The 60,948-nt window shown below is 35.8% G+C and overlaps 3 protein-coding genes and 1 pseudogene across 3 annotated transcripts; all 4 read left to right on the top strand.

Moving 5' to 3' along the window:
- Positions 1 to 2,204: 2,204 nt before the first annotated feature.
- LOC115979017 (glycosyl hydrolase 5 family protein-like) lies at positions 2,205 to 4,641 on the top strand. The gene is made up of 4 exons (XM_031100954.1): positions 2,205 to 2,724; positions 2,837 to 3,084; positions 3,185 to 3,705; positions 4,002 to 4,641. The coding sequence occupies exons 1-4, from the start codon at positions 2,302 to 2,304 to the stop codon at positions 4,439 to 4,441; spliced, it is 1,632 nt and encodes a 543-aa protein (XP_030956814.1). The 5' UTR covers positions 2,205 to 2,301; the 3' UTR covers positions 4,442 to 4,641.
- A 12,320-nt stretch (positions 4,642 to 16,961) lies between these two features.
- On the top strand, positions 16,962 to 23,151 carry LOC115981117 (annotated as a pseudogene).
- Positions 23,152 to 27,960: 4,809 nt separating this feature from the next.
- Positions 27,961 to 31,762, top strand: LOC115982390 (glycosyl hydrolase 5 family protein-like). Its single transcript, XM_031104974.1, has 4 exons — positions 27,961 to 28,549; positions 29,911 to 30,158; positions 30,364 to 30,884; positions 31,076 to 31,762. Exons 1-4 carry the CDS (start codon positions 28,130 to 28,132, stop codon positions 31,588 to 31,590), a joined length of 1,704 nt encoding a protein of 567 aa, XP_030960834.1. The 5' UTR covers positions 27,961 to 28,129; the 3' UTR covers positions 31,591 to 31,762.
- Positions 31,763 to 42,618: 10,856 nt separating this feature from the next.
- Positions 42,619 to 46,293, top strand: LOC115981114 (glycosyl hydrolase 5 family protein-like). The gene is made up of 5 exons (XM_031103298.1): positions 42,619 to 43,056; positions 43,374 to 43,609; positions 43,729 to 44,249; positions 44,391 to 44,864; positions 46,247 to 46,293. The coding sequence occupies exons 1-5, from the start codon at positions 42,619 to 42,621 to the stop codon at positions 46,291 to 46,293; spliced, it is 1,716 nt and encodes a 571-aa protein (XP_030959158.1).
- Positions 46,294 to 60,948: the final 14,655 nt, after the last annotated feature.

The following is a 60,948-nucleotide window of genomic DNA, read 5'->3' as shown; positions in this document are numbered from 1 at the left end:
GAGTAACACGTACGGAAGATTGGTGGAGAGATGCAATACATAATGCAAAGAGATATGTCTAGAATTTTCTCATGACTAAGAATGAAAAGATTGACGGTTAGTTTTGTTTTTTCGTTTCTTATTCTTCTTCCCGTGATTATGATGAGAGATCAATTATTTAATATATTTGGTGACTTGTCATTTTAGTCTACTAAATTTAAATATTATCATTTTAGTTTGTTATCTATATTTGATTATGATATGATTTAAGTGTCCATTTGGAATATAGTTAAAAACTAGCTTATTGATTATTTATGCTATTATTTGTGGGTCACACAAAGAAGCATTTTTTGGGCTTAAGTTAACTTAATTTGCTTTTGCTCAAAAAAAACAAAAAAAAAGTTAGCTTAATTTGCTCAACCTGACATAAAGTTAACTTTTGTGGGTCCCATACTAAAGTTTTTGTGCAAAAATATTAGGTCTTTGGATTATTGTAAAGTTAACTTTTGGGGTCCCATACTAAAGTTTTTGCGCAAAAATATTAGGTCTTTTGATTATTGTGGCCTGCGAGTTCCATTTTATTTTATTTTTTTGTTATAGTGTTTTTAGTAAAAAAACAAATAATTTTTTTATTCAACTTTTAATTTTTATCTATAGTATTTTCAACAAAAAATTAAATAAGTTGTTTCAAAATAGATTAGTCTTTCCATTGCTGTTTGAAAAATATTATTAAACTCTTTTCCTTTAATTTCCTTTTTATGTTATTTTATTTTTAGTGTGAAATAACGTTATTTTAAAAGAATAAATTGCATTTTTCAAACAACAATATAATGGATGGAACGACTAATAAATGGCTGCTCTGTTGAAATGAACTAATTAAAATAAAAAATTTCAATTTAGTGGGAAAAAAAATTGATAATTCACTAATAAGTATCCAGCTTTTCATCAGTCCTCCATAAGTTATCTCTTAAATACTCTATTTATATACTCCAGGAAAGAAGATGTAGAGGAGAGTAGCTATTCCTACCAAGATTCTTAGACTCGAACCGTAAATGGAAGAGGTTCAAGGTTTTTGAAGTCGGACCGAAATCGAACCGTGATGACATCATAATTAATTAATTAATTATTTAAAATATAAATAAATACTTTTAATTAGTACAAATAGAAAAATTAACTAAAATAGTCCAATTAGATAAAAGATGTATCTTTATATTTTTCATATCATAATTTTGACAAGGCAAACAAAAAATATCAAAGCTTAAGCAAACATATATATAATATTTATTTTCTTATTTTTATGTTGATGAGTTAAACTTGTGATAATAATAATAATAACAATAATAATAACTTTAGAATGACGCTTACCTTAAATGACATTAAAAAAAGAAAAAAGAAAAAGAAAAAGAAGGGACACCTATTGTTTAAAAGGACCTCAATATTGGCGGATGACAAAAGTTAAAAACAATTGAATGGTCAAATCTCACTATTAGTCTATTGAGCTTCACGAGGTCATGTGGTAGTGGTTTTATCAGGCAAAACAGTGGGCACACTCAACAAGAATACAGCTATACTCAACAAGAATACAGCTATACAAGTTATTAGTGCACTACTCAAAAACAAGAAACAAGAGCCAATATGAGGAGATGAGTTTCTAGCTGCTGCCTGCCAGAAAATTAACAGTGATGTTAGCAACCTCACCAACTTGGCTCTTTGTTTTCTTTTTCTCTCTTGCAATTTGTTTTTTTATTTTTTATATTCAAATTCTTTATGGACTGAGATCTGTTTTCCAGCCAAATATAGTAAAAAAAATGGAATCATGTGAACCTCTAAAACCGGCCATGGTTCTCAGAACCATACGGTTTGACTGCGGTTCGAGTGGTTTCATGCATTTTTCACATAGAGAGATTATTAGAGCTAAAAGAACCGAAATAACGAGGGTTTCACGGTTAATCGGATCGGACCATACGGTCCGGTCTGGATCTGAGAACCTTGATTCCTACAGGTCGTAGATGAAGAGTAGTGGATGTTTTGGAATCAATTTTAAAATAAAAATCATTTAGAAATGAACTACTTTTGGTTTATAAAATAAGTGTTCGAACCACAAAAAGTCATGTTATAGCTTACTATGTACACACTAATATTACATGTCCTTTGGAGGCATCCGATAAAATTAGCACATTTAATGTCTGTAAAACACAAACCAAGTTGATTCATTGCTGTCCTAATTCACAACCCAAAAGCTATGAAACTAACCATTCTATTTGCAATTGTGGCAAACCCATTTCCCATATAAACTTCTATACTCAAACCCCAAAATTTATCATGGCACAACACTACATTTTTTCCTCCTTGCTGCCTCTTCTATCTCTTCTAGCAATCTTCTCTAATGTCATATCCCAAAGCAAGCCTGTAATGGCTGTAACACTACACACCGATTCACGGTGGATTGTTAACGAAGCCGGGCAACGAGTGAAGCTAGCATGTGTGAATTGGGTGTCACATATGGACCCTATGGTAGCTGAGGGCCTCAACAAGCAGCCTTTGGATGCTATCTCCAAGAGGATTGTATCCATGGGATTTAATTGTGTTAGGTTCACATGGCCACTGTATTTAGTCACTAATGACTCATTGGCTTCACTCACTGTAAGACGGTCCTTTCAGATACTAGGTCTATCTCAATGCATTGCTGGTATCCAAGCCAAAAACCCCTCTATCATTGATGTTACTCTTATAAGAGCTTTTCGGGTAAGATAACCGGACTTTCCTTTTGTCTGAACTTTTATTTAAATTTTTTGTGTAAAGTCTAAGTAATTTTGATAAATTATTAGTTTATAACTAAGAAGTTTAACATTTTCAGGCAGTGGTATCCAACCTTGGGGCCAACAATTTAATGGTAATATTGGACAATCATGTAAGCCAGCCCGGTTGGTGTTGTAGTGAAAATGATGGCAACGGTTTCTTTGGTGACAAGTATTTCAATCCAGAACTCTGGATTAAAGGACTAACTATGATGGCCACCATGTTTAAAGGTGTAGCCAATGTGGTTGGAATGAGTCTAAGGAATGAGCCTCGAGGCCCTAGACAGAATGCCCCTGATTGGTACAGGTATATATACCATTTTACTTTTGTATGTTATGCTTTTTTTTAGGTGACCCAAACTAAATCCTGAGAGGCTAATCTCACTTTTGTAAATGAAAATGTGAAGGTACATGCCAAAAGCAGCAGAAGCAGTGCACTTAGCAAACCCAAACGTTCTTGTTATTCTCTCAGGCATGAGTTCCGACACAGACTTGTCATTCCTCCAAAACCGACCAGTGAAACTCACATTCACTAGAAAACTAGTATTTGAGGTGCATAGGTATGGATTTACAGATGCCAACATATGGAAATATTACAACCCAAACCAAGCGTGTGCGGTAGTGGTAGGTATAATCATGAGATCGGCAGGATTTTTGTTGGAGCAAGGGTATCCATTGTTTTTCAGTGAGTTTGGGATGGACCTAAGAGGTAACGATGGACTTCTCAACCAGTTCATGAATTGCTTCTTTGCATTGGCAGCTGATCTTGACTTTGATTGGAACCTATGGACACTGGGTGGGAGTTACTATATTAAACAAGGAATCACTGAATTCGAAGAATACTATGGTCTGCTTCTTTGGAATTCGAATGAGCCCAGAAATTCAAGCTTTGTTAAGAGACTCTCAGCTATCCAGACTCCATTTCAAGGTAATTAGGATGGTAATTTGGGGGTATTAAGATCTTTTTTTTTTTCTTTTTTTTTTTTAACACATAAATTTCATGGTACATATTAAATATTACAAATTAAAAAGTGTATTTAACGACACATCATTTAACGTTTTAAATGACATGACATAGTATACTATTATATCCCGGAAATAAAATCTTTACCGTGAATTCTCTTCATTTCAAACTCTTATTTGTTCATTTTCCTCCATATTTCACTATTTAAAGATTCTACTTAATTAGAGTAGATGACAAGATTGAACATATGTAACTTGCAGGGCCAGGTCTACCAGAAACTAATCCACACCAAGTAATTTTCCACCCATCAACAGGTCTCTGTGTCCAAAGAAAATCACCACTTGAACCATTGAGACTGGGGCCTTGCAAAGACTCTGAAGCCTGGAGCTACACCCCACAAAAAACTTTATCTTTGAAAGGAAAAAATTTGTGCTTACAAGTAGATGGATTGGGGAAGCCAGCGAAACTCGGTAACATTTGCAGCGACTCTGGTTCACAATGGGAAACCATCTCTGATTCTAAGTTGCATCTCTCGTCAACAATTGGCAATGCCACTACCCTTTGCCTAGATGTTGATTCTAGCCACACCGTCATCACAAACACTTGCCATTGTGTAAGTATAGGTAGAACATGTGACCCAGAGAGCCAGTGGTTCAAGCTGATTAGAAGCTCAAGAAGTCCAAGTTCTAAAAACTCTTAGGAAAAAAACTTCTCTTGAACATGCTTGCTGGGGATTATATGAAAGTTTTGAGCTTAGCTGATGCAAGGAACCAAGATCTTATGTTTTAATTTGAAATTAATTTTGTTTTTGAATTTGATTAATGTAGATAGTTTTTAGGGATTTGATTAGATGCTTTCGATATTAGTATAATCCCTAAAAATATTTAACTAGCACTTGTGTAATGCTGAAAGATAGTTAAATTTGAATAAGATTAATTATTATGAGTTGGGATATGTCTCCTTTTTTGTTTCCTTTTGTTTGGTGGTGATGCCAAATGCCCTTAGGTGGTGATGCCTAGGGTTTGCTGGTAGATTTTATGTGGTGAAGCTTAGAATTTGTTCTGTTGTTTCTTTTGTTCCTCTTTTATCTCTATTTTCCGTTCTGCATCATCAGCCTGGAGCAACAACAAGGGAAAGCGTTGAACAGTACAACAAAGCTATTACAGAGCTCCTTATATGGCCAATTGGCCATGAACATTTTGAACAAGAAAATTCCGCATTTCCTCTCAGTTTTTATATTGTCCAATTGAATTTATTTTAATAAAAAATATGTTTCAAAACCGAGGTGGAAAATTTATGTCATCCTCAAAAAAAATTAATGTCTCAAACCTTTAATAAATTTTAATAATTAAGGTAATACATGTTGGTAAGATTAGGATTTAGATATTGTCAAATTAATTTAAAGAAAAAAAAACTATTTTTACATTACACTATTTCATGAAAACTGGAAAGTGGACATTGTAGTAAAAAGAATAGCACAGTTTTGCCCGAAGTGGTAAATATCAACCACATTTTTGTCTATAATGTACACTTTATATAGTAGTACTATTTATGTAAACTAATCAATGCACTTAATTTTATTTATTATTATTTTTTAATGAATCAGGTCCAGCCACTTACTTTTGCTAGTGAATTAATTTTATTCTGTTATAATAATAAAGTTAATCAGAGATTGAATATAAATGTCATTATTTCATCTTAAAATAAGTTTTTAATTTTTTTTTTAGAAAACATTTTTAAATTAGTTGATGAGTGCTAACTCAAACAATAAAAGTATAAAACACAAGGATTGAGCCATGTTAAGACCAATGGCCCCCACCATTAACTTTAAGAAATTAAGACCAATGGCCCTGACAAGGATAGTCATTAGTTGATCTTCGTATAAGAGCATTCTCATCTGATGTGTCAAATACTAAATATTTGGCATTTGATATACCAAACAGCAAAAAAACCCTCCCATGAGATATTCTAAATGCTATAATATTTGGCACACATGAATAGTACTACTCCATTTTTGGAACGGCATAAACGAAAATGCAAAAAAAAAAAAAAAAAAATATATATATATATATATATTCATTTTCTCTTTCTCCCTTTATTCCTTTATGACTTTCTTTCTTTTCTCTCTTTCTTTTTTGTTCTTTCTTTCTCCGCCTCTCCCTTCATCTTCTATCACTCTCTTCCTTTTTTCTTCTTCTTTCTTCTCTCGAATCTTCATCTCCCCCCCCCTCCCCACCTTTTTTTTTTTTCTTTTTTTCCTTTTTCCTTTTTTTTTTTGTCACTTTCTCTACGCCTTTCTGTCTCTGTCTCTGTCTCTCTCTCTTCTTTTTTCTCCGCCTAGACCATTGCCATTGAGATCGACCATCATTGTGGAGTTTGGCCTCATCGATGAGGTCGACTGGTGGAGATCGCATGTAAGTTTGTGCGTTTTTTTATTTTTATTTTTATTTTTTTTGGTTGTGGATTCCATGTGATTGTGGGTGGTGGTGGAGTTTATTTCTTCATTTTTTTTGGGAGAGTTTTGTGTTGATTTTGGGGATTTTTTTAAGTAATATTGGGTGGTGGTGGCGGCCGGTGGATTGTTGTTGGTGGTGGCAGATTGTACCTGTGGCTGTGGGTGGTGGTGGCGGGCTGTGCTTGTGTATGGTGGTGGGTTTGGGCTTTTTTTTTTTTTTTTTTTTTTTGGGTTGTGGATTCCGTGTGATTATGGGTGGTGGTGGAGTTGGGTTGATTCCATGTGATTTGGGTTGTATAAATGGAGTTAATTCATCTCTTTATTTTTATTATTTTTTTAGAGTTTTGTGTTGATTTTGGAGATTTTTTTTTTGAAGTAGTATTGGGTGGTGGTGGCGGGTTGTACTTGTGGGCGGTGGTGGTGGGTTTGTTACAGTTCTGTGCTTGTGTTTGTGTATGGTGGTAGGTTTTTTTTTTGTATTTTTTTATATTGAAGTTTAAAAAAAAAAAAAATATTTTTATATATTATTTTAATGTATAGAATTGAAAAATAGAAGATATGATGAACAGTGAATTGTAAAATGGTGTGTTAAAATAATAAAGTAGGTTTTTTGATGTGTCAAAATGACATGTTTATAGAACATCTGATGAGAATGCTCTAAGGTAATGACTCAAATTACCATTAGAATTATTGTTTAAGTAAAAATCAAAAGGAATTCAAATGGTAAGGATAAGGGCACAAAATCATATATTGGGCCTTGGGTTTTGGTCGAGAACGTTGATTGGTCCGAGTACGAATAAACAGTAGTAAGGGTGTTAAGCTTAGAGTCCCATAAATAACATGCAAACAGAAAGGTTGGGAAAGATGGTCTGAGGAGAAGTGTCTCCTTAGATAAACGAAGCATAGATCAAATGCATATCCTATCACTCGAAGTGACCTCCGAGGAAACTCCACTGATAGGGGTGTGCATTACGAACGTACTGGAAGAATGAGAACCAGGAAACATCTAAGAGAAAACTGCTACTACTGCATTGAATGCTCTGTAGCTAACTTTCTGGCTGCATTTATATGGAGAAGACTCCTGAATAGTGCTGCATTGACTATCCCAACTCATAAAGGGGCAGAGAGGGTGTTCAATGCGACAAACACTCAAGTAGTGGACTGGATGATCAACAAATGGAGGGCCAAGATCATTGGAAGGGAGATATATAATGTATGGGACCCCTGGCAAATAGGGTTCGAAAAAGAGAGAGAGCAATCTAGAGAGAAACACTGTAGCAGTCAAGAAATAATCTTGTAATCATACTTAATATAAATATACAAGAACTAATCTCCTCGGATCTGTCTGAGGACGACTTTCTTTAGTTGAAATCCATCTACCTTTCTGCTCTTGTCATTTGAATCCATTTTGTTTGCCATCCAACTCATTCTAGCCCAGTTTTCCAATCCACTATCTACAAATTTATTTTTTTGGGCCTTTTGGGCCCGAGCCTATTCATTCTTTGGGTTTGGGATTTAAACTCGGTCCTTACACAAACTGTAAGGACCGAATTTCGATTGGACCCAGTATAGGATTGGGTTTTAGTCCAACAAGCCCAAACAATAAATTTGTAGAGTGTGGGTGAAAGAACCAGTTCTATTCCAGAAGAAAGACAATAATAGTTGCTGATTTAAGAGCATTAAACACAAATAAGATAAAAAAATCTGTCCTTGGCACGGCCTGGGGAGCTATGTTATAATGTCTTGTTGATGAACAAAGTTACAAGAGTTCAAAGTATTATTACAAGGATTTCTTGGTTTTTCCGATCCCTTTTCTTTAGGTCACCTTCCCATGCTATATACTATAATTTTGGTATCATCTCTACCATACACGTGTAGGGTTAGATTCTAGGAACTCCTTCTTGTCCAATCCAACATCTCTCAGAATCATCAACTAGTAGCTGTAAGACTGCTTGACCACTGTTCAGGTGTCACCTCCACATTAATGCGGCCAAAGAGTTAGTTGGGAGGGATATAATGTGGATGTAGCAGCTTTTGAAGATATTTGTAACCTCCCTTTGCTCATCCCTTATCCAATGCCTGACTCTTAATTGTGATGCAACCTTGAAGAATGCCCAAGATGATAAGACATTCTTACTAACCTCAGATCTCCGTTTCCGAGATGACTTTTCTCCTCGGACGTATGTTGGACTATCACATACAATCTTTATTTCTTCTTCTTATACCATTCCCATTATAACCTTATTTGACTATTCTCGGATAGGGCCATTGGGCCATAGGCCCAATTCATTCGGTTTTAATAGTACATTCTAGATAATTGGCCCCCACAATAGCCCCTCAAAATCTTGCTTTTTGACTCCTTGGAAGGAAAGGAGGATTTTGATATCCTCAACCCATTGCATTTATGGTTATACCCTGTTTACCCGAATTCCCAAATGCCTTTCTACCTGCTCAAGGCACACTCCTGACGCTTCGGCGTCCAGAGCGTGCCATCATTAAATTTTGGTGGCTCTCTTGTCCCCCACGTTCATCGGCAGGATGTAAATCCAACAGTGGAGGATTTTCCTAGGTTCACAAGCGGGAATTTTCCCGCTTGTAATTTCTGTGCCACTATAAATAGCTTTTCAAATCAATTCCTTTTTCTACTTTCAACAATCACACAGTCCTAGAGCTCATACACTGAACCTGTCACTCTCTCTCACCTCCTTGTGTGTCTACAAATACTAAAAATTTTTCCAAGGACCTTCTTTTCAAACCTGTAAGTTTCCTTGAACCCTCTTAGTTTTCGTTTCGAACTTGTTAATTTTTCTTCAAAACTTCTTAGAAAATGGGTAAGTTCAAGCGTTTAGTTGAGTCCGAGGAGGGTATGGAAAGGTTTAGGGTTAAGTACAGGATCCCACCAACAGTGGGCATGAGATACCCTACCTAGGGAGAATGGGTAGATGCTAGGAAAACTGGAGAGGTGGTCATCCCCATGATCGCCTTCATAGAGGGAGGGATGACCATTCCCGTGGGTACCATCACTAGGAACTACCTTAGGTTCTTTAGGCTATCTCTCACACAGTGCGCCCCAAATATGTTTATGGTATTGAAGAGTATAGAAGTTCTAAATGAGAGAATGAACTTAAATTTGACTCATTATGATGTGAACTGGGTATACAACCTACATCATTTGACGGGACAGGGATATTATCTTAAGTCAAGGTATCCCGAAGTAAGGTTAATCCAGTGCCTCCTTACATCAAACAAAGGCTTAAAGGAAGACTTTTTAATCTTTTCTGGAGAATAGCATGATGACCTACCCTGTCCGACTAAGGAGGGGAAACCAGGTGGGGGTATAGCCGTAAATTTATGTGTCTTGGCTTGTGTTTCTCTTTTATTTCCCACTATCTCTACTTCTAACAAAATTTTTCTTCCATTTTAATGATTTTGCAGATAAATGTTCTACCAAACCCCAGCTCAGCTTAGTCAACAGAGAGAGCCTAGATAGAATTTTAAGATCTAAGGTGTACGTAAACGAGGCCAATGGTCAATTGTGAGCGGTGCACCTAATTCTTGGGTACACACCCATTTCTCTCGCATTTCAAGCCCCCAAGTGCGTGATAAAAGCCAACAATCCTTGGCTTCACCATATTAGTGTTGCCTATGAAGGATTCGTCGTTCTAGAGGGTATTCAAATTCCTGAAGGTACACCTCTCACTCGACCACTCTTCGTAGCCACCCTTTCAGTAGGAGCATCCTTATCCCATCTCATTCTTGAAGAAGAGGAAGAAGAAGAAAAAGAAAAAGAAGAAAAAGAAAAAAGTCCAGAGGGGATCGTAGATTTGTCAGACTCCTCTGAGGAATTTGAAGTGTTCAACTAAACTCCATCTCCCAAGGGTATATTGGCTGACGTTGACTTCCAGCATCAAGCAGAAGTCATCACTTCAGATGAAATGGGTATCTAGAGGAAATCCCAAAGGAGTTTGAGGGACTTAATAGAATCTCAGCTTGGAAAAGATGCACCAGGGAAATCCATACAACCAAAACTTTCTCCTCCTCCTCCTCCTAAATCTCCTTTTCCTCCTTCTCAGCCGTCTCTGCCATCTAGACCTGATCCCGCTGATCCGAAAAGGAAGTGAGAGCAGAAGGGAAAATATGTGGTGGATTCTGGGAGGTCTCGTCCCACTCATGACGACGAGACCTAGAGAGTTGCAAAGCAGCAAAAGACTAGCCAGACATCGCAGAGAAGTGTGGAGAGGGAAGATAATCAGCCTTGAGAGCCTCAGGCTTGGCCTCCAACACCCATGCTCAATGGTGAACCCTTGAGGGATGATGCATCACTCAGGGATTTCAATGGGGGTATTGGATGTCACGTTGCCTCAGCTTTAGAGGGGGCTCTATTACTCCCGAATGATATGGTCGAGCTGCGGAATATCAAGAAGAATGAGGTTTTCCTCAACCTCAAAAGATATTTGGGCATGGTATGATGCTATCCTCCTTTTTTTTTATTTTTTATTATTTGTTATGTTACTAACCCTTTTCTTTTAGGTTGTCCAAGCCACTTTTAGGGTTAAAGAGATAACCAACTCTTGCTATCAGCAGTTGGACGATGAGAGGAAAAGGCGTGTAGCAGCTGTGCAGTCGTTCAACATTGCTGATCAAAGCAATAAAAATTTATGAAAAAAGCTGACTGAGGAGGAAAGGGCCAGGAAGAGTGCTGACTCGGCTTTGGAGAGCGTTCAGAGACAGGCCGAGGATCAGAGGCAGTGCCTACGTGAGGCCAATGATCAGCTGGCTTCTTCCAAGGAGCAAATAGCAGCCCTTAGGAAGAAATTGGAAGAAACCCAGAAGCTCAAAGATCAGGATAAGAAGTTGAAAGCTGAGGTCGAGAAGGCAAAAGTAGAGGCCGAGAGGGCTAGGGACGAGGCTGTACAACATGGTTACGACGTTGGCGTAGCCGAGACCGAGGATACCCTCCGGGCAGAGGTCCTAGCCGTATGTCGAATCTACTATGCTCAGACTTGAGAGGAAGCTCTCAACCTAGTTGGGGTTGAGGCTTCTTCTGAGCTGAGAAGGCCAGAAAACATCTACTTCCCACCAATGAGCCTTAGACCTTCCTTTCACTCAAGGTGAGGTGGCCTCTACAGTTCCTGACTCGGTTGAGGAAGCACAGCCTCAGGACCCTCTTCCTCCCAATCAGTAGGAGCAGTTAAAGGAACCTGAAGTTTCAAAGGAAACATCCTCGGACAAGGCCGTAGAGGTTCCACAAGATGGGGCAGCTTCCCAAGGTTTTGAACAGGCCTTAGCTTCAATTACTATGCCTGCTGAGGGAGCCCCCAAAGAGAAGGAGAAAACGATTCCTATTGAAGCGGATAAACCAGCTGACAAGACTTCCAAGGACAAGCTTTAGATAAAATTGAAACATTGAATCTTCATTTTGTAATGTAATTATGATTTCTGTAATGGAATTTGTTTTTTCCAAGACATGTTTTAATGAAATATGCATTTTTACTTTCTCAAATTTGTATGAGTTGTTATTTATTTTATTTTATTTTATTTGTTTTATTATTTATATATATATATATATATATTTTAAGTAATTTTCATTTTGATTGTCCTTTGTTTGAACATAATCATATGCCAGGAAAGTACAAAGTTGCTTACACAAGAGAAAAACAAAGTTTAGACATATTTTTAATCAGTAATCAAAGTGGATTGTAACCATTGAATCTGTAGTACTATTAAGACATATTTTGAATCTATCAATTCTAACAAGTTTAACTTCAAGAAAATGTTCTAATGTTTGATCAAATAAAGTTAAGTCCAGGGCACCCCAGAATACTTTAAGCGATGCTCATGGGCTTATTGCGGTCTATATCTTTATTAGGTGATAACAAATCTTGTGATCCGAGAATTAGGGGTTCATTTCCTTTAAATGTTTAAGTTCATGTTGGACTAGCATTTTAATAGGTACCATAGTGCATTAATTTCCATTAAGTCTGTGGTCCGAGGATCCTAACATGACTTAATTTCTGTTTAATATCTCAATAGATGTCAAAGGATATTAATTTTCACCAAGTATGTGGCCCAAGGAACCTGACATGACTTAATTTCTGTTTAATATTTCAACAGATGTCAAAGGGTATGAATTTCCACCAAGTTTGTGGTCCGAGGAACCTGACATGACTTAGTTTTTAAACATGTCAAAGGGTATGAATTTCCACCAAGTCAGTGGTCCGAGGAACCTGACATGACTTAGTTTCTGTTTAATATTTTAACAGATGTCAAAGGGTATTAATTTCCACCAAGTCTATGGTCCGAGGAACCTGACATGACTTAGTTTTTGTTTAAAGCTTCAATAGATGTCAAAGGGTATTAATTTCCACCAAGTCTGTGGTCCGAGAAACCTGACATAACTTAGTTTCTGTTTAATACTTCAATAGATGTCAAAGGGTATTAATTTCCACAAAGTCTGTGGTCTGAGGAACCTGACATGACTTAATTTTTGTTTAAAACTTCAATAGATGTCAAAGGGTATTAATTTCCACCAAGTCTGTGGTCCGAGGAACCTGACATGACTTAATTTCTGTTTAATACTTCCATAGATAGGGGAACACATGATACATGATTGAGACAAATTAAAGAAGAATTAAATAGGGCTATTTTTATTATTAATAATACCTCTTTAGGTTGTTTACATTCCAACGATGGAGTACAATTTTTTCGTCTAGATCCTTCAAATAGTACGCACCTATTCCTGCCATCGAAGTGATTCAATACGGCCCTTCCCAGTTAGGCCCTAATTTTCCTCAGGCTGGATTCTTGGTAGTCCCCAAAAATTTTCTCAACACCAAATCTCCTAGGGCCAACGTTCTTAGCTTTACATTGGTATCATAACCTTGCTTGAGCTTGTGCTGGTAGTAGGCCAGTTGGACCATTGCATTCTCTCTTCGCTCTTCGATCAAGTCTAGACTTTTTTCCAGCAACCCATCATTGCCATCCGAGGTAAATGCATTTGTTCTCAATGTCGAGAAACCTGTTTCTAGAGGGATGACAACCTCGGCCCCATATGTCATTGAGAAAGTGGTTTCTCTTGTTGACCGTCGAGGCGTTGTTCAATACATTCAAAGGACATGTGGTAATTCCTCCACCCATTTTCCCTTTGCATCATCCAACCTCTTTTTAAGTCCATTCACAATAAGCTTGTTGACAGCTTCAGCTTGCCCATTTCCTTGTGGATAGGCTAGAGTGGAATATCTATTCTTTATCCCCAGATTAGAACAGTACTGCCTGAAGGCTTTACTATCAAATTGAAGGCCATTATCCGAGATGAGGGTATGGGGGACCCCGAATCGAGTAACGATATTCTTCCAGATAAACCTTTTGACATCCATATCTTTGATATTAGCCAAAGGTTCAGCTTCGACCCATTTGGTGAAATAATCTGTGCCGACCAGCAGATACTTTTTATTTTCTAGTGCTTTAGGGAAAGGACCTACAATATCTAAACCACATTGAGCAAAAGGCGAAGGGCTGGAAAGAGGATTAAGAACTCCTCCAGGTTGGTGAATGTTTGGCGCGAATCTCTGACACTGATCACATTTTCTAACATATTCTTGTGCTTCCTTTTGCATGCTCGGCCACTAGTATCCTTGAGTAATGGCCTGATGAGATAAAGATCTTCCTCCTATGTGACTTCCGCAAATTCATTCATGTAGTTCTTCTAGGAGTGATTCTGATGCATTGGGATGTACACAAAGCAGACATGGTCCAGAAAAAGAATGTTTGTACAACTTTTTGTCCTTGGATATCCAAAACCGAGGAGCTTTCCTTCGTACTTTCTCAGTTTCTGACTTCTCCTCAAGCAATATATCCCTTTCAAGGAATTGTAGTATAGGATCCATCCAACTTAGCCCCAACTTGATTTGATGGACCTGGAGCAAGTCTCTCTTTATTGGGATAGGGGTGCATAAGTCTTCGACAAGTCTCACTCGGGGCAAATCCTGTGCCGAGGAAGTGGCAAGGGTAGCCAAGGAGTCTGCATGGGTATTTCCACTTTTGGGGATATGCAATAAGTCGAAGAATTCAAACTTTGTTTGTATACGCCTAACTTGGCCCAAATATTCTTGCATTCTTGTATCTTGAGCTTCCAATTCCCCTTTTACCTGGCCTACGACTAGTCTTGAATCTGAGAACACTTTCACTGTCTTTCCACCCATTTTCTGAACCATCGCCATTCCCATCAACAAAGCTTCATATTCTGCTTCGTTGTTTGTAGCTGAGAACCCCAACCTTAAAGATTTTTCAATGGTGATCTTCTCAGGAGATACCAGAACTAGCCCCACTCCTGATCCCCGCTGGTTTACTGCTCTATTCACATATACTTTCTAGGGTGAGGGATATTGTGTGGAGATTAGGCTAACTGATTTTTCATCCATGCCATGCTGCTTCACATCTATTTCTTCAGGAAATTCAGCAAACTCGGCTACTAGATTGGCGAGGACCTAGCCTTTTACAGAGGTACGAGGCATATACTTGATATTAAAAGCCCCTAGAATCGTATCCCATTTAGCAATCCTCCCGGTATAATCCGCGCTCCGAAGTATTGACTTGAGTGGTAATTGAGTTAGAACAACCATGGTGTGCGCCTGGAAATAGTGGGGGAGTTTTCGTGTAGCATGCACTACTACCAAGATGGCCTTCTCTAGTGGTAAATACCGCACCTCGGCTTCATGAAGTGACTTACTTATGTAATAGACCGGTCGTTGGATGCCACTATCTACTCGTATCAAAACAAAACTCACCACATGGGAGGCTACCGCCAAGTAGGTAAATAGGACCTCATCCACTTCAGGACTGGACATGATGGGCGGCCGAGAAAGGTACTCTTTGAGCTATTGAAATGCTACAACACACTTCTCTATCCATTCAAATCCATTCCATTTATGCAGCAGAAGGAAGAAAGGTCTGCACCTATCTGCTAATCTAGAAATAAATCGGTCCATTCAAATCCCTTCCATTTATGCAGCAGTCATCCCGGTCAATTTCTGGACCTCCTTGGGGTTCCGAGGTGGTTGCAAGCTATTAATGGTCTTAATCTAATCAGGGTTCACCTCAATTCCCTTGTGAGTGACCATGTAGCCCAAAAACTTTCCCGAGCCTACACTAAACGAACACTTAGAAGTATTTAGGCGTAACTTGTATTTTCTCAGAATTCCAAAATGTTAGTAAGGTCTCCCACATGCTCAGACACCACCTTGCTCTTTACAACCATATCATCAATATAGACTTCAATGCTCTTGCCCAACTGTGGTTTGAACATTTTAGTCATCATTCGTTGATAAGTAGACCCTGCATTTTTCAAACCAAAGGGCATCACTCTGTAGTGATAGTTTCCAGTGGAAGTGACAAAAGCTGTCTTTTCTTGATCGTCCAGCGCTAATGGTATTTGGTGATATCCTTGAAAGGCATCCAAAAACCTCATTCGAGGATGGCCTACTGTCAGATTCACCAACTGATCTATCCGAGGCATAGGGAAATGATCTTTGGGACAAGCCTTATTGAGGTCCGTGAAGTCCACACACATGACATTTCCCAGTTTTCTTTTTCACCACCACCGTGTTAGCTAACCACTGAGGATAGAAAACTTTCTTGATAGCCCCTGCTTGTTTGAGCTTTGTTACTTCATTTCTGACAGCCTTGGTATGCTCTTTTGATGGATGTTGAGGTGACTGTCTCTTCGGAATGATGGAAGGGTCAACATTCAAATGATGACAAATGAAACTTGGGTCTACATCCGGGGTTTCATACGCGCTCCATGTGAACACATCAACATTTTTTCTAAGGAACTCAACCAATTGTTCCCTCTCCTGCAGAGGCAGTTGAGCTCCAACTTGAAAGAACTTCTCCGGATCATCGCCAACAATTACCCTCTCTAGATCTTCACATTTCGCTTCGTCGGTTGGTTCATTGAAGGGCAACGCCGGAGTTTCTGATTGCTATAAGCCATTATCAGCGGTGGCCGAGATTTCAACTTCAGGCCGATATTGGATGGCCGCTACTAGGCATTGTCTGGCTATAGACTAATTTCCTAATATCTCTAAGACTTGGCCTCTAGATGGGTACTTCATTTTCTGGTGAATAGTAGAGGAGACGACCCCCAGGATATGAAGCTAGGGTCTGCCCATAATAGCCGTGTATGGAGAGAAAGCATCTACAACAATGAAGTCCACCTCCACCACATCTGGGCCGGTCTACACAGGTAATTTGATCTGACTTTTCGGAACGACCATTTTACCTTCAAAACCTACCAGAGGAGAACTGTAGGCTATTAAGTTTTCAGGTTTCAAATTTAGCCCCTTTATATAGGTCAGGATACATTATCTCAGCTCCGCTGCCTTGGTTAATCATCACCCTTTTCACATCGTACCCACCAATTGTAAGTGTAACCACTAAAGCATCATCATGGGGCTGTATGGTTCCAAGTTTGTCCTCATCTGAAAAACCTAACACCAGTGGGATGCCCATCTTGACTCTTTTAGGCATTGAGCTGGATTCCTCAGTTGGGTAACGAGATACTGACATTACTCTGGAAGGACAAGATCCAGTCCTCCCTGGGGCAACAAAAATTTATTGTGCCAAGAGGGAGTCTTGAAGAAGCATCTCCCCGAAGTTCCGAACCCGTTTGGCTTCCCCGACCATTGGAATGATGTAAGAGTTGCTTTAACTTCCCTTCCCGGACTAGTTGGTCCCACAAGTTTTTGCAATCCTCAGTAGTGTGCCTATGATCCTGATGATATTGGCAGTAAAGGTTTTGATTGTGCCTCATAGGATCTTCTACCATCTTGTTTGGCCATTTAAAAAATGGTTCGTTTTTAATCTTCTCTAGAACCTGTTGTATTGGTTCTTGGAATACAGCATTAATCACCTGGGTGTTGGTAGATCTTGGCTTCCCAACAAAATCTTTCCGAGATCAGTTATTATTGTACCGGTTCGACCTGAAATCCCTCATCTCTTGAGGGATCACCTTAGCCTTTCGTTTCCCCTGTATTTGGTCTTCCTCTATCCTTCTATACTTGTTAATCTGATCCATAAGTTGGCGCACATTGGTAACAGGCTTACCAGTCAGAGATTTCCTCAGGTCATGCTCGGTTGGGAGGCCAGCCTTGAAAGTATTGATGGCCACATCGTTATAATCGCCGTCTATTTCGTTAAACATCTCCCAGTATTTATTTGAGTAGGCCTTCAGAGTTTCCCCCTCCCGCATGGACATAGATAACAAGGATCCCAAAGGCCAAGGAACCCTGCTACAAGTGATAAAGCGAGCACCAAAGGCCGGGGTGAGTTTCTTAAAGGAGTCAATAGAATTCGCCCTTAAACCATTGAACCACCTCATCGCCACTGGGCCCAAGCTAGATGGAAAAACCTTACACATCAAAGCCTCATCTTTAGAATGAATGGCCATCCTTTGATTGAAATGACTGACATGTTCTATTGGATCTGTTCGACCATTATAAATGGTGAATGTGGGCTGATGGAATTGTCGAAGAAGACTCGCACCTTCTATGTTTCGCGTGAATGGTGACTTAGAAACTTGACTCAACGCCTTGTTCATGGCATCGTTCCCTAAGCCTTTACGAGGCGGGCTCTTATATCTACGTCTATGGTGATACTCCTCGTCGTAGGAGAAAGTCTTGCTGGACGGAGTTTTGGATCTTTGTCTATAACTAGCACCATCTATCTCCTCAGAGGACAGCTCGAAGTTGGGCGATGAATGTCTTCGCCGTGCGTGGCGCAATTCCCTCTTCAATTCATCAATTTCACGTTGCATGTCTCTATCATTCTTTGAATGAGAAACATGGCTCTTCCTTCGAGACTGGCTTTTACTAGTATGAGCTGTGTGCACACTTCCCTTATGATCTCCTCTCCATTCGAGGCTCCTACGTGGATTGCTATGTTGAGACCCCCTTGACTCTACTTGGTGTAGATTAGCATCCACTTGGTGTGGTCCTATCGCTGCCTCGTGTGGACTTGCTTCTTCCATCTTAAATGTTGTACCCGAATCTCTTTTAGTATAGATCAAGTCTTCCCTACAGACGGCATCAATTGTAAGGACCAAATTTGGATTGGACCCAGTATAGGATTGAGTTTTAGTCCAATAAGCCCAAAAAATGAATTTGTAGAGCGTGGGTGAAAGAACTAGTTTTATTCCAGAAGAAAGACAATAATAGTTGCTGATTTAAGAGCATTAAACACAAATAAGATAAGAAAATCTGTCCTCGGAACGGCCTGAGGAGCTATGTTATAATGTCTTGTTGATGAACAAAGTTACAAGAGTTCAAAGTATCATTACAAGGATTTCTTAGTTTTTCTGATCCCTTTTCTTTAGGCTACCTTCCCATGCTATATACTATAATCTTGGTATCATCTCTACCATACACATGTAGGCTTAGATTCTAGGAACTCCTTCTTGTCCTATCCAACACCTCCTAGAACCATTAACTAGTAGCTGTAGGGCTGCTTAACCACTGTTTAGGTATCACCTCCACATTAATGCGGCCAAAGAGTTAGTTGAGAGGCATTTAATGTAGAGGTAGCAGCTTTTGAAGATATTTGTTGCCTCCCTTTGCTCATCCCGTATCCAATGCCCGACTCTTAGTTGTGATGCAACCTTGAAGAATGTCCAGGATGATAAGACATTCTTACTGACCTCAGATCTCCGTTTCTGAGATGACTTTTCTTCTCGGACGTATGTTGAACTATCACATACAATCTTTATTTCTTCTTCTTATACCATTCCCATTATAACCTTATTTGACCATCCTTGGATTGGGCCATTGGCCCAATTCATACAGTTTTAATAGTACCTTCTAGATAATTGGCCCCCACACAAACAATTATATCAAATACAATATCGAGAAATATATTTGAAAAAAAAAGAAGGATATTGATTGTGGAACCACGAGTTTATTAGCAAAATGACAATTGTTGTGTAAAATCTTGTGTCATGCTCATGCATGCCCACAGAAGTACGAATTATTGCATTATTCCATGATAATAATAAACTGATTCAAAGTGAAATAACAGAATTACGATTTATCTTGAAATAAGTTACTGACTCAAATAAGAAAATATTCAATAATAGATTTTGATAATGTAGTGTATGCCCACAAGATTATGAATCATGACACTGAATTTGATTACTATAGCTTCTTTCCTTCTTCTTCCGTTGTCTCTTAACTAGTTTATCTCTCTAGGAAAAGAAAATTACTCAATCTTTATACACCAAAATAAAGATAGAGAGGCTTAAGTAGAGAGGAAAAAGAAAATCTACTCCAGTACTCCATCAATATACGGTTTACTGATGGTCTAGAATCTAGATAGAGTTTTTAGGGCAATTCTTGGAGTTTCTAAAATCTTCTCCATCAATTTTGAATTGATTGGATTAATTTTACCACATTACCAATATTTAATCAAATATAAACTATCATTAGAGTTATACTAAGAACTTTAAAGGATCTTAATCCATCTTTATACACCAAAAGAAACATTGAGAGGAGACTAGGAGGGTCATCCCTACACTAGTATAAAACTAGTTGTAATTAATTTGACTGTAAATTATTTTTGGTACATCGACATGCTATTTGAAAAATAATTTTGGAGAACACGTAAATTCTTATTTTTACCAACATACAATAAGTCTATTCCGAATAATCAATATAATAACAAAAAACTAAAAATGATATCAAGAACAATCTCATAAAGTTATAGAATTATGTGTATGCATTGTGTTTAAATGTTAATTTGTGCCACTCGGATAAAAATTTGGTGCGAAGTGGTTTTTTGGCCAAACAACCCCTTAAGAATATTAGTCATAGTGGCTACCTTTGTGTTGGACACACTTTCACACACAAAGGATTAAGAACAACTTTATAATAAAGCTTTTCTCTTTTCTCACTCTTCTATTTTTCCTTTCCCCCTTCTTTTCGCTCTTCGTTGTTCTCTTCAATGCAAATTTCACAAATGATGAGGTCGTAGTTATAGGGGTTTTGGGTGGTTTGTATGGAATTCCGACAAATGAGATTGCACAACTTGATTGCATCTTGACCATTGATCTTACCTAACTCTAACAAAAGGATGGTTAGGAAAGTGGCCAATTGGCCACGTGTGGGCCAGGAGCCCCACCTAGCTCAATGAGGTGGCATGCTAGGATCAAGCCATTTGTCACGCCTAGAATAAGCCACTTGAAGGCTGAGAGCCATTGGAATTACCTACCACATTTTATTTATTTATAATTTAATTTATACATGGGATTCACTAAAAATAATACCAAGGGTTAGGAACACACACTAGCATGATCAACATATTAGAACCATGCATAAATTAAATTTCTTTATAATTAGTATTCACTAATATTATCCAAATCAAATTAGTATATATGTGTAGGAGCTTTTATTTTCTTGCATCAACTTTTATGTTTTAAATATGGATATACATAAATTTTGGATAGTAAATACCAAGCGTTAGGAACACACACCAACATAAGCAACATGTTAAAACCACATAGAAATCTTGTTATTATAATTAGTATTCACTAATATTATCCAAAAAAAAAATAGTATATATACGTATGGGCTTTTATATATGTTATTTAAAAACAAATTTACTTTTTAAAAAATGTACATCAACGAATCAATTATGGATATTGGTGTAAAATAATGGACGTAATTGAGTGGAAAAAAAATACTTTCCCTACGTTTATTAATGGATCTTCATTTACAATAAAAAAAGGAATTAAAACTAATTATACAATTCAGGGAAAACTCACTTCCTATATAAAGTAACACTTTCAGACTTTCTCTTCATGCCCAAGCCTCTACTCAAAACCAAAACGTGGCGGAACACTTCTCTTTTCTCCCTCTGGTAGCTATTTTCCTAATCTTTTCTAGTGTCATTTCCCAAAGCAAGCCTGTAACGGCTCTAACACTACAAACCAATTCCCGATGGATTGTCAACGAAGCTGGGCAACGGGTGAAGCTTGCATGTGTAAATTGGGTGTCACATTTGGATACCATGGTGGCTGAGGGCCTCAACAATCAACCCTTGGATGCAATCTCCAAGAAGATGGTGTATATGGGATTTAATTGCGTTAGGCTCACATGGCCATTGTTTATGGTGACAAATAACTTATTGGGTTCTCTTACTGTAAGAGAGTCTTTTCAGAAACTAGGTCTATCTCAATACATTTCCGGTATCCAAGCTAAAAACCCCTCCATCATTGATGTTTCCATTATAAAGGCTTTCTAGGTAAACTAACTATACTTTCTTTCATTTGAAATGGATCTATTTTATAATTCATATTAAATATTACAAATATAAAAATATATTTAATGTCACATCATTTAAAATTTTAAATAACGTAGCAGTTTGTATATTATAAGGAACTTTTACATTTTTAGAGTGTGGTATCCAACCTTGGGGCCAACAATGTGATGGTAATACTAGACAATCACATAAGCCAACCCGGTTGGTGTTGTAGCGCATATGATGGCAATGGTTTCTTCGGTGACATTTATTTCAACCCAGACCTTTGGATAAAGGGACTAACTCAGATGGCTACCTTGTTTAAAGGTGTTCCCAATGTGGTTGGAATGAGCTTCGAGGCCAAAGACAGAATTTGCCTGCTTAGTACAGGTAAATATATGATCTTCTTTTTGTATTTTTTTCCTTCGTAATTATATTCCTTTTTTGGTGACATAAACTAAAGACTCAAGAGGCTAATTTCATTTTTGAAAATGAAATGAGAAGATACATGCCGAAAGGAGCAGAAGCAGTGCACATAGCAAATCCAAACGTTCTTGTTATTCTCTCAGGATTGAGTTATGACACAGACTTGTCATTCCTCCGAAACCATTCAGTGAACCTCACATTCACTAGAAAACTAGTATATGAGGTTCACAGGTATGGATTCACAGATGCCAAGATATGGGAATATAGCAACGCGAACCAAGCCTGTGCAAACGTGGTAGATATATTCATGAGATCTGCAGGATTTTTGTTGGGGCAAGGGTGGCCATTGTTCTTCAGTGAGTTTGGGATGGACCTAAGAGGTACCAATGAACAACTCAATCGGTACATGAATTGCTTCTTTGCATTGGCAGCTGAACTTGACTTTGATTGGAACAAATGGACACTTGGTGGGAGTTATTATATTAAACAAGGAGTTACTGAATTCGAAGAGACCTATGGTCTACTTCATTGGAACACAAGTGAGCCTAGAAATTCAAGCTTCCTGGAGAGGCTCTCAGCTATCCAGTCTCCCTTTCAAGGTAAGACCTCATGGCTATACTTTCAATGGTTCCTTTGAACCCCTTATTTTAATATTTAGAGGATTGTGCCTAGTGCAACAAATGAGACACCTATTCAAAATTGATCATGTGTTATGTTACATTCAATGCACTGGAACATTAAACATCACATGATTGAATACATGTGACTTACAGGGCCGGGTCTATGAGAAGCTAATCCGCACCAAGTAATTTTCCACCCATAAACGGGTCTTTGTGTCCAAAGAAAATCATCACTTGAACAGTTGAGTCTGGGGTCCTGCAATGTCGCTGAAGCCTGGAGCTACACACCTCAGAAAACTTTATCATTGAAAGAAACAAATTTATGCTTAAAAGTAGATGGATTGGGGAAGTCAGCGAAACTTGGTTTGCAGTGACTCTGCTTCACATTGGGAAACCATATCTGATTCTAAGTTGCATCTCTCGTCAACAATTGGCAATGCTACTACCCTTTGCCTTGACGTAGATTCCAGCCATACAGTCGTGACAAATACATGCAATTGCTTAAGCAATAGTAGAATTTGTAGCCCAGAGGGCCAGTGGTTCAAGATTATTACAAGCGCAAGAAGTCTAAGTTCTATAAAAATCCTAAAAGATCCCTCTCCTAAGTCTCAGAACTTATCGTGAAGGTGCCTGATGAGAATTTTATATTAAATTGATTTCTTTTTTTTTTGGGTAGATATTATGGAGCATATTGGTCCGTTCAGCTAGAGAAGAAGCTTCAGTTAAACTTGCAGTGTGTATATATTGTATTTTAGATTAGCATTTGTACACATTTTCCCTAATTTTCGCCTGTGATATTGTAATTAATTAAAATTAGTTAGTTTATTTGTGATAGTTTCCAGGTTGTTACCCTTCTATTTAGAAATTACAAGAGTGCTTAGGGTCCGTTTGGATACAGCTGAAAACTGAAAACTGAAACTGAAAAACACTGTAACAAAATAATTTTTAAATGTGTGAATAGTATCGTAGGACCCATTTTTAATAAAAAGTTGTTGAAAAGTGAGGTTTGTGGGTCCTGTGAACAGTGCACGGGATCCACTGATGTGGTTGAAAATTGTTTGACAAGTCAAATATTATGGCTACTGTTCATGAACAGTGCATGAACAGTAACTGTAACAGTAAAATTTGTCCCTTAAACGCGTGAAAAAAAAAAAGAAAAAGAAAAATGCCAGACGCAGATGCAGACGCTTTCAGCTGAATCCAAATGTACACTTAGTGTTGTAATTTACACATATCAATTGTATCAAAAAGAGAATATCATGTTTTACACATAAAAAGGTTTATTTACTCCCTCATCCTGACTTTGTTAGGCTTATTTAGAAATTCAAAATTTGAAGGGAATATCATTTTTTACCTAAAAATGTACAAGTTTCCCAAATTTCCCTCATTAATTTAAACTTTAATAAAAGAGAGAATATGTTAGGAAATCTATTTATTGAATTTTTAAAGAAGATTTTATTTATTTTAGAACATCCCAAAATTGAATAGAGGCTTAAACAATTTTTTGATATGGTATCAGAGTTCAAACTTTTTGGCATCATCTTATTCTTTGATATCATAATAAATTACCGATTATTTCAAAAGTTTAAGTAGTTAGAAAACAAAGAGTTTAATTATTTAACCATAATTTTACCATTGATATCATTTTTTTCTCAGAGCATCAATTCCATTATTGGAATCCGTTCTCTTCAATACATGAAAACTCATCTCTTTCCACAAATCTTTTTCTCATTTATTTCATTTTCTTTCTGTTCTCTGCTTTCTGCACTATGTTTGATTTTTTTTGCTCTACTCTATCTTTAATCTTTCATTTCGTCAAAGCACAAAAAGGGTTCACGACTTAGCTTCTATTATTGTACACCTGACATTTACATGCAAAAACCCCCCATACACACCTAGCATCCTATTTTTTCCACTTGCTGAAAACTAAAAACTTATTCAACAAAACCCCATTTTTAAATATATTTTTTTGGGTTGAAATTCTGCTTTAATCATGACTTTTATTTTCACTTAAAAATCATAATCCCACCAAAAATTTTCAAATCCAGAAATTCTATCCAAAATTTTTCTTTAATCTTGATTTTTTTCTCTCTAAAATATCATAACTTTCAAAATATTTTTCAAATACAGAAATTGTTTAAAATTCTGCTTTAATCCAGGTTTCTTGAATTTTCCACTAAAGAAAAGCATTTTTCAAATGGAGAAATTCTGTCGAAAATTCTACTTTAATCCTGGTTGAATTTTCATGAAAAACCATAATTATTTTTCAAATAGTTTACAAATGTAGAAATTTCGCCTAAAATTATACTTCAATCTTGGTTTCACGATTTTCAAATGTAGAAATTTCCATATGTTTTTTATACGCAAAAATTCTACATAAAATGCTGCTTTTATTATGATTTCTTGAGTTTCTATTGAATAATCATAATTTTCGAAATATTTTCAAACGTAGAAATTCTACCAAAATTCTGGTTGCTGATTTTACACCAAAACACCTATTTGAAATTATATTTGAGTTCTCCCACTTTCAAAAGTAATTAAGTGCATGTGGATTCCTCATGTTAAACCAATTGTTCGTTAATTTGTTGTAGTAAAAGTCTAGGATATTATCTCCTAATTCATTCCTTTGTTCAAATTGCTGGCCTCCATGACTTCTTTCAAAACCTCTCACCATATTTTCCAACATGAACATTCAAATCTTCTACTATAAAAATAATGATCCCATTTGTTACCCCTTAAATCAAATATTCATCCATGTCCTCCAAGAATATTTGCTTAATGGATTCTTCCAAGCCCATTTGAGGAACATATAATCTAACTTTGTTAATTATCTCTTCTCCTAAAACAAGTTTTTACAAAAATAATTACATTCCGAATCTTCCTAACCTTAACAACTATTTATTTAAGACTTTTATCTATGACTATTCCTACATCATTTCTATTTGAGAAATGATATGTCTACAACATTTTCACAACATTTTCACAATAAATTCTAAGTGGAAGGTTATTACTGGTTGTTATTGTTGGGGCAAAAAAGTAATTTTAGTGTTAGTTTCAAATTTGAACCAATAACAACTAACCACCTGTGATTTGTTGTAAAAATGTTGTAAATGTAACATCTCTCATTCTCTCTTTCTATTTTTATCTTTTCACATATGCAATAATTTAAATCCTGTATGTTTAATTTCCTTAAATTGCTCACCTATCCCCTTAGTCACCTAAAAGCACACTATGTTTATTCTCTTTTAGTCATTATATCCACTATTTTCATTAGTTTCCTCTTTGAACACAACATAGTCCAAGGGTCCATATGACTATATGAACCCTATGCTCCTGGATTAACTTCTTTATCCATACATGTCCAACAAAGCTCAAGAACTCTTGTTCATGTGTCACTACACTCAAGTGTCATCAATATGGCACATTGCTTCTTATAAGGAAACACAATACCTTTTGGTCACTCAAATTATAAAATTTTGGGTTTGGTTAATGGTTGTCCTTAGAGCATTTATTAATGGATCATTTTAAGGAAATAAAAAAAAAAAAACTATTTTTTATGAGAAATATAAAAATAAATGTAAAAAAAAAAAATCAGTTATTTATTTATTTATTTTTTCACATAAAAAATTTCTTAAACTAATACTCTTAGGCATTAGTTAATTTTTCCCTAAAAGTTTTGACGACTTTTTTATTCATTAATGCTCCCAGTGGATTTTGTTGAGATTGAAACTGTACCCAGAGAAAGATAATTTAGGCATGAGTTAGCGCTTGGTCCTGTTGGGCCTTATGGAGCTTTGGGCCTATTACAAGTCATCTTCTAGTTTTTAGCCATCAAGCCCTTCACCTGTGTGACTTCAATTCCAAACTTCGTTTTAAAGTACTTTATATGCGTGGACGTGGACAGCGTCAATTATAGCCCACTCTGTACAAGCCCATATGATATAGAATTATTTAGAATTTAGAAAGAGGGAATTGGTTTAAGAGAACAATGATGTAGACAAGAGAAGAGTGAAATAGTTTCAACCAAGAAATGTATAAATAAATAAAAAAAAATGAAAGATATGGAGTAGAAGAGAAAAATAGCAATTTAGAAAAGCAATAGTATTTGCATTGCCTTGTAAGTTTGCCAAGGTCGAAATGTTTTAAATAGCATTATATCTTGCTTCTAAAGTAAGAAGATGTAATTGCGATTGCGAATGGTGCATTTTCCTTACGTTATACAAGCCTGTTGACCACATTGAATTTCTTGGCGTGTTTCCAACAATAATACGACATTCTCATTCGCATTGCTCAATGGAAAGTGACAAAATTACGAAATAGCCAGTACCCACATTATCCTCCCTAATCTCAACTGAAAATGAAAACATCACTATTGATGCATGGTACATGTTTTTTTTTTTTTTTTTTTGGTTGATAAATAATGCATTGTACAAGTATATTATGTAACAAATATATTATGTAAATATTTCTAATAACTTTAAAAAAATAAAAAAAATAAAAGTTTGCAAATTTTGTGTTTACCTATTATAGAATTAATTAACATGATGATTTTATAATAACTCTGGCTTTGAAATAGTATTGGGTCCCCCCAAAAAAAAAAGAAATAGTATTGGGTAAAATTTAGATACATTCCAGAAGTGCAATTCATTACTTTTAATTAAATTCAAACACATAATTAGGACTGTGTGTGGGTTGGATTGTGTGGGTTAGTTTTAGTTATGTGTCATATACTAAACTTAAAAACTTATTTTATCATTCAAGGATAAAGTTAAGAATTTGTATTTCTTCTAAATCTTATAAAACATTGAAAGAAGTTATAGGAAGTGATCCACTTTCTCATAGAACAAAGTACATGCGACCTAAAGACTTAAATTATGAGTACTTTTTTAACTTTCTATTTTTTCTAAAAATAGATATAGCTATGAGTACCATAACCATACCAATGCTTACAAATATTTTAGAAAGTATCATTCATTTTTCATATTAAAATGTGTAAATTATGAAGTTAACAAAATTAAATTAAATTTTATATATAAGCGGGTTGGGTCAGGTCTTGGCCATTTAAAATAAAAAGTCAACTAGCTACTTTTTTTTTTTTTGAGAGTGAACTAGCTACTTAATCCTTCTAGACACTTTAATAGTTGAACTCGCCAAAGCCACTTAGAAATCAATTTATATCCGTGCGGGGTGGTGCGTTGCATAGCGGGTTGGACAATTTGAGTGAATTGTTTCGTAGGCCTGCACACAATTGCATTGAATTGAGTTATTCTTAAAAAACAGATGGTATTATGTATACTTTCATTAAACAATACAATTATATGTTATTTATTTATTTATTTATATTTTATTTAACTAGAAAATTAACCTATCCACACCTCACGTTTTATATACATATAATAATGAACAATTATTGTCGACTCTCTCCTTAACGGAAGTAAGTCATGGCTTGAGGGACAGACCGAAAGAGACAGATGACAGATGGTGTGGGATTTAGAGAAAACCATTTTTTCTATTAATTTTTTTCTTCAATATAAAGGCTTTTAAGCTAGACTTTCATTTCATCCCAACACTTCTTCCTCAGTAAAAAAACAAATTCATCAAAATGGGCAGGTTCATTTTCTTCACCTTCTTCTCCCTTGTGTCTCTTCTGGCAATCTTCCCCACTGTGATACCTCAAAGCAAGCCTGTGATGGCTCAGCCTCTGTACACCAATTCAAGGTGGATTGTGGACGGAGGAGGGCAAAGGGTGAAGCTTGCATGTGTGAATTGGGTTTCACATCTGGAAGCCATGGTGACTGAGGGCCTTAGCAAGCAGCCCGTGGATGCCATCTCAAAGAAGATTGCTTCCATGGGATTCAACTGTGTTAGGCTCACTTGGCCTCTTTTCTTGGTCACCAATGACTCACTGGCTTCTGTAACTGTGAGACAGTCCTTTCAGAGTCTTGGTCTGTCTGATACCATTTCAGGAATCCAGGCCAACAACCCTTCCATCATTGATCTTCCCCTCATAAAAGCTTTCCAGGTAAAGTAGCTACAGTCCCCTATTCCCAATTTTTTTATGACATAAAAAAAGAAAAAAAAAAAAAGTAAACTTATAACCTGGGCATCCTTATCTTTTGTTTTTTTTGTTTTTTTTTTTTTTTTTTTTTTTTTTTTTAATTTTTTTAATTTTATTTTTAAAATAGATTCTACGGAAAACATGGGTTTTTAGGTTTATTCTAGAACGAACTCAGCCTATGTAGCAGCAATTCTAGTACTTACATAAAAAGCCACTATTTTTACCAGAATTATTTTTCATGGCAGGCTGTGATTGACCATATGATACTCTCATATTCTCACATGAAGCCATGTAGATAATTGTTGCAAGAGTTTTTTTTTTTTTTTTTTTTTACTATTTATTTTGGCCCATATAGTATATACCTTGTAGTCCAAGTGACCAACAAATGGGGCCACGTTGATATTTGAACTAGTCAGATTATTACTTTTATTATTTAGGATAAATCATATTTGTTTCTAAAAAAAAAGGATATATGATAAATCACATTTGAAACATATATTCCAATCAAAACTTATCCTTTTGAAAATTTAAATAGAACCCTATAAGTTTGAGATCGTTTTAATTCAAACCATACACTATTTAAGCTAAGAACATTAATGAAAATGCTTTTAAAAAAATCAAAATCATTTTAAATCAAACCATACACGAATTTATCCTAATGGAATCAATGAAAATGTTTTTAAAAAGTCAGTATGTAATCAATGTTTTACCACGAGTTTAAGTTGTCGGGCTTTAGTGTGATGACAAGTACCTTCAACTGAATGCGGTAAGTTACAGGTTTGAGTCCAGCAATTAATATCTCAAAAAAAATTGAGGCAAGATTGTACACTAATCATCTCTCCCCAATCTTGCTATCATAAGAGTTTTGTGCATTGGAAATGGTGGGTTCCAGTTAACTTAATGGATGAAAAGTTTAATAGTTGAATAAGAGATTTGGGTTCAATCTTTGCATATTTAAATTATTTTTATTTAATTGTAAAATAAATCTTATTGGCTTAGGCTATAGTGATTGATGAAAATAATACTATATATTAGTATGATAATTAATGTGATGGCCACAACAACGAATCAAAAATATTAGTATATTCTAATCTTAATCTTATCTGCATTTGCTTCACGCTTCTAATCATTGTCGTAATATGTAAATACGTCTCTTCTAAAAAAAAACTGTAATATGTAAATACGTACACAACTAGCTCTCTTTCTCTCTGTCTGTATATATATATATATATATATATATATATATAATTCAAGTTACAAGATTGGACGAAAAGAGCTGTATAAGTGTATAACCCCTCTTATAAGTTACAATTTTATGATCTCAGGCTGTGGTGTCTAGTCTAGGGGCAAATAATGTGATGGTCATATTGGACAATCACATAAGCAAGCCTGGTTGGTGTTGCAGCAACTCTGATGGTAATGGGTTCTTTGGCGACAAGTATTTCAATCCGGACCTCTGGATTAAGGGACTAACACAGATGGCCACCATCTTTAATGGTGTCTCCAATGTGGTTGGCATGAGCTTGAGGAATGAGCTCCGAGGCCCCAGACAGAATGTGAATGATTGGTACAGGTAAGTAGGCTTTAGGGGATGGTCTTAAAAGGCTGGGCTTATTTATTTGGACCTTGCCTACAGAATGATCACATCTAGATACTAGATTCATGTGAAGTATACATGACTACATTGTCCTAGAGGCATTTGTAAGATGGGAATTGTTTTTTTCCGTTCAATTCCTAGTGTTGATTCTAATTTCAGATTTGCAATTGAAATGAACTAGGTACTTGCAAAAAGGGGCAGAAGCAGTGCATTCAGCAAACCCAGATGTTCTTGTCATTCTCTCAGGCTTGAGTTACGACAGAGACTTGTCATTTCTCCGCAATCAACAAGTAAACCTCACATTCACTGGAAAGCTAGTATTTGAGATGCATTGGTATGGGTTTTCAGATGGACAAGCATGGCTATCTGGCAACCCAAATCAAGTGTGTGGAAGAGTGGTGGATAACATGATGAGATTGTCAGGATTTTTGCTGGACCAAGGTTGGCCATTGTTAGTGAGCGAGTTTGGGATGGACTTAAGAGGAACCAATGTAAATGACAACAGGTATATAAATTGCTTCTTGGCTACAGTGGCTGAACTTGACCTGGACTGGGCCTTATGGACACTTGTTGGGAGTTATTATTTAAGAGAGGGGGTAATTGGGTTAAATGAGGTCTATGGAGTGCTTGACTGGAGTTGGTGTGAAAATCGAAATTCAAGCTTCTTGGAGAGGATATCTGCTGTTCAATCTCCATTTCGAGGTATAAGTTAATGGTATTCCTTTTTCCTGTTACTTTTTTCTCCCTTACAAAATCAAATCCTCACAGCTGCAATTCAAATTTTCTTCTAACCTTTAAGTCTGAGGTCATAATTTTTCTGGTTTTATAACGATTTAGATAATCATCAATACTAACATTGTAACATAACCAAATTGTGCTCATGTGACTTGCAGGGCCAGGCCTATCAGAAACTAATCTACACAAAGTGATTTTCCATCCATCAACCGGTCTCTGTGTCCTAAGAAAATCATTGTTTGAACCATTAAGGTTAGGTCCCTGCTCTAACTCTGAAGGTTGGAGCTACTCAGCCCAGAAAACTTTAACATTAAAGGGAACATATTTCTGCTTACAAGCAAATGAATTGGAAAATCCAGCAAAGCTTGGTATAATTTGCACAGACAGTACTGCAAAGTGGGAAACCATCTCAGATTCTAAAATGCATCTCTCAACAAAGGTTAACAATGGTTCTACCGCTTGCCTAGATGTAGACTCCGAAAATACCATTGTTGTGAGTACCTGCAAATGCTTGGGTAGAGATAACATGTGTGACCCAGGGAGCCAGTGGTTCAAGCTTGTTGACAGCACAAGAAGTTCAATTTCTACAAAATCCTTTCTTCAGATGGACTCGATATTGGCTTTGCCTGGTAAGGATTTTGTATGGAAGTTGTTGAGATCAGCATTAGAGTAATGGGCAAAGGGAAGCAACCAAACAAGTCATTCACAATTGAAAAAAAAAAATTCAGGATAGAAAATGGTGAATCTTCCCAATTTGCACACAGATGTTGGACTTGTTAATCTCACAGGAAATTTCATTTTGTAAAATAGAATAAAATAATGAAGGTTAATTATTTCCTGTCTAATTTCTTTAGATTAATTATTGGGCTAATTTGCAGCGTAAATATCAACCATAGCATGCTAATACCCGCTCACTTTTTCCTCTGAAACCGAGCATTGATTCCTATTTCATTTTCAAATTCTTATACCTTCCCCCTTACAAAATAATTTTAACAAATTTAAGGCATGTCCACAAGATTAGGGCACTTAGAATGATTCCCAACTTAAATCAGCCAAGAAAAAAAAAAAAAATTGACTATTAGATCTAAGATCCGTTTGGATAGAATTTATTTTGCAAAAACTGAAAACACTGTAGCAAAATAATTTTTAAATGTGTGAATAGTGCCATGGAATCCATTTTTAACGAAAAAGTTGTTGAAAAGTGAAGTTTGTGGGTCCCGTGCCCTGTGAATAGTGCACGGACCCACAAATTGATAAAAAGTGGTTGAAAAGTCAGAAATATACGGCTACTGTTCATGAACAGTAGATGTTTGTCCCCCTGAAACGCGTGTTGCAACAGAAAGGAAAAAAAAAAAAGAAAAAAAGAAAGAAAGGGAAAAACGTGAACGTGAAAATGCAAACGCGGATCCAAATACTCACCTAGTGACATCTGTTAAGTTTTAGATTGTTGGCTACATTCTTAAGTGAAAACAAAATATTGTAAAGTTTGTATTTAAATTAAGTTTGGTTTGTATTAAATCGAGTCCAAAAAGTATAATTTCAAAGATTAAAAGCTTTAGAAGACTCGTTCAAGAAAATATATTCTTGCTCGATTGAAACTCAAACTGGAAATTAGTAGGATCTTTGCTCGACTCTCGCTCAATCAAGAGTAAGAGAGGCTACCACTCAACAATAGATGAGCCAAACCTCCTTGAACTTAAAGAGTTCTATATTTGTCATGGCTCAAAGAAGTGCTAGCCAAGACTCACTGTAATTGCTTATATAGTCAAGATTTACCTAATAAATCCAAACATTTACATAATTTGAGATGTGGGTTCCAGTTAGCTCAATTGGTAAAGTTTCTGATTGTTATATAAGAAATCTGTGGTTCAATTCCTGCCTATACCAAAAACTGATTGATATCTTAGTATGATGATAAAAAGCTATCATCAAGAGTAGACCCAATAAACATCCAAGGTGAGACTCAACACCTTGGATGTATCCTTAGAGCATTCTCATCAAAGATTTTAAAAATTTTAGCTTTTAATATCTCAAAAACCTACTTTATCTATTTTAACATTCCATTTTAAAATACACCAAATATTAAAAGTTCTATTTTTAATAGCACTTCATTTAAATATACTTTCTTTATTATTTCTTTATTCTTTTTATTTTTTTATTCTTGTTCTCTCATCTTTCTCCATCTCTTTCTCTTCTCTCCACCCACACTTGCTGCATCTCTCTTCTCTACCGCCCACTCACTGCCACCAACTACCACCACCAATAGTTAAAAAAAATATCAAACAAGAACTCACAATCCACTGCCAGCCACCACCACCACCACCAACAAAAAAAAAAAAAAAAAAAAAATCCACAAAACCCATCACAACCACACCCACACCCACACCCACAACCGGCCACAAAGCCACCACATAAAAAAACAATCAAAGCCAACAAAACCCATCACCACCACACCCAAACCAAAACCAAAGCCAAAAAAACCCATCACCACCACATCCACAACCAAAGCCAACAAAACTCATCACAACAACACCCACAACCGGCCACAAAACCCATTACCACCGCAGCCACAACCGGCCATAAAGCCCATCACCACTACAAAAGAGAGAAAAAATTGAAAGAAAAAAAGAAAAGATATAGAGAGAGGTATTTTCAGCCATAGCTTAAGAAATTTAAAAAAAAAAAAAAAAAATAGAAGAAAGGAAGAGGAGGTAGGCAAGATCTGGAGAAGAAGAGATAAGAAGCTAGAGAGAAAAAAGAGAGAAACGAATGGTCAGTGAAGAAAGAGAAAAAATATTTTTTAAAGAGAAGTGGAGAGAGAAAGGAATAAAATTTTTTGTTTTTGTTTTGTTTTTTTGTTTTTTGTTTTTGTTTTTAAGTTTAGCATCTTTGTTGCAGCTTGCCTTTTGGTGTTTTAATTGCTAAAATAGCATTATAGCATTTATACCACCTTTGATGAGAATGTTCTTAGGTGGTTAAAAATGTTCTTAGGTGTTCTCTGCGTGGTAAAAGCTTCCCGAGCGTTCTTTGGACAACTAAGGCTCTGCTTGAGAGTTCATAAAGGAATGGAATGGAATAATCATTAAAGGAATGGAATGGAATTGAATGGAATGGAAAGTAAAAAGGAATGGAATGGAATGGAATGTAATGAAATTTAAAAATCGTGTTTGGATGTTATAAAATAAAGGAATGGAAAGGAATGGAATGGAATGGAAAATAAGTAACCCTGTTTAGAAGTAACATTGGAAGGAATGGAATAGAATCATTTTATAATAACATTACTATTATACCCCTCATTTTTAAAAAACATAAAAAATAATTAATGAGAACTTATAATTACTTTGAAATGTTTAGAATTTAATGGATGATGTGAAACTAGTTAGCCACAATTGGGTCTGTGTTAAATTATTAAATTACAATATAGTTTTTCAAGGTGAATAGATTGTATCATGTTAAGACCAGAGGTGATAGAACTATTAACAAATCAATTTCCTGATATAAAACTAAAATAATTCTAGTTTAAGGAAAAAAGAAAATATTATTGTAGTTAAAAAACAAGTTATGTATATTTCTATGTTATGATGCAATTCACAAATCACATATTTCTTCTTAATAAAATAAATATTCTCTAACAATGCAAACAAATATCTTTAAAAAAAAAAAACTCCAGTAATGAGTCTTGCTAAAATAAAACAAAATAACATAATCCATTCCAAAACTCAAGTTGGCCAAAAAATCCCACACTTTTTTTAATTTTTAGACCTAGACATCAGTGTCAATAAGACACATTTACGCTCATGATCTGGGTAACCAAAGAACATCTCCTTATATGTTGGATTTTCCATCAAAAATATGTAGGCCTCAGTCTTTGATATTGGATCTAAGTCCAATATGCCCAAAGCTGTGTGAACTTCTGCTCCATATGACTTTGAAAAGCACTTTGCCATAACCTCAGTCACCCTATCAATTGCCTTTAATACATTATCAAATGATTGGGAAATTACATTCCCAAGTTCATCATCTTTTGCCAGTCGTCTTTTCTTGCTTTTAGAAGACATTGCATCTTGTGATGACACTTGAGAACATGCAACATTAATTTCTGGTGACCTCTAATCATTTTCCACTTCAAAGTTCTCCAAAGAAACTTCATTTTGAGATATCAAATTATCAATCTCATCAATAGTGGTAGATGTAGCATACCTAGCACATTTCTCCTTTGCAGTTTCAGCATGATCACCTTTTGCTCTATCTTTAGCCCAAAGTTGTGCCATCTTAGAGTAATTAGGTATAGGTGTTGTCATCCACTTCTTGGCTGTAGGTTTAGACTGTTACAAACCAATACAAATGGTTAAACAACAGATATAATTATGTAATACAAAATTAAACTCACAAAAAATGGTAATTTACAGCTATGAGTGGCTCCCAAACTTCTGGTTCAGCTGTCCACATATTTAAAGAATCATTCCATCCAAAACCACTCAATCCATCTTTAAATATGTCATAGCATTCATGAAAATTCTTTTTCAGTGTCTTCTGTCGATTTTTCACCTTATCCTTGGTGATCTCCATGTCAAAATTTTCAACCAACTCTTTCACTATGTCATCATATGCCTTAGAGGTAAAAGTTCCATTAACTCTACCACCTATGATCACCTGATGTAAAAAAGCATCCATTAAAGCATCATCCATAACACTACTCCATTGTACTTCTTTGCTTGGATCTCTACCATTCTTCTTTGATATCTTACCCATGCTATAATTAATAAGACAAAAAACACATATAAAATATTGTGTAAATATTAATATTAATTATCAAAAGATAGAGAGCAATATCAAAATGAAAAGAGAAATTTGCATAACATTTAGATCTAAGTAATTGAAACATAGCATAGTCTTAAATGACATAACAACAATAAACCTAAAAGCTATCACATTTGGACATAGTTTTGCCACATGGCTAATACTATAGAATCTCTTATAATATCTCCTTGCCTAGCATCCTCATCATCTTCTCTTGAAGTAGGGGCCACACGTTCACGATGAGAATGCAAAATCTCTTCATTAACTTCAGCAATAAGACTTTCATCAGGATCGACACCCATTAAATAATTATGAAGTATGCAACATGCTAAAATGATTTCATTTTGTATGTCAACACAATAATTAGGCTCTGTAGTACTTGCTATGATAGGAAATCTCTTTTTAAGTACACCAAATGCTCTTTCAATAGCAGTACGCAATGATGCATGTCGCAAATTAAACAATTCTTTAGCATTTTCAGGGGGACGAACAGAGTACTCTTTTAAATGATAACGCACTCCCCTATAAGGTGCAATCAGACGACTTCTATTCATGTATCCCGCATCAACAAGATAATATTTACCTAATAAACAATAACAACCATTAATTATATACTACAAATTTTTTAATTATAAAGAATACACCCTAATACGTATTTGAATTAAATTTACCTTGTGGGATTTTCAAGTTATCGTTTCTAGTTAAAGCATTCTTTATTATTCTTGAATCAGAAGCAGTTCCTTCCCAACCTGATAATACATACGTGAATTTTAAATCAAATGAGCATGCTGCCAACACATTTTGTGTTGTGTAACCCTTCCTACCCCGATATCTTGGTGCATCCTCATTAGACATTTTGACACGAACATGTGTTCCATCAAGTGCCCCAATACAATCCTGAGATTAACATTATCTCTTAAAAATATTTACCTTAAAATATATTTGTACTAAACTACTATCAAATATAAATTATATGCATGATATATTTACCTTAAAATATGGGTAGAACCTACTACTTTGTAGTATTTCAAGTGGCACTTGGGTTCCATCAGGTTGTCGAAAGAATTGATCCTCTAGCATAATTATTGATCTTAACACGTTATGAAAATGGCGACTAATGGTCTCACAGGAACGACAAAAAAGGAAGGACATTGTACGATGCGTCTGATTATGTGCTAGCATGTGAAGAAACTTGCCAACTTGCTCTTCAACTGTGGCACGCTGTGTGTCTTGAAGATCACCATCTCTCCGTAAAATGTCACACAAACCTTGAAAAGCTTGTGGACCCATGCGTATTACATCATAGCATTTCACTATTCCTAAGTCGAGACATTATTTCATCACGAACTTGTTGTTTTTCTATGGTTGATTGTGTAGGAATGTGGGTAACACGTCTTCTTTTTAGTCGTTGCCTTTGATGGATAATGTAACACAAATAACGGCATGCAGCATGAACCAAGGCTAGTTTTCGCATAAAGTCCGAAAAAATTATGGTCTTAAGTACCTCATCATTCAAATCCATCTATGTAAAAAAATAGTTATATTATCAGTCCAACTTAAAAAATTATGGGCACATTTTATAAAAAATATTTACGTTATTAGTCTAACTAATTATGAATGTGTTACAACTAATTTAAAAATAAAATTGTTTAACTATAAAACTGAGATTGAAGGATAAACAATTATCCTGAATGAGTTGCTATCAATTATCCTTAACGAAGAATGCATGAATGTAAGTCATGTAAGTCATGCAAGAATGCATGAATGTAAGCCTATTAATTATTAAAAAATGTCACAAATATAATCCTAAGGGGTAACACAATCGGCTGGGGCCAAATTTCATGAAGCAAAGGCCACTAGTTCAAATCTAAACTTCCTCTTCCCTTGGGGCCTAACTCATTAAGAAAGAAAGTCACATGCATGCAGGTGCAGGTGCAGGTGTAGGTGTTCTGCTTAGGAATACTAATCCGCATACTAAGGTTTAAGAAGGGGCAATAAACTTGTAATATGCCCCCATCAAACAACAATAACGAGAAGAAATAAACAGACAAAACAGAAACTCAACAAATTTGTATTTGTATTGTAATCTATGTAAGATACACACACATCTTTTTAAATATAGAAGTGCGTGAACCTAAAACTAAAAGTAAAGAATGTGTAACTGGGGGAAGGTATTAAGCAAAAGCCCAAGTTTAAAAATTGAATCACACCCATTTGAAGATTATATATAAAAATAAAATTAATTTATAAAATTAAAAAAAAAAAACACATTTTTATTTACACTAGTCTAAAGGATCTTCCCAGACTAGCCCAATTGAGAGTCTGAATGCTGAAAGGGTCAGTGATGAAGCAAATAAAGGAAATGAAATGGGAAAAGTGGAATCTTTTTTAATGCTAAAAGATGAAACATGCAAAAGTTATTAGTGATTAGTGACAGCCCAACACTCCTGATACTTGACTATTACTTCGTTACTTTGAACTCTATAGTGATAGCAACGGCAGCATAAAACTAGATGAAGCAAATTGATTTTCATTGCATGTACAAACTTTCCCTATGTTTCAGTATTGGATTTTGCTTCAGCGGTTGAGCATGACTCTTCTGATGGAATGTTAAACCTATAGCTTTAAATGCTGGTTGTGTCTACATGCTTTTATGCCTAGCTCAACATAAACGGGTAAACTGGGGAGATTCAAACAATGGGAGTATATATATATATATATATATATATATATATAAATATATATTTTTCTGTGCTGTGTTTGTTGATATATACAGGTGTTCGGCAATAAGCAAATAAGCAATTTAAACCTGTTCAGACAAGTGTTCGGCAAGCCACCACTACAATCTAGTCATATAACATGGTTGTTTCACGTAATTTAAAGAGTATGTACCCTGTTCCAGCATACTGAATACAGGGGAATGAAAGGGAAAAAAAAAAAAAAAAAGCAAAACAAAACAATTGAAACAATGAAAGCAAAACAATTGAAAAACTTTTTAATAGTAAATAGATCAATGAAATCAAAACAATTGAAAAACTCACAGTTGGGATTAGCAGTAGCGTGAGAAAGGAGCAGCAAAGAGATAGCAAAAATATTGGTACGGCTGGTTGTGATTAGCAGCAGCATGAGAAAGGAGCAACAAAGAGAGAGCAAAAATATTGGTACGGTTGGTTTGGTTGAGAATACATAGGGCTAAGATTCAAGGGGTAATTTAGGAATTTCAATAAAATTTTCATTAAACGTAAATCCATTCCCTCCTATTCCCCTCAATTTGGGAGGGACAAAAATTTGAGATTTTGAGGGCTTAGGAGGGAATGAGTATTCCCTCTTAACCATTCCATTCCCTCTCACCTAAACTCGCAAACAAGGGAATGAAAAGTCCATTCCCTCCATTAAAACTCCCAAGCAAGAGGGAAGGAAGAATATTCTAAAAATATTCTTTTCATTCCATTCCATTCCATTCTATTCCCTCCTCCTAAGCAGAGCATAAAGTTCAACAGGAGACTCTAAGCAAGGTAGTCAATACCGTACTGATATCGGCCGTACTGATTGGTATGTACTGTACTGGTACGAATACTGGTATTGAAATGCCAATGTTTTATACTGGTTTAAATATCGGCCGTATTGACCATGTATTGGCCATACCGACTGATTTCGGGCAATATCGGCCGGTACAGGAAAAAAAAAAGCTTTTAAAATTTTATTTATTTATTTAAGTTTTGTAATTTTTGAAATTTTTTGTAAAGGCAGAATGGTAGCTTATTTGCATTATCTTATTAGTATTATTTGCTTTCTTAGTATGCAATGAATAATTAAGCTTTCTATTTTTTATATTGTGTGTGTGTGTGTGTGTGTGTTTTTTTTTTTTTTAAATTGATGCTAAAGTCTAAAATCATGAATAATTTGTTTTGAATTGAGGTAATGTTTTATGGTAAACTTTTATATTTATTATAATACATACACACACACAGACATACATACGTACATACATACACACACGTACATACACACACACACACACACACACACACATATATATATATATATATTTATAAATATAAAAAATAACGGTAAACCTGAAATGGTATACCAGTATTGATTGATACCGAAATATATCGTTCCACTGGTCAAATTGGTACAGCCTCCGGTATGAGATTGACTCCCTTGTCTATAAGTCTATATCTTAGACATTCTCCATGACTATAGATGGGCAAAAAACCCATGGGACTTCCTCGAAATTACCCTCCCCCCTTTTTTGTCACAAAGCCCTACAAGCATGGTTATAGGATATATAGTCAACCCCATAGTCTCTTATAACACCATACAATATTCTTATTACCTTTTTCATATGACACGTACAACCTCTAGGAATGCTTTTATTTTCAAACAGGAAATAGTTTCTATTAGTGACTGACACTTTATCTATAAAATCACCACAAATTATTTCATAACCTTTTTGCTACAACCACTACAAAACACGCGGGTCTATAGCCGCGTATTTTTAGCCATGTTTGCAAAACCGCGACTATAGATACCCTATAGCCCTGTTTGTTTTAAATGCGGCTAAAATTATGAATCTATAGCTGCGTTTTGTAAAATGCAGTTATAGGACAGTTTTGTAGTCGCGTTTTTAGTGTATGCAGCTGCGTTTTATTGGGTAGGGCCCATGGCCGTATTTTAACTCTGACGTGACAGATTGTGAGTAGTTAATCATCACTTACACATGGACCATTTGTTTTTTTTGCACCAATCATACCCTGCCACGTCACAATTGTAGTAAAAAGTTGTGGCCTTAAACTTTTCCATAAAATCATCCACCTTTCAAAAGAATACTTTTTTCTTCACGAGTTGTTTCCATGTGATAGCTCAACCTTATCACACTTACACATTGCTCGTCTAGTTTGGGAGCATTGTTCCCTTCTTTCACATGGGGGGTAGGCCAAATCGAGCAAAAACAAACTTAGGATGTTGGAAGTTAATCATCACTACTTACTTCATAGGTTAGGGTGAAAAATATCAGGGTACAAAGTGTAACAAGGGTCATAGTTTAGAATACAAAATATGCATTCAACAAATTTAAGATACAAAGTGTAATATGTGGAGTTTAAGGTAGTAAAGAGTAATTTTCTCCAAAATTTAATTAATAAATTTTCATATTAAAAAGCGAGAAGAATAGATTGTATGTAAAAAATTATTATTTTTAACTAAAATGTAAATATATATAAAAGGTCTCAATTTAGTTATCGTCTTAGGTCCCAAGATACAACGGGTTGGCAAAAGGCAGAAAAATTAAAATTGTGCCTTGCACTATATAGCTATAGCCTATATGTATTTTTGTACTTAATTTTTTTTTTTGGAGAAGATTTTTGTACTTAATTTAATTGTACTAATTAAAAAAAATTAAATAAACTACCGGCCTAAGAGAAGGTTTATTATGGAAATTAGAAATAGCATTTATCATAAAGTAAGTTGATGCGTTTATAATAACCTTGCTCCCTAACTTTGAAATTAGAAAAAGTATTGCGTAATCCTGGAGTATGGTAACGTGGTGCTTTTCCTCTTAAATTCATATCGAATCTTATCATGTATTTAATTAGTGTAGCTCACCATGAGTGTCAAAAGAGGAAATACCATGTTATCATACTCTAAGAATACTTAATATTTACTTATGAAATTGTATGTATGTCATACTCTCATGATTTGATTAAGGGAAAAATTTAGTTACAAAATTGGTTGTAGTCTAGGGCTACAAGCCTACAACTTTACTCAATAAAATAAACATTACTACATATTTTGAAAATCTAACCATTGAATTGCATGCTCTTTACGTTCTTAATATATATGTCAAATTTCGTGTCAAACGAATATTATTTACTGTATGAATTATAAACTTATATTTTACGTAATTAAACTACAAAAACTTGCAATTTAAATAATTTATTGATGACATAACTATTAATTTTTAATTTTTTAGAAATTTTGCATGCATAGAATATATAAGAAGAAGATGTAATCTAATGGTGAATTTGTCAAAATTCATCTTCAATAAAAAGATATCGAGTAAGATTTTAAGCTTGTAACCTAAGGTTATAACCTATTTTGTAGCTAAATTTTGTCCTTTAACTAGATGCCAAAATTTTTTAATATAGGAACTATAAATAGTAAAATTAAACTTAATAAGGGGTTTTAGTTAATTCAATTTGTATATTTTTTTTACTCTTGATCTTATTTGATTTGAATTCTGTTTACACTCTAAAATTGATAACTAAGTGTCTTAACTTCATGATAGAGAGTAATAATTATGGAGTGGATGTCATATGTCGTCGAATAAGGTATATAGATTGAAAGCTTACCTACAATAAAAAAACCAATTAGTCTCCTGATCTTGTGATAAAGAGTAATTATCGCAACAATAAGATATTGTGGAAAATAAGTATTGAGTCACAATAACCTTCATAAAAAAATATTTCACAACGGTTAAGGTGACAAACTATGAATGACAGATGTTAAAATGAAGTTAGTTATAGATTCATATAAGAATCAATAAAAATCTATCAATTTAATATTATGGAAAATATTGTAAAAATTGTTATTTATGTAGCCTTACTTAATAACAGACTTGGTCTCTATATCGTAAGTAATGACGGAAGACAGAAACTTACCACTTAAGATTAGTTATGAAAGTATTGGGAGAAATCATTGGTTTTTCTATTAAATTTTTTTATTTCAATAAGTCTTGTTATCTCTCTTTCATTCCAACACTTCAACAGTTCAAACAAACTCAACACGGGGAGGTTGTTTTAGTTCTCCCTCTTCTTCTATTACCTTTTACTTTCATAAAAGGCTTTCAGCTCTCTTTCATCCAAACACTTCTACTGTCCCAAAAAAAAAAAACCTCAATATGAGGAGGATCTTTTTGTTCACCTTCTTCTTCTTTGTATCTCTTCTAGTAATTTCTCTCCCTCGCAAGCCTATGATCAGCAAGCCTCATGAGAGCAAGCCTACGATAGTTCTACCTCTATATACCAATTCAAGGTGGATTGTGGACGAAGGAGGGAAACGGGTGAAGCTAGCATGCGTGAATTGGGTGTCACATCTGGAACCCATGGTGGCTGAGGGCCTTAGCAAGCAGCCCATGGATGCAATCTCCAAGAAGATTGTATCCATGGGATTCAACTGTGTTAGGCTCACTTGGCCACTTTTTTTGGTCACCAATGACTCATTGGCTTCTCTCACTGTAAGACAGTCCTTTCAGAGTCTTGGGCTGTTTGAATCTATTGCCGGAATCCAGGCCAACAACCCCTCCATCATTGATCTCCCCCTCATAAAAGCTTACCAGGTAAAATACCTACACCCCTCTTAACAAATTTTTTTTTAACATCGTAAACATGCGAGAGAAAAGAGAAGAGAACTTTATAAACTGGAATCCTTATCTTTTATGTTTTTTGTTTTTAATATTTGAATAGATCATATGAAATACGTGGGTAGTTAACGTTAGGCTTCTTCATGGGTTTGGTTTGATCTAGAATAAACGACTTTGTGTTCAAATTGACCTGTACAATAAAATTTGCTCAATGCTCAATGTATATGTAATATATTCCAGTTACATGAAGAGACCTGTTTATCCCCTCTTATATTTGACAATTTATATCTCAGGCTGTGGTGTCTAGCCTAGGGGCAAATAATGTGCTGGTCATCTTGGACAATCGCATAAGCAAGCCCAGTAGCTCTAATGGTAATGGGTTCTTTGGCAACCAGTATTTCGATCCGGACCTCTGGATGAAGGGACTAACTCGGATGGCGACCATCTTTAATGGTGTCACCAATGTGGTTGGCATGAGCTTGAGGAATGAGCTCCAAGGCTCCGGACAGAATGTGAATGATTGGTATAGGTAAGTGAGCTGTGGGAGATTGTCTTTAAAGGCAGGACTTATTTGTGACATTGGAATTGATTTTTGGGTTTAATTTTAGTGTTGATTCTAATTTCATATATGTAAATGGAATGAACTAGGTACATGGAAAAAGCAGCTGAAGCAGTGCATTCAGCAAACCCAGATGTTCTTGTCATTATCTCCGGCTTGAGTTACGGCAAAGACTTGTCATTTCTTCGCAATCAACAAGTAAACCTCACATTCACCAGAAAGCTAGCATATGAGGTACACTGGAATGGGTTATCAGATGCAAAGGCATGGGAATCTGGCAACCAAAATGAAGTATGTAAGAGAGAGGTGGATAATTTCATGAGATTGTCAGGATTTTTGTTGGATCAAGGTTGGCCATTGTTAGTGAGTGAGTTTGGGATGGACCAAAGAGGAACCAATGTAAATGACAACAGGTATATGAATTGCTTCATAGGCGTGGTGGCTGAACTTGACCTGGACTGGTCCTTGTGGACACTTGTTGGAAGTTATTATATAAGAGAGGGGGTAATTGGGTTCAATGAGTACTATGGAGTGCTTGACTGGAATTGGTATGAAAATCGAAATTCAAGCTTCTTGCAAAGGATCTCTGCTCTCCAATCTCCTTTTCGAGGTATGATGGCATTCCATCCTTTCTCAAAATCAAATCTTCACAGCTGCAATTCAATTTGGTTCCTAACTTTAAGTCTGAGATCATAAGTTGGTTAGAGACTCAATTGTACCATAACCAAGATTGCACTCATGTGACTTGCAGGGCCAGGCCTACCAGAAGATAATCTACACAATTTGATTTTTCATCCATTAACAGGTCTCTGTGTGCTTAGAGAATCAATTTATAAGCCCCTCAAGCTTGGCACTTGCAATAAATCCGAAGCCTGGAACTACCTACCACAGAGAACTTTAACATTAAAGGGAACAGATTTTTGTATAGAAGCATTTAGACTGGGAGAACCAGCAATGTTGGGTTACACTTGCGCCCTCTCTAGTTACCAATGGGAAACCATCTCAGATTCTAAAATGCATCTCTCATCGAAGGTTTTCAATGGTTCCAGAGCATGCCTAGATGTAGATTCCGAAAATACAGTTGTTGTAAACAGTTGCAAGTGCTTAAGTGGAGATAACATGTGTGACCCAGGGAGCCAGTGGTTCAAGCTTGTTGACAGCACAAATTCAAGTTATACAAGTCCCGCTCTTGAGCTAGACACGGCCTTCGCTTATCCTTATCGATGTAAGTATTTTGTATATATATAAGTTGTTGAGATCAGCTTTAAACCTCAAATGTTTTTTAATAATCCAAGGCACGTCCATAAGATTAGGTCACTCATAAGGATTTCTGACTTAAATCAGCCAAAAATAATAGAAAGAGGTTTAAAATTTACTATTAGAACCTGTGATAATTCAACCTTGGTAGGTTTTAGATTGTTGGCTAAATTAAGTTTGGTTTGTGTTATATCAAGTCAAGAAGTAGAATCTCAAAAAATCAATTTTTGGAAGACCCTCACTTGACATTTGATCAACCAAAACTGAAACTGGAAGTTCACAAAACCTTCACTCAGCCAAAATTACCTAAACAATAAATGAACTTTGTTGTGTTACCTATTAAACCTAATTTTCTCTATATAAACCTACTCTTGCTCCAAAAAGATAAACTGAAAGGCTGCCATACATACAAGAGTAGATCTATTAGCCAAACATTTTTGAGTCTAAAGAATTCTAAACTCCTCTCCCTTGAATGTTCACCTTGTGAGGTCTTTTTACAAATTTTCTTATAGAATTTCTTATTCAAAACCGTAAAAAAATTAATCTTTTGTAATTTAATTTGTTCTATAATAGTAATAAAGTTATTCAAAAAATTAAAATAGAAAAACACAATTCAATTTCAAACAAGGTTTGACGCAATGTATTCTATGATTGTAATAAAGTTATTCAAAATTAAAATGAAAAAGTCAAATTCATTTTCAAACATGGTAAATACTCAAAGATTACAACTTATAATCGATATATAATAATAGAGGCCTTGCAATAAATTTTGCAAATCTGCTATTGCACCATGTCATTATTTTTTCCTTCTTCTAAAACAAATGTAATTATTCTTTCCCATTCTTTTTTTTTTCTTCACTTTGTTCAACCTCTTTCATCTCATTCAACCTATGCCTGATTAAATTTTCCATTTCATTCCCTTTATTCATTCTTAAATTCTACATTCACTTTGTTCAAAATTTTCACGTCCTTCAACTTCTATCTTGTTGACTTTCTAATTATATAAAGTAAAATTATTCTTTCTGAAACTATTCTTCATCTATCTTTTCTTTTCATATAAATTTCCTGATACTCTCTTTCCACCTCTCTCTTCCATTCATTCCATATTAATATCCATAACAAAAAAAAAGGTCAATAATCTCTTTCTTTGTTTTTGTTTCTCTTTTAGTGGATTTTTATTTTTATTTTTTATAAATAGTTTCTACCATTTTTGTTTTTGATTTTGTTTAGTTTGCTAATTGTTCTTTTTGTTATTGTTGATTTAATTGACGCATCCCATTTGTTTCTCTTTGTGGCAGATCGGTATACTATGTAATTCAAGTATTTTGGTGTATTCATTTCCAATCACAGGTTCTCTCTATGTATCACTTTGGTTTGATTTGAGTTTGAGTTCATAATTTTTGAATTATATGGCTTTGCTAATTTTGGTTTATTTTTTAATTGATTCTTTTGATTAGACAAATATGTAGTTTTTGTGGAAAAGGTACTCTCAATAGTTTCTCAAAAGTAAGTTGTTCTCCAAATGAATCCAATTAATCATTGTTAAGTAACAATTTGTTGGGTATGACATCTTGTGTTTTTTCTTTTCTTTTCTTCTTCTTCTTTTTTTATTTTATTTTATTTATTTATTATTTTATTTTTTGCAAAACAATTTCATATTGTATCTTTGATTTGTATCAATATGATCTTAATGTATTCAATAACAAAGATCATGCTCATAATTCTACACTAACACTTATTTAGACAAAAGCAATGATTAATCAAATGAAAATGATCAAATGAGTGATATATTTTAGTTTTTATATTTAGCTTATTATTATTTTTTAAATTCTTTTAATGATACATATTAAAGCCTAATTATGATACTTCGTTAGTATTTGTTTATTTTGTAATAATTTTGGGGGATAGATTTGCAATTTTTGCGAAGAAAGTACTCTTAAAAGATTATCAACCGATAACAACAAATTTTTTTTTTCTAATTTTTCTCATTTTTGAGCAACAATTGCTTATATGATATTTTGTGTTTTTTTTACAATGATATCTTCATATGAAATATTTTTATTTGGGTAGATATTTAAGTAAAAATGATCATGACAAGATGACTGTTTATTTTAAAAGAAGGGTAAATTACAAAGTTTGTCCCCATTCTTTACATAGTATCTCAATTTTGTCCCTAATCTTTCAATTGTATCAATTTGCAATGCTATGTCAATTTGGTTTCTGCCGTTATCCCTTAGATGGAAAAAGGTGATGTGTCAAACGGAGCAATAAAAAATGATTTTTCATGCCATGTCAATTGTAAACTGTGCCATGTAAGATTAAAAAATAAAAATAAAAATAAACTTTAAAATGTTCATACGTGACATGAGTCATTGATTTACAATGGATTGAGATCAGTTGCAATACCCTACCTAAGGGATTGCACCTAATGCAATAGCAATGGATGGTTGAGATTGGAAGTTGAAAAAAGCAACTTTCAATCTCAACTATTGAATAAAAAAAGTTGAAAAAGTTAAGAAGTAAAAATTAAAAAATGAGAGTAGTAAAAATTGATGTGAGAATGAGTGGGGGTAATTGCACTAGATCCAAATCCGTTTACAATAATGTTAATTGATTTGAAATTGGACAAGGAATTGAGTCATATTGCAGTTAGAATAAAAGCCATGGGTCCATGCTTGGAGGTGACGAAATGGGAAGCCCGTTTGGTACACAAGTAAGACATTGAGGGCCTGTTTGATTAGAGGAAAAAAGTGTAGTTTTCTGTATTCATTTTTAGTTTTCTATGGGTCCTACTACAAAAAATTGGTTTGGTTTGCAAGTTTACTCAGTTTTCATTTTCAATATTTTAAAAAAGTGAATTTGAATATTAAAAATGACAACACCTTTCACCGTTTTCATTTTTTGAAAAAATGGATATAATGGCATAATAATAATAATAATAGTAGGTGAAATTCAGAGAAACTCAAATTAAAATTCCAAATTAGAGTTTCAATTTTGCGCCATGTGTCCTAAATTATTTATTTTTAAAGAGTTTTATTTCTTAATTTTAGAATCAAATGTGGGACCGCATTATAAATATTCATCCAAGTAAGTTATTAAGTACAAAAACAAAAGAGTCTAGAATAAATAAATCGTAAAAAAAAAAAATGTTTCACAATAATTATAAAAAAAGGACAATTTACATTTTATATCTAATAATATCTTTACAAATTTTTTTAAAGAATTAACAAAATATATAAATGACTATCAATAGTATTTAAATTATATATATAAGAATTATATTATATATCTTATTGCATATCTTTAAGTGAATTCATGCATTTGCATAGGGTTACAATTTAGTTTGTAATAAAAGCTAAAACTTAGAAAAAATATAATTAGATTTTAATTTGAATCTCAATTTTATGTCACGTGTCCCATTCAATTTTTAATTTTTGTACCAAGTGAATTATTGAGTGTAAAAATCAAAGAGTGAAAATCCAATTAGATTATAGATTGGATTTCAATTAAAATCCAATTTTGCACCAAGTGTGCATCTAATTTTTTTTTTTTTTAAATTTTTGTGGTAAGTAAATTATTGGGTGCAAAAACTAAAAATTAATTATAAATCCAATTAAATTCTAAATTATATATATATATATATATATATATTGAAAAACCATTACATATTTTAGACATGTATGGTTTAAAAAATATGTAAGTTAATACCATGTATAATTTGAACCTCTTCTAAAAAAATGTACAATTTGAATTATATAATTGTGATTATTTTTAATTGTACCTGCACATATTTATGAGGCTACACACTAGTAAGCATTATGTGTGAAATTTTTTAAGCCAAAATGCAAAACTAACCTTCTAAATTTCACCTTTCGTCATTTCAGTTTTTTAAGTTTCAATTTTGTCATTCAATCCTCTAAAAGTTTCAAATATAGTCAATTCAGTTCTTCGTTAAGCTTTTGTCGAGTTTTGCCATCTACTAATCAAAATACGCCGTTTTAGACTTTTGTTTTTTTTTTTTCCTTAAAAAAAATTCTTAATTTAAAATAAAAAACTGAAAATCGTTAATTACAAAAATAAATAAATAAAATTAAAGGGAACGACCCTGCCAAATTGAGAAGCAAAACAAAAAACCCCCCACCCCACCGATACAATACTCTAGCTCAGATATCGGTTGCTTTCATCTGAAATTTGAGCCTTCAAATTCAAGGGCGGTAGTGTTATTATCTCTAGGGTAACAGTGTTCCAAAGAAAGAGGAGGCACCAATCTGGAGCAGTACTGGAATATGAATATACACACCAACCATGACCAGTAGTTGAAGCCAAACAAGTATTCATATCACCTGTTGTAGTCACAATAGGAATGAAGCGAAATTTCAAGTCCCAGCACACTATATTTGGCATCACATAGCCATTCATTTCAAATTTCTTTCTGATTGGTTCACTATCAGTCTTCCAGCAACCCAAAAATGGATCACCAGTATAAGTGAAAATGAAAATTTTCTTTATCATCTTATCTGTGCTCAGGTTGCATTCAAGAGCCATATTTAGGACTTTATCCAAAACATCCAAAATCTCAATAAAGAAGTAATCCTGAGGTTTCATAATCTTGAGCTTAGATCGAAGATCTTTAATTTCCTTCAATCTTTTTAAAGTCCACATCAAATGATCAGGCATTCTATACAGCCAGTTTTCCTTTCCATGGGCTCTCACAGAATTCAGAAGTTAGAAAGCTAACACCATAGCAAAAGTCCGAGAAGGGGTCTTTTGGAACCCTGTTACCCTAGAGAAAATAACACTACCACCCTTGAATTTGAACTTTGAAGGCTCAAATTTCAGATGAAAGTAACCGATATCTGAGCTAGGGTATCATATCGATGGGGTGGTGTTTTTTGTTTTGTTTTTCAGTTGGCAGGGAAACGATATTGTTCCTCTTATGTTTCTTTATTTCTTTCTTTATTATTATTATTATTTTTTTTTTTGTAATTAATATTTTTCAGTTTTTTTAAATTAAGAAATTGAAAAAAAAAAAAAGTCCAAAACCGAGTCGTTTTGGTTAATAGACAGCAGCACTTAACAAAAGTCTAATGGAAAACTGAATTGATTATATTTGAAACTTAGATAACTGAAATGACAAAACTGAAATTTAGAGTATTGAAATGACAAAATGTGAAACTTAGAGGCTCAATATTGTATTTTTGGCCAATTTTTCAAAGAAAAAAAATTGAAAATATTAAAAAGAAATAAAATGAAAAATTAAACACGTTTTCAAATAAATGTAAATTTACAATGCCATCATTTTATTAAAATCATGAAATTTATGATTACTGGGATTTTAAATGATAGAAGTTTAAATCTATTCATATGTCAATTTCTATCTAAATAGTAATCACTCCACTCAAGCACACTATAATAGGGAATTTTAATAACGTAATCCATGTACATACCCAGGAGCTCTGTATGGCTTTGAGCTGTCTTCATGCATGCTCTTCCTCATGGATCTTTAATTGGGTTAATCAGTGAGCTTGAATATGTGTACCTATAGATAGATATCACCTTCTTAAAAAAAGAAGATAAATATCACCTGGGCATGAGTTGGCGCTAGGTCTCTTTTATTAAAATGTTGATTTAGATCTTAAAAGCTTAAGATTTTACTATCTAAAAAGTTCAAAATGATATTCAAATTAAGTCAAATAATAAATATGTAGGATCTTAATAAGATCCTGATTTAGTGGGTTTGATCTTTTTTAATGATTTTATGGATCTATAAAATTATTATATTTTCAATTGTTTCTATATTTGAGCAAAACTTATATATAGTATCTTAGTTGTTATTCCTTAAATTCTTCTTTTAAGATAATGCCATGTGGTTATTTAATTGAAAAAATGCATTTCCATTTCATGAGAAAAAAACCACATGTGGAACCTAAGGAACAACACTTAAGTACTGTATCTAAGTTTTGCTTTTTATATTTAGACCCACATGCATGTGTGTGTGAATTTTTTTTTTTTTTTTAGAAAGTTACAATATGTTGTTAACCTTGCAATTAGAATTACTTTCCCCCTATAAGTTCTTACATGAAGATATACAAATTAAGTTACAAGACTCTTGACATGTATAAAAGATTTTAAGGTGTAAAAGCTACTCAAATATTTTGACCTTATTGGAAGGATAAGATGAGGACAACAACTTTTTTTGGGAAGGAGTATTTATAAATACATATGCAAATTGATGTATTCGATTTTGTTACATTTAATTTCCAGTAAAGTGTGACTTTATTAATAGTTTGATCTATATTGGCAAAACTTATATTCAACTAAGGTAATATCTTCATCTATTTGCTAAGAAATCTTGTATTCCTTGTTTCTTTCTAATTGTAAGATAGATTATTTGAATAGTAGATAACTATTTCAAAATGATATGTCTTAATAGTTATTACTTTTACGTATTTTTAGAATATTAGCTTGTAATTTTTTTTTTTTTTTTTATATATTATAAAGTTTTAATTTATGACATTTGCTTTGACTTTATTAGTTTAGCTAATTGGACCTCATATATTAGCTTGTAATTGAATTGGCATCTTGGAGGTCTAGGGGAGAAATGATTTGAGTTACAGGATTAGTAGCATATTGTAATTATCTCTTAAAAAAACTTTATAACAAATTAACAATCAAATAATCAGATTACTACATCATATTAGTTATTTTAATGGTTTGTAAAATCATATAATATTGGATATGGCTTTTTTTTTTGGATAATATTCTTCTGTACGAAAGACCCTTCCACCAATCTTAGGAAGGATTCGATTTTCACAACTGATGCTCGGACAAAATGGGCTTTTGCCCTTTTCGGGCAAATTAATTAGCTTTATACCCCCCTTTCTCAAACTAAATAGGGAAATGCCCATCTTTTAAAATTCGATTTTAAAACTCAATTTATGATAAATCAAGTTAGGCTCTATACATGCCCCTCTTTTAAAACTCGATTTATGATAAATCAAGTTAGGCCCTATAGTGGCGTTTTAAGGAGCGTATAGTGATGTTTTTTAACTTGACCTCAATGAAATCGAGTTATAGGTAAAAAAAATTGCCTATAACTCGATTTCATTGAAGTCGAGTTAAAAGACGTCACTATAGGTCTTAAAAACGTTACTATGGGCTCATTAAAATGTCATAATAGGGTTTCAGAATTTTTTTTTTCTAACTCGATTTATCATAAATCGAGTTTTAAAAGAGGGGCATTGCTCTACTTAGTTTGGGAAATGGGGTATAAAGCTAATTAATTTGCCCAAAAAGAGCAAAAGCCCATTTTGTCCTCTGACGCTCTTATTGTAGCTCATTTGCATTTTTTTTTTTTAATTTTTTTTATTTTAGTTTAGCACACTTGATGTAGCAAGTTTTTGATTTTTTTTTAAAAAATAGCAATTTTGGTGTTTTAGCATACCCAATATGAATGCTCTTGCAAGCCCATATCTTAAAAACCTTGGATAAAAAGTTACATAGAAAGAGGGAAGAATGTTGGACTAGTAAATGTCATGCCCTCAAAATTTCCAAACAAAGAAAGAAATCTAATGTTTCAGATGCATTTAATAACACAATTTTAATTATAAAATATTTTTTTTGATAAATAATACATGACAAATGTATCTTTTGTGGGTTGTTCGGGACTCTTTAAACCTACAAAAGAAGGTAAGTGATGGGGATAGACACAAAGAAGAAGATGATGGGTTAAAAAAATGAGAAGTTTTGACAGCTTTTATGTGTTTCATAAAACTAATAAATGTAGTACTACTTCCATCCCATTTTGTTTGGCCTACTTAGAAAACCCAACTATTTAGGAGAACATTATTAAATATCTTATTTCTTTAAAAATAAGTTAGAAGTTTCCTACCACTGCACACTCTTGGTGCAGTGGTCACTCCACAAGTATAAATACTTTTGGAGTGTGGGGGGCAAGGGTTGGGGTTCAAGTCTTCAGAAGGGAGCTTCACACACAAATACACTTAGATTAAATTAGAGTAGAATTTCTATCTTATATCTAAAAAGAAAAAAAGTTAGAAGTTTTCTATTTTTCCCTTAAACAAATTTATCAAAAATTTAAACAACCATGTTTATTAAAAAAAAAAAAACAATTTTCCAAATTAAACAATTTTTTAAGTTATTGTAAATTACAAACTTTATTGGCTGTAAATTACAAACTTATTTTCAAATTCAAATTATGTTGCTACCAAGCCTCATTCAAATTCAATCTTTATTTTTAATGGGACTATCGAAATCAACTAGAGACGAACCCAATAATACAGACGAGGTCATTCCTTAAGACGAGTCCAAACAAGTGCCCACGTCATCGAGGAGTATAGCAAGACCATTCAATGCTGCCAATAATGCCTCGGAGGGTTACAAAACCAGCTGTACAAACTGTTGAGAGGATATTGAAGCCCCCTTACTAGGCAAGAGGCATTACCAAGAAAGGCATTAACAATCACAACGACTAGAATCCAAGGCAACATATATAAAGCCCTCACATTGCCAACACAAGGTACACAGACACTCTAAGAGACACTCATTGTTAACTCGCTATTCTGTTTCATTTTACAAAGCATTTTCCTATTCTAACTTGGGCATCAGAGATGTTGTGGCAGACACTACACCGGTGACCACCCTTAAAGGAGCAGTCTTCTCATTTACGCAAGTATCCAGGTGAGAATTTGGATCCATCTGGGCATGTTCAATTCTACTGACGAAGTCACGCTTCATCAGTTTGGCGCTGTCTATAGGGAGACATTTTCGTATTCAGATTTGAAAACGTAGTTTTCGATCAACTGTAACATCGAGATGGAGTCCAATTAAGATTCCGCAGCCTTGGCTCAACAAGTCTAGGCCCTAGCAACCACCGTTGAAGAACTTACTAGACAAAATCAAGAAATGAAGTAACAACTTCAACAGGAGGAAAATCGATCCAAAGGTAACTTGGAGGACGAAGGAGATAGCCATAGAAGAAATGACCATCAAAGGCCTACAACTCTAGATGAACAGAGTTCGGATCTTCTTTGAGAGATAAGGAAGGAGATGGACGAACTGAGGAACAGAATCAAGGAGAAAACATACTGGAGTGTGGATCGAATGGTCAGGGCAAAGGACTCACCCTTCACTACAGTGGTCCTGGAGTGTCCGGTGCCGTCAAAGTTTCGACTACCCTAACTTGAATGGTTTGACGGGCTTAAAGACCCCCAAGATCACCTTAACACCTTCAAAACGATGCTAGGCCTTCAACAGCCACCTGATGAGATACTGTACCGTTCCTTTCCCGCCACCCTTAAAGGAGCGGTAAGAGAATGGTTCACCAAGTTGCCAACATCGTCCGTCGATAGCTTCGAGCAGTTGCGTAATGCCTTTTTATGCCACTTTATTGGAGGACAACGTCCTAAGAGGCCGGCGGACCATTTACTCACCATTAGATAAGGAGAGAAAGAAACCCTGAGGTCATATGTACAACGCTTCACTCAGGAGACCTTGAAGGTAGACGAAGTTGATGACAAGGTACAGTTGATGGCCTTCAAGGCGGGACTAAGGTCCAGAGAGTTCGTGGCTTCACTCGCGAAGAATCCTCCCAAGACGATAGTAGAGACACTTCTGAAAGCACAGAAGTATATGAATGCTGAAGACGCATTAGCAGCCATAAGGGATGCAGAGAGGCCAGGAGAAAAGGGAAGAAAGGAAGACGATCGTAGAGGACAAAAGAGGGAACTCCCAGATCATAGGAGCAATGATGGGGGAAAAAGGAAAGATGATAAAACTCCTTGAATGGTAAAATTTACCCCTCTAGTTATGCCTGTTGACAAAATTCTAATGCAGATTAAGGGTGAGCACTACCTCAAATGGCTGTGGCCATTACATTCGTCCCCTAACATCCGTGATAAGAATAAATATTGCGGGTTTCATAAGGATCATGGCCACTACACAGAAGATTTTCGGGACTTAAATAAGCAGATAGAGGAGTTGATACGGAAAGGGAAACTATAACAGTATGTGAAAAAAGGAGAGTCTAGCAGGTTCAGGGACGGTAACAAAAACCAGCGTGACTCCTCGTCGAGAGACGAAGATAACACGTCCCAGCCCCCACAGGATGTAATTGGGGAGATAAAGAAGATTGCAGGAGGATCATTCACAGGCGGGTCATTTAGATCCCTCAAGAAAGCATGTCAGCGGCAGGTGAACATCATCCACATGATACCCCTGTTCAAGTAGAGACGGATAGACCAAGACATGTCTTTCAACGAAGAAGATGCTAGGGGAGTGAAGTAGCCTTATAACGACCCCTTGGTCATAATGCTCACGATAGAAGGATTCAATACCAAAAGGATCCTTGTAGACAACAGTAGCTCTGTAGACATTATCTACCTCTCTGCCTTCCAGCAACTGAAGCTAGATCCGGGAAGACTACGCCCATTTGACTCCCCCCTCGTTAGTTTCAGTGGAGACAGGATATATCCCAAGGGCATAGTGACATTGACAGTTTCAGTGGGGACCTACCTGAGGTAATTGACCCGTTAGCTTGACTTCTTGGTGGTAGATTGCCCCTCATCATACAATGTAATCATTGGTAGGCCCACACTCAACAAGTGTAAATCAGCTATGTCCACCAATTGCCTAAAGGTGAATTTTCCAACGGAGAATGGTGTAGGCGAAGTAAGAGGAGATCACGTCCTAGCTAGAGAATGCTACCAGGCTGTGTTGGTTGCGAAGGAGAACCATACTTGGATGATCGAAGAAAAGGAGGAAGATAAGATAGAAGCCTTGGAAGAAGTAGAGCTGGTAGAAGGAAAGTCAACCATGACAACGAAGATAGGGATGACATTGAGTCCCGAGATGAGGTCAATGCTCGTTCAGTTCCTTAAAGAAAACCTTGACGTCTTCGCATAGAGCCACGAAGACATGCCTGGTATATCCCCGAAAGTTATCGAGCACAAGTTACAGGCGAATCCTGAAAAGAAGCCCGTCCAACAAAAACGACGGGTCTTTGTCCCAGAACAGAACTAGTATATTACAGACAAGGTTAACAAGTTATTGACAGCAGGCTTTATACGTGAAGTGTATTATCCAAAGTGGCTCGCGAATGTCGTCTTAGTGAAGAAGGCAAACGAGAAATGGAGAAAGTGCATGGACTTCACGGACCTGAACAAAACTTGCCCAAAGGACAGTTTCCCCCTACCAAGGATAGACCAGCTAGTAGACTTTGCAGCTGGATATAAACTGTTGACATTCATGGACGCATTCTCGGGGTACAACCAAATAAAGATGGCTGAAGAAGACCAAGAGAAAACTACTTTCATCACAAGCCAAGGGCTCTATTGCTATAAGGTTATGCCTTTCAGATTAAAAAACACAGGGCAACCTACCAGAGGCTGGTGAATAAAATTTTTAGCAAACAAATTGGGAGAAACATGGAAGTATACGTGGTTGACATGCTTGTCAAGTGCAAGGAAGAATTGACACATTTGGACAATTTGAAAGACACGTTCACCACACTCAGACAATACTAGATGAAGTTGAACCCCAGTAAGTGTGCCTTTGGTGTAGCCTCGGGAAAGTTTTTGGGATTCGTGGTGTCCCAAAGAGGAAGAGAAGAAAACCCAGAGAAGGTGCAAGCCATCCTTAACATGACGTCACCCAAGACCGTCAAAGAAGTCCAGAAACTCACAGGGAGGATCGCGGCACTTAATAGGTTCATCTCTAAAGCAATGGACAAATGCCTGGCCTTTTTCAAAACATTGAAATAGGCTTTCGCCTGGATTGACGAGTGCAAGGCAGTGTTTCAAGAACTCAAACGTTACCTGAGTAATCCACCCCTCCTAAGTCCGGCCATGCAAAGAGAAGATTTATATCTGTATCTGGTAGTATCAGCTATGGCGGTGAGCGTAGCACTAATTCGAGAAGATAACAAGAAGCAGCTCCCAATTTACTACGTTAGTTAAGCTTTCCAAGGGACTGAGGCCAAGTATCCAAGGATTGAGAAGATCGCTTTTGCGTTAATAATGGCCTTGTGCAAATTGCGACCGTACTTCCAAGTAAACCCCATCCTACTAATGACGGATCAACCCATCAAAAAATGAACAAACTCGAGGCGGTAGGAAGAACGGTCCAGTGGGCGATTGAACTTAGCCAGTTCGACATTGAGTACCACCCCAGAATAGCCATCAAAGCACAAGCTTTTGTGGACTTCATTGCCGAGTTCATCCTTCTAGAAAAGGACAACCCCACCAATGGGACAGAATAGTGGACGATCCAAACTGATGGTTCATCAGCTTAAAAAAGGGGGGGAGTAGGGATCATCATAGTCGCCCTCGACGGAGAAATACTTAGGTACAGGGTTCAACTGAAGTTTCCAGCCACCAATAACGAGACAGAGTATGAAGGAATACTAACGGGGCTGAGACTAGGGAAGGCACTTGGTGTTAAGAACCTGCTTATTCAGAGTGATTCGAAACTAGTGATAGGGCAGATTAAAGAAGAGTATGAAGTAAAGGAGGAAAGAATGCAGAAATACCTTAAGTTGACAAAGCAGCTAGCCTAAGAGTTTGATAAATTGGAATTCGTATAGATCCCAAGAAACCAGAACATGGCAGCAAACGAGATCGCAAAAATGGCCTCGTCTGAGGAAGAGCCAACAAGCATGGAGTTAAACATGGAGGTTCAAAAGCGCCCTAGCATCGAAAAAGTCCTAACATTTGCAATTCAGAGCACAAACAGTTGGATGATACCGATCATGTCTTTCCTCCTAGACGGGTGCCTCCCTCAAGACGTCGAGGAGGCCAAGAAGATCAAAAAGAGAGTAGCCAGATTCATGATCCTAAATGACATCTTATACAAGAGAGGCTTCTCTATGCCGTACCTGAAGTGTGTCGACGTCGACGAAGACGAAGCCAAGTACATCCTAGAAGAAATCCACCAAGAAGTTTGTGGGGACCATGTTGGCCCTAGATCCCTGGTAAGCAAGGTCATTCGAATAGGTTATTTCTGGCCTACTATACAGATGGATTCAGTAAAGCTCGTCAAGAAGTGTGACAAGTGCCAAAGGTTCGGGAATGTCCAGCGACTTCCAGCAAAGAAACTGACGATGATAGCATCCCCGTGGCCATTTGTACAATGGGGAATCGACATCATCGGTCCATTGCCTTAAGGTAAAGGTCAGGTAAAATTCCTAATTGTTGCTATTGATTACTTCACAAAGTGGGTCGAAACAGAAGCACTAGCGACCATCACTGAAGCAAGAATCCGGAACTTCATGTGGAAGAATATATTTTGCGGGTTCGAGATTCCAAGGATGATCATATCAGATAATGGGCAGCAGTTTGACAGCCAAGGCTTTCGAGACTTCTATTCGAGCTTAGGCATTAAGAACCAGTTCTCATCCCCAAGGTATCCACAGTTGAATGGATAGACTGAGGTGACGAATCGAACACTGCTTAAGATTATCAAAGCTAAACTGGATAACGTGAATGGTGCCTAGCTAGAAGAATTGCCCAATGTCCTGTGGGCTTACAAGACCATAGCAAGAACCCCAACTAGAGAGACTCCCTTCAGGCTCACCTATGGCATTGAAGCAGTAATCCTAGTCAAAGTAGGAATAGCCAACATCGGACGAGAGGCATTGCATGAATAACACAAGGATGATCAGCTGCGGATCAACTTGGATTGTCTGGACGAAGTCAGAGACAAAGCCTCCAGCAGAATGACGAAGTACCAGCAAAAGATGGCCGAATATTACAACAAGAAGGTAAAGCTCAGATGACGTGACATAGACGACCTCATCTTGCGTAAAGTCACCTTAGTAACTAGAGATTCTGCCCATGGGAAGCTTGGCCCCACATGGGAAGGACCCTACTGAGTCGTCCACTACTTCAGGCAAGGTAGCTATCACCTGGAAGCCCTAGATGGATAGAGGCACCCGCGGCCATGGAACATTGACCACTTGAAGAAGTACCACCAATAGATGTAACGAGTAATTGTATTCATTCCTGAAATTAATAAAAGAATTATTCAGCTAATGTCTTCATGTAAGCAAGTCTAGTCAGCTGTAAAACCAAAAACGACTAAGGAACAAGATTCCACCTTGACGGATGTAAGTTACTAACGAAGCCATAAATATGACAAGATCCCCCAATGGGTGTAGGTCAAACAATAAAATGGCTAAGTAACAAGATTCTGCCTTGACAGATGTAAGTTACTAACGAAGACACATTCAATGGAAAAATCCCTAAGAGAAAGGAAAAAAAAAAAAAGAAAAAAAAAAAGAAGGGACAAGAACCTTGCAACAAATCAAAACAAAGCTCAGGCTGAACTTGAGCTCCCCTGAAGAGTTGAGAGTTGCGGATCGATGATGAAGGAAGAGGAAAAGTTACAACTAAAATTTTTTGCTAAGTACAAGGCATGGACGAATGTAAGACACCATAAGCATATGTCAGACCAATAAATGAGCAGTCACATATGCTAGTAAGTACACAACCATGAATTTAATTAAAAGCCCAAAAATGACGGGTGATTACCATTGCTCTTCACATTTAAAGGCCCATAAACACTGGGTTAAAATTTTATTCTCAACATAAAAGGAAATTGTTCTGAAATTAGATTTACGAAAAGCCCAAAACATGACGGGCACCCAAAAAAGAGAGAAAATTTTCATTAAGTATTAGGTTCGTGCGTCAGTAGCAACATTTTCTCCAGAAGGGGCTTCACTAGTAGGGGATTCTGGGGGGCACCTGTCTCAGTGGCAGAGGGCTGGACAGCCTCATCAGCAGTCATCTCCTGGTCAACCTCTTCCAAATCTAGCGTCTCCAAGTCCACTCCAGAAGGATGCTTGACGAGGTATCTCTTCAGAAGCTCAAAACCCTTGAAGTACCAGCTGAATAAGATTGTGTTATACTCGTCAGTCGTCTGGAAAGCTTCAACAAACCTAGCAGCAATAGTTTTAAGCTTCTCCTTAGCTGCCAGAAGTTGATCGTCCTTCTTTAGAGTTAATTGACGCTTAGCTCGGAGATCGTTAGCCAAGGTCCTGGTACTTTCCTTCAAAGTGTTGGCCTTGTGCATGGAGTCAATGAGCTTCTTCTTCAGAGTAGAATTCTCCTCTTCCAAGGTCTCCATCCTAGATGTTAGTGACGCCACCTTGGCCTCTTGAGTAAGATACTCAGAGGTAATATGAAGACTTTCCACCGACACCTAAAAAGAAATTTGAAGCTGTTAGTTAAATTAAAAAAAAAAAAAAAGGAAGGGGGTTGCATGAACATTTTACCTGTACAAGCTTATGGACGTGGCAAGACACAACCTCGCTGACCAGCACGTCGGAAAAGATCATTAAATCCTTAGCAGTCGCAACCCCGTGAACCTTGTCCACTGCCAATCCCTCGTCGTCCCATATGGTAGACGAGCGAGACTCAACCTTCTTCTTCTGTCTGTCGGACAAGCGAGGCCTCTTTGTAGCTGGAGAAGGGATCTTTTCAACCGAGGTGGCAGGAGAGGCTATCCTCGTAGTCTCAGCACCAATGGGATTGATGGAGGCAGATAGAGTGACAGAGGGACCCTTCCCTGTGACACGCACTGTCTTCTTCCCGATGTTGGATAACGGCTCGTCCTTCTTTGATCTCCTCTTCACATACATATCCTTGTTGAACTTGGTCATCATTTCTACAAGAAGGAAACACTTGTAAAAAATAAATAAATAAATAAAGATGTACATGAGAAAGCAAGTATTGACGAATTCAACACTTACTCTTTTTTCCTTCAATTTCGAGGTTGTGCAGGACAAAGGCAGAAGGCTCTGGCCCGAGGCAATAAAGGTAAGAGTGCGTGGGTCCATAAGATTGTCCCAGCTCTCAGTATCCTACACATACTCGATTGCCTTCTGCACACGCTCCTTATACCTACTCTTAAGTTTAGGCCATCTCTTAACTGCGTAAAACAAGAGGTAAAGAAATCAATAGCAAGAACTGCAAAAGCAATAAAGCTCAAATGAAGAGAAAGAAATAATGATGCACCTAAGGTCGGGGTTCCCCACT

The sequence above is a fragment of the Quercus lobata genome, chromosome 3, assembly GCF_001633185.2.
Source record: "Quercus lobata isolate SW786 chromosome 3, ValleyOak3.0 Primary Assembly, whole genome shotgun sequence".
NCBI lineage: Eukaryota > Viridiplantae > Streptophyta > Magnoliopsida > Fagales > Fagaceae > Quercus > Quercus lobata.
The sequence above is the reverse complement of the archived record's forward strand: the minus strand, read 5'-3'. Positions and strand labels throughout refer to the sequence as shown.

Excerpts from the sequence above, each read along its gene's own strand:
- LOC115979017 (XM_031100954.1), top strand. The coding sequence starts at position 2,302 with ATGGCACAACACTACATTTTTTCCTCCTTGCTGCCTCTTCTATCTCTT. Across the intron at positions 3,085-3,184 it reads AATGCCCCTGATTGGTACAG|GTACATGCCAAAAGCAGCAG; the intron begins GTATATATACCA and ends GAAAATGTGAAG. Across the intron at positions 3,706-4,001 it reads TATCCAGACTCCATTTCAAG|GGCCAGGTCTACCAGAAACT; the intron begins GTAATTAGGATG and ends TGTAACTTGCAG.
- LOC115982390 (XM_031104974.1), top strand. The coding sequence starts at position 28,130 with ATGGGCAGGTTCATTTTCTTCACCTTCTTCTCCCTTGTGTCTCTTCTG. Across the intron at positions 28,550-29,910 it reads CCCTCATAAAAGCTTTCCAG|GCTGTGGTGTCTAGTCTAGG; the intron begins GTAAAGTAGCTA and ends TTATGATCTCAG. Across the intron at positions 30,159-30,363 it reads AATGTGAATGATTGGTACAG|GTACTTGCAAAAAGGGGCAG; the intron begins GTAAGTAGGCTT and ends GAAATGAACTAG.
- LOC115981114 (XM_031103298.1), top strand. The coding sequence starts at position 42,619 with ATGAGGAGGATCTTTTTGTTCACCTTCTTCTTCTTTGTATCTCTTCTA. Across the intron at positions 43,057-43,373 it reads CCCTCATAAAAGCTTACCAG|GCTGTGGTGTCTAGCCTAGG; the intron begins GTAAAATACCTA and ends TTTATATCTCAG. Across the intron at positions 44,250-44,390 it reads TCTCCAATCTCCTTTTCGAG|GGCCAGGCCTACCAGAAGAT; the intron begins GTATGATGGCAT and ends TGTGACTTGCAG.